Source organism: Micromys minutus (genome assembly GCF_963924665.1).
Source record: "Micromys minutus genome assembly, chromosome: 14".
NCBI lineage: Eukaryota > Metazoa > Chordata > Mammalia > Rodentia > Muridae > Micromys > Micromys minutus.
In genome coordinates, this window is record NC_137983.1 from 23,284,834 (window position 1) to 23,356,399 (window position 71,566).

The following is a 71,566-nucleotide window of genomic DNA, read 5'->3' on the forward strand; positions in this document are numbered from 1 at the left end:
ACTCACACAAAGCTCAACGCCCACACTCAGACTTCTTCGAAGCATCTTATGCTCTGTTTTCTAAGCAAGGCCAGAGACTTGGAACTAGGCTCTGCTGAGCTAAGAGTTCAAGCACAGCTTTGTTGGCCTTTACAAATGATCACAATCACTTGGGTCAGATGGTTAAGTTACCACAGACTTCACTCTGTGGGACCATCCACTGGCGCCGATGCTTCAGAGAATACTCTGAACAAGTCACACTTTGACCTTTTATTAAGGCAAGTTTGTGAAGATAATTTACTACAACCGAACCTCTTCATGGACTTTCCGCTTATATTTTTCACCACACACACAAAAGAACATGTCCTGTAAAAAGCCACTCAATACCAGACAAAAAAAGTAAGGAGGGCTGCTACACCAGGTTGCTTCAAAGGCTGCTCTTGCTTTGGCTGCAGGCGCTGGCTACTCATCATCTTTAGAGCCAGTTTTGCTTAGCTGGTAAAAAAAAAAAAAGTTACAAGTAATTAAGTGGAGACATCTGCAGTATCTGAGTCATTGTTTCTAACCAGAATCAAAACTAAATAATGGGAAATACAGTTCAAGTTATGGGAGCTTAAATTGTAACTGTTTCTATTTGTAAACATTTCTAACCCTAGGTGAAATTACTTCCAGGTATAAAAGAGCACTCCAAAGGTCAGTTCAGCAGAACAAGGTTATATGGGGGAAGATCTGGCACAGCTTTCTAAGAACCAAACAGACCCAAGCGACCTTATGAAGGTGGTTTGTTAAATGAATGACTTTCTTCTGTTCTGCTTTCTGTAGTACTTTGTCCACTCAGGCTTGGTTTTTTTTTTTTTTGCTGATAACATTCTCTGAATCACATTATAATGATAACAACTAGTGCTTTCTCTGTAAATAGTGCTGTTCTAAGTGTTCTGATGAACACATACGAACTCCATGAGCCCTCTTTTCCATCATATTTTATTAGAAGCATGTGGTCCTAAAGCATCTAGCTGGCGAGCCCAGGAGCACCTTCCCACCCAAGGCGATCTGACTCGGTTGGCCTTGGTTTTAACTCCTCGGACACCATTTTATGCAAGTGTCACTATAACAAAGCAAGACATCAAGAGACAATAAACTGTTTTAATACATTTACACATTATTACTATGTATATCAGTGTGCGGGTGCATATGCATGCAAGGGTACACGGGCGTGCCCAGGTGAGTCTGAGGAGGTTCAAGGGGAAATTGTATGGCTTAGTTCTTTTTATCTACCATGTGGGAGCTAGGGATTGAACTCTGGTCATCAGGCACGACACCAAGTGCCTTTCCCTGTAATGTGTGGTGATGGAAACCTATATCATCAGACTAAAAGATAAATTCTTTCTTTTCTAAATTTAGATTTTTTTAAAACAAGCATACATGTAGTATAAATCAATTCTTTTAAAGAGGTAAAACTAAGCTACCTTTACAGATAACAAATTCTTAAACTCTCAAGTGTGAAACCATAATTTAACAAATTTTAAATTTGCTTTTTACCCCCCTGGTAAAAATCTTTGGAAAGAGTTGGCAGGTTTGGGAATGAAACCGGTCAATCCTCAAACTGCACAAACATGATTCTGAACAGGATAACCACCCAGCTACCACAAATGAGTCCCAATCTGTACCCGATACTAAGAATGTGGGACCTAGGGCTGCAGAGATGGCTGGGTGGCTAAGAGCACTTGCTACTCCATGTTCAGTTCCTGAAACCCACATAGGGCAACTCCAGCTCCAGGGCATCTGACACCTTCTTGGGGTCTTCATTAGCACCTACACAGACATGGTGTGCATACAGACAAGCAGGCACGTGCACATACTTGTAAATGGCTAAGAAAATGATTTTGCTAGTAAAGGCACTTGCTGCTAAGCCAGACAACTGTTCAGTGCCCAGGATCTACAGGGTGGAAGGAAAGAACCAATTCTTCCAAGATGTCCTTTGACACCCACATCCCTGCTGCAGCATGTATGTAGACACATGTAATATTTTGAAGAACAATGGGAGGAAGCCATAGAAAGCAGGAACTATGAAAGGTAAAAAGTTCCCAAACACAGGATTATTGCCAAATAATTGAAGGTCTTGAAGACTTCCTGTTTTTAATATGGGTTACAGTTGCTGCATTTAGAATTAAAACTAACATTTACTCAAATAAAACTAACAATAAACCTATAACGCAACAACTCAACCATTGTGTGTGTGTGTATTTGTGTGAATGTGTGCATATGATGCCAGATGTCAAGTGACTTTCTTGACTGTTTCCCACACTACTTCTTGAGACATGGCCTCCCACAAAAGTTAGAGCTCATTAACTTAGTTAGGCTTGCTAGGCAATGAGTTCTGGGATTGGCCAGTTTCTCACCCCCAAATGCAAGCCACTGGAGGTCTAAACTCGGGGCCTCACACTTGCACAGTGGGCCCTTTACTGACAGAGCCACCTCTCTAGTCCCTCAATAACAGCTACACTTTCTAAAGACTTAGAATGGGGCTACTGTGCATCTACTCAGATCTCTTTACAATCTAGTGCAACCGAGGGTGGCTGGATTCACACAGATCTGCTCTACAGAAACTGACCCTGGGCAGACAACACAGCAAAGGGATGAGAGCCAAGCTTCTAGCTCCAGGACTCTCACTTCTGGGAAAGAACACCTAACAGCAAGGAAGCGGAAAGCCTAAAAACTTTAAGAATACTTACATGCTGAATCCAAAAGTGTAAAGAGACATCCGGGGAAGCCCGAAGGCAGCAGGAAGGAAAATGAAAAATACACATTTCATTATTAAATGGCGATAACTTCAATAACTTTAACAACTTTGAAGACTTGGGCGTAAGTTTGCTATACCTTCACGACGTCAACCCAGTTCCAGCCTCGAGGGAGTTCCCCTTTGTGATCTGAATGAAGGACAAAATCAGTAACTTTACTACAACCGGTTGGTTAACAGTAAATGTACCGACAGCCTAGCATGTATATAAAGAATAATTTTTATACTATTGCATTGAACAGGTAGATGGCAAGTTGACATCACACACCACTAACTTAGAAAAAATAGTTCCTCATTATCTTTGTGACCTTAAAGCACCATCTTGGAGGCACCTGCAAAGTATTTGAGACACACCCCCTTTTACATTTACCCCATATCCATTCAACATGAGACCCGTCACCAAGGGAGAGCAAGACTGACGGCACACTGCCCCCACACCGGTGCACAGTCCTGCTTCCCACGGGCTCAGTGCTTCTCTGAGTGCGGAGCTGCCCTGGCTCACTGTTCCCGGGGTCTCACCCGGCCCCCTGGCTCTGAATAGGAGAGACTGTGTCAACAAATGTTGGGCTTCAGAACTAAGAGGGCAGCAAGTTAACAAAACATTATCCGACACTCTTCAAAAGGAGCTTCAGGCTATTGCAGCGTTTCTCAACCTGTGGGTCATGACCCCCACAGAGGTCAAATGTCAGATCATCATGTTACTGCTCATGACAGCAGCAAAATTAGTTTTGGAATAGTAATACAATGACTGTATAGTTGGGGGGGGGGTCACCACAATACGAGGTGTTGTATTAAAGGATCACAGCGTTAGGAAGGCTGAAAACCAATGGTCTAATGCTCTATCGAGAACGCTTGGGACAAAGCTCACAAGGACTCACACATAAATGCATGGTCTAACCTAGGTTCTCTGTGTATTATACGTGTGTAGCTTGGCGTTCTTGTGGGATCCCCATGTGTGAGCCGAGGCTGTTTTCTGACTCGGTTGCCTGCCTTTGGGACCCTGTTTCTGACTCAGTTGCCTGCCTTTGGGACCCTGTTTCTGACTCAGTTGCCTGCCTTTGGGACCCTTTTCCTTCTACTGGGCTGCCTGGTCAGGCCTTAATGTGAGAAGATGCGCCTGGCCTTATTGTAGCTTGTTAAGCAGTATTTAGTTGATGTCTCTGGAAGCTTTACTGAGGTGGATCTGGAAGAAAGGGGAGGCTCAGGGGAGAGACTGGGGGTTGGGGAGGGAGAAGAAACTTTGATCAGATGTACTGTATGAGAGAAAAATTTAAAAAAATGCATGGTTTATAAAATGTTTTCATCTTTTAGTATTCAAAATCAAAGAACAATTTAACAAATAGACATTTTACTTAAGAAATTCTTTAATATTAGGGCCAGCATGATGGCTTAGCGGGTGAACGTCTGGACACCGGAGTTCAACCCCTGGGCCACACATGGAGGGAGACAACTGACTCACAAAAGTTGTTCTCTGAGCCCCACACCAATGCCACAGTACACAAGTGCCCACAGAGACAGGTATGTGCCCAAAACAAATAGACAATTCTTCTATTTCAAATGTCTTCTCTTATCCTTCATGTGGGCTGCGCGTCTCACTTCATGATGCTTCAAAAATTTACATTTGAAACAAGTACTAAACAAAATTTAAAAAGAAACCTAAAAATCTGAGAGTTTTTGAATAGTTTTAGACTTTGGAGCATTTTAGACCTTGAACCATGACTGCTCCAACCAGGAACTATGAAAATGTTCCAAATCTGAAAGGCTCTGAACTCTGTGGTCCCAAGCATGTGTATAAGACCTGTATGAACATTCCAGTAAATGATTTAGAAACTACTGATTCTCAGAGAAAGGCAATTCTTATAGGATCCTGGTTCTGATGGAAATGGTTCTTTTCTCTGTCAGACCAGCCAGTAAGCATCTTATGTCAAGGGTCATCCGGGCTAATGGTTAGGTTGCACAGGTTGGCTATTTTATTTAGCATGAAAGTTCTCAGTCACAAACTCCTACATTGTCGTCTTAGGGAGATCAGACCTCAGTAGGGCATCATCAAAGAGACAAGTGTTGGAGTTGGGGAGACATTGTTTAATGAAAGTGACCATAGGCCACGAGGCATGAAAGGTGGCTACCACGGATGTAAAACATTCCAAAAGACAATAACCAAAACTCTAGAACAGACTATGACAGCTAATTTCTTTTTTTTGCTTCAGTTATGTACACTTTCCCACTTCCTGACACAGTCTTTTATAGCACAAACTGTTACAATCTCATCTTGTTTGAGGACTGCTGCAATATTGGTTTCTTTTACCCTACCATCCACAGACATTAAACAGAAGCGAACCTACAACCCCTCCATAAAAAACAGGGCAAAGGCTGGAGAGATGACTTGGCAATTAAAAGCACGTGTTGCCCCTGAAGGATAAGAGACTGGGCTCCAGCAGCAATGCTCTTTTCCCAACTTGGGAAAATTCAGACACATGCCCATTTGCAAATCTAAGAGAAAGAAGAGGGGCCAACCATAGCTGATTCGAGCTGGAGTTTATAGTCCTTTTCTGGAGGAGTCTGTTTTCATATACACAGGAATTCTTTTCTGAAGACTTATTGTATAATTGAGTTCATTATAGGGGAAAAAATTAAACAGCTATGCTAAGACAGAATGATGTGCCAGACTGCATGTGGAAACTATTTTACACAGCTTTTAGAAGCACACAGGCAAATAAAATCCCACATGTTAACAATGTTCAGGTAGGACATGTGCTTTTTTTCTGTTTTTCTAATGCCCCTCAGTGAGAATATTTATAATTGCTTTGTGAGTCATTTTCTCCAAGTAGCAATAAATACAGTACTTTTATACTGTGACCAATGGGTCTGACTCAAATGATCCATTAATAGACTAAAGAACTAGCTGGGTAGTGGTGGCACACACCTTTGATCCCAGCACTCTGGAGGCAGAGGCAGGAGGATCTCTGAGTTTGAAGGTAGCCTGGTCTAAAGTGAGTTACAGGACAGCCAGGACTGTTATACAGAGAGAAATCTTGAACACAAAACTAATAATTTATTTTGTAAGCCTAAACGTATCAAGCACCCACAGTAAAGCCAACCCACTTCCTGTGTTAAGAAAGCCAAGGAGCAGGCTGGAGAGATGGCTCAGTGGCTAAGAGCACAGATTGCTCTTCTAGAGGTCCTGAGTTCAAATCCCAGCAACCACATGGTGGCTCACAACCATCTGTAATAAGATCTGATGCCCTCTTCTGGTATGTCTAAAGACAGCTACAATGTACTTATATAAAATAAATAAATAAATTTAAGAAAAAAATAAAAGAAAGCCAAGGAGCAACAATGCAAACCTGTTTTGTCTGCCAGCTTGCGTTTCTGAGCTTTGGAAAGCTGTTCTTTCTTGTCCTTTTTCTTACTTGATGGGGCTGTGCTGGGAGGTTCAACTGTGATGACATTGGCAACAGGCGTCTACAAGAACAGACCCAGATCTCAGACTCACACCTTAAAACCTACTGGATTAGACTAAACACAGACACGTTCCACATTTACAAAAGTAAAGGTTGTCATTCACTCAGTGGCCCAGGCTTCCTCATGCATCACCGGCCCTGCTCCCATTTCCAAGGACACAACACTGGGAGAGCAGCTGAACCCGAAGGAGCCTGGTCGCCCAGGTTATGCTGACGATCTGAGGGCCCAACCACCAGGCTTGCTGCCACTGTCGATGCCTCTTTAGGAACACCACACATTTTTGTTCCCTGAAGAAAATCTTTAAAGTATTTGGGCTTGCATAGCCAGCCACTTATGACTACATACATCATTTATTTGAGCCTTACCACAATTGTCTAAAGTCATAGGGTTTGGTTAATAAGTAGTGCAGGAAGGATTTGAACCCCGGGAAGCCTCCAATGGAACCATGACAAGACCGGGGCTCTCCCTTCTTTCCTCCCCACATTTTCCCCTTTCATCTTCCTTCCTTTGTTAGTTACTTTGTTTCTTTCTTAGCGCCTTGCTATGCAGCCTGGTTGGCAGTGAGATCACAGACCTGCCCCTGCCTCCCCTTACTGGGGTTAAAGACACACCATTGTGCCTTGCTTCAGTTTCCATGGTTAGAAGTATTTTAACCTTTGCTGAAGAGTGAAAATTGACAGATCATAACTGCATTTTCTCCATTCAATAGAGGAAGCCAAGAGTCACTGGTCTCATTTAACCCAAATGTTATTCTCTTGTTTACATCAGACACGAAGTCTTCTCATTTTCAAGAAACAGCTAGCAAACAATAAAATTAACATGCTCAGACCGAACAAACCATCGGGTGGCACTGGCTGCACACTCACTGTAGAATTGGCAGGATGATGGTTCTCCATGAACTGCTCTTTATTGTCCTTAGCATACTCGAACAACGTGTAGGTCATGGCCGTGCCAAGATTTACTTCGACTGCTTCCTGCAGTTTGGCCAGGATACTCTGCTTTACAGCCGAGGAGCTAGAATACAGAGAAACCACTGTCAAGGGTAAATGCAGGAGAAGAAAACCAAACAGCAGTGAAAACCCAACTACTCACATGGTGTTGTTAAAAAAGGCGTTCATAGATATGACTGGAGGCGTTTGGGGGTACGTCTCCGTCCAGGAGATTTCTATCAGGAAGGCTTTGGGGTCGCCGTCTTCACCTATCTGGAGAAAAGGGAGTCTTAGGCTTGTGGAAAGTGACCAGGAGAACCAAATTCTTATCTTCAAGATGATTCTTTCCAATACTCATGTTCAAAATCAGAGGTATAATATGGGGAGAAGTTCCAAGGTGCTGGGTAGGGCTGACCAAAGGGTGAGGCGCATAAACAGCCTTGACTTTGGCTTTAGCCCCCAACTTCCTTCAGGAAGCTTCATTTCTGCTAATGGCCCATCTTCTCAACCAGCCGCAGGCTTTTCAATACTAAGGATGCATTTTACATTTTTTGTTTGTTTTGTTTGTTTGTTTCCAAGGGTAAAGATAAGACATCAGTTACAAGGAAGCCGCATATGATAGCACTGGGGGGAAGAGGAAAAGGGGGCAGAGGCAGGTGAACCCCTAAGTTTGATGCCAGCTGGGTCTACCGAGAAGCCAGTGTCAGAAAACACAGCAAAGAAAGAATTATGCGCACACTTGACACACCTTGTCTTGAAGGTTTCTATTTGCTAAATTGCAACAGGCATGAAGAACTTGGAAACTAATGTTTGCTGTTCAAGTGGGAAGAGACCAGAGAGTGGAGCGTGAAACAGATAAGAAGCAAAGCAAAGGGTGCGGTAGGCCCCGGAGCAATTCCCGACAAGAATGTCCCCGGTTTTGTCAACCTTTTATTGAATGCATTTTCAATCGGAAGGAAAAGCTAGACTGGCACCACACTCACTGGTGTGTATTTACTAAACACCACATCCCACTTCCTTGTCTCTTCCTGTAGCACAGAAACGAGCATCCACTCCTGTAACATGATGACTTTTCCCCACTTTGGTTTTGGTTGATGCATTTGAAAGTAATGGAATGTTTTTAGTTATTTATGGGTGAAAAGAAAAACAACTCAGGGTATCTTTTATAGTGAAAAAATATGCCTACAAGAATTTAACATTGATGTAACATTTAATTTGTTCTCTGGATATTATCACAGTGTAAAATTAATGTATCATTCTACTACCGGCAATGCAATTTAAGACCCATAACAAGGCCTATAATTTTTGATAACCTGTTCATTTTTATTCCTATGTATATAAAGTTTACCTGACTACATTTATTAATGTGAAAATTAAATGTTAATTTATAATTGTGTGATAAATTATAACATGATACATTTCATCACTCTAAATCCTGATGTATAATATGAAGAATATTATTGATGCAATAGTTTCAAAATGTATACAGCAATTTTATGTGATTTATAAATCTTAACTTATATCCATAATAGATAAATTCTCTAAAACAAAACAAACCAAAAAGAGTCTAGGCTAGACCCAGGTTTGGTGGTGCACGCCTTTAATCCTAGCACTCAGGCAGAGGCAGGCAAATCTGAATTCAAGGCTAGCCTGATCTACAGAGCAAGTTCCAGGAGAGTGGACAGCTATACAGAGAAACGCTGTCTTGGGAAAAAAAAAAAAAAAAAAAAAAGAGGCAAGTTTTCTTGACTAACACCTCCAAATACAGAAAACTACCTCCTCTGTTCAGATTCAGATGGACCATTTGGTGAGAAGAGGTGGTATGTTGGCTCTTGTTGCATCCTATCAGGAATCTCTGCTTGGGATAGAGAGTATCTTCAGTAGAAGTAATGAAGTAATCCATGCAGTAATAACACAAAACGATGTCACCACCCGGTTACCTAGCAACCTCTGCCTAGAGATTTTAGCATCTGTTAATAACACTTGCTGGAATCAAGCTTTTCACTTCCAGTGCCTGTGAGATGGCTTAGGGGGGTAAAGGCACATGTGAAGATAAAGACTGACCAGGATATGGAGCCCTCTTTTGGCTTCTAAGAGTACCAGGAACACATGATACATTTAGGCAAAACACTCCTATACACAGAATAAAAATAAGTCTCTTTTTAAAAGGGGACTTTGATTATAGAGCTAAGAATAGAATCATCATTCTGAAGGCAATAGAAACCCAGAAGCCTCTTTAAACAGGCTATGGCAAGATTACTTAAATGTTGAGCTGGTGGTGTGGTAGAGTGCAAACAAGAAGTAGGGAGGGAGAAGGGGACAGGGCCATTATTTAGGAGCCCACTAATCTGCTCTGTGCAAGAACAGAGGGTCCAACGAGGTAGAACCCTGGCTCTTCTCCTTTGACTATTGTATCACTATCTCCAATTTCCTGTTTCACTCTGTTGTATAGCAAACATCCAGAACCCAGACCACTCTGCATATTGCACTCAATAAATAACTGATACTGTGTTGCAGTAAATATTGAATAATAATACTTGGTTTATCTCTTTATTAGCCTTGAGGTCTCACTCCTCAGGCCTGACCCTGATACAGAGCGGTGTGCACCTCTGGCACCCGGTCTGAGCCGCCACCACAGCTCAACTCATCCACGCAACTCTCCTCCCTTGATGGTTTACTACCGCCTGTTCTCCGCCTCTGTCCCGGGCTATTTCTGTACCCCCAAATCCCACAAACACAACTCTACAGCCCAATAGCTTTTCATACAGGTTTATATATACAACTCTCAACCCACAAATCCTCTACACAAGATTGCATTAAATAGACAAAGACACAAACTGCCCTTCTATATGAGATATTAGACTTGTAAAATTCTTAATGTTCATAGCTTTTTAACACCAATCAATATCACCTGGGTCTAGCTGGTCTCTGGGAAGCTCCAAGTCACCATGACCTTCCTCCCCTGTCCTCTCCACCTCCCTAGCCCCGCCCAGTCACTGGCTTTCCTTTATTTTACTAATTAAAATGGGAAGGTAGAGCTGGAGTCACACAACTAGGCAGCCCTTCTTGGGGAAGTGGAATTAAAATTAAAATACAAACAGCTTCAGGACAATCTACAATACCGTTAGTGGAGATGTTTAGGAAAGTATATGAGAATCCCCAGACCCTTTTGGTAGAGAAGATAATGGTGGCTAGGAAGATCTGTGAAGGTAGGTGAACTAAAAACAGAAGGGCCCCAGGGTCTAAATTCCAACATGACCTTAGGTCATTAAGAGTTCCCTGATATGACTTGATGGGTTTTAGAATCACCCCAGAAACAAACCTCTGGGCATGTCTTTGTGAGGGGTTTTCTAGGTTGTTAACTAAGGTAGGAAGACCTACACTAAGGTGGACATCATTTTGTGGGTGGAGCAATTCTCCATGTCAGGAGAGTGAGAAGTGGGTACAAGTGTTCTTTCTCTCAGCTTTCTGACTTTGGGTACAGTGTGGCCACAGCCTCACACAGGAGCCTTCTGCCACAAAACCCTGCCACTGCTGAACTGTACCTTTCAAACTGTGAGCCAAAATAGTCTTCCTTCCTTTTTTTTTTTTAAAAAAAAAAAATCCATTTATTATTACTGTGTATGTGTGATTTGTGTGGAGGCATACAAGCCCCACGGTACACAGAGGATAACTTCACAGACTTCGAGGACTGGTTCTATCACTCCACCTTTATGTGGGCTCTGAGGATCCAGCTTAGGCTCTGGGGCTTGCCCGTAAGTGTTCGTGGCTCTCTGGGCCTCAAGTTGCATGCATCAGGTATTTGGTCACAGCAACAAGTAAAGTAACAATTATAGTTGTTATGCAGGAGAGTCAGTACAAAGATAGTTGGGCCTGAAGAGGAACTAAGAATTGCTGAAGATTAGTGGTTCTCAACCACTCTGTTGAGTCCTGACCCCTTTGGAGGTCAAATGACCCTTTTAGAGGGGTCACCCAAGGCCAATGAAAAACACAGATATTTAATTATGATTCATAACAGTAGCAAAATTACAGTTATAAAGTAGCAATGAAAATAATTCCATGGTTGTGGGGGGGGGTCACCACAACTTGAGGAACTGAATTAAAGGGTCGCAAGCATTAGGAAGGTTGAGAATCAATGCTATAGAGAATTTATTCCCTAGCTATACTTGTGAGTCTGAGGTAAGAGAGTCAAAAATTCAAAGCTAGCCCAGGCTATATGATAATATTCTGTCTTAAGAGAATGAACAAATGAAAGCTCATTTTTCGTTAGAATACAATCAAGTTTGAGAATTATCTCTCAATATCAGCCATGGCAGACTTTAGGCAGCTAGGACTGAAAAAAAAAAAAAAAAAAAAAAAAAAAAAGCATTCTTTAAGAAGGTAATACCATGTAATTCCCAAGATATCTTTTATGTTTAAAATTTTATAATCATTTTTTTTTAAGGTTCTGAGTTAGGTTAGAGCGATGGTTCTGTGGTTAAGAGCATTGGTTGATCTTCTAAAAGGACTTAAGTTCAATTTCTAGCACCCACATGTCAGCTCACACTTGTTGTCCATGACACTAGTTCAGGGGACCCAGGGCTCTTCTGGGCTCTTTGTGCACCTGTCATGTATGTATGTGAACAGTGTTGGCAAAACACCAGATACATGTGTGTGTGTGTATGTATGTGTATATATATATACACAATTTTATGTATTATATAAGTATATATTTTTATTATAAATATATGAAATGTATTTTTTACAAGAGGTTCTAAATTTAGTTATCAGTAGCAATGTCATAGTGATGTGTTTTCTTTTAAATGTGTCAGGAGGGCTGAAGAGATGGCTCAGTTGCTCTGCTCTTCCAGAGGGTCCTAGTTTGTTGTCCAGAATCCACCTTTGGTGGATTACAGGTGACTTACAACCATCTAGAATTCCAGCTCTAGAAGCCTGACGCCCTCTTCTGGCCTCTGTAGGCCCCCACATATATACACACACGAGTAATAAAAATAAACTATTTTTAGAAAAACAAAAGTTTCTGAAAATATGGGAATAAGGTAAAGTCAAAGCACTAAGTGAAAAGACAGAATCAGGTTTTACAGAAACTCCACATTCTTCTCAGAACCACGCACTGTACATGCCGTGCCTTACCCTATATTGAAACGAAACTGGACTTAATTCCCGGAAACTTTCATCTCCTTCATAAATAGATCGCAAAGCTTCCAGTTCCATCTGGGGAGAAAAGAAATCAATAAATTTTGTTGAGTGGCATGCATGGATTAGAAAGACTTTAGCTTCTCATTCAAACCCAAATTACATAGTTGGTGTACAATGTGGCCTAACTTACTGGCCCCAAAACCCAATTATATGTGTGCATACCAACAAAGCACAATCACACTAACAAGTATCGTTTGAAGGTAGGATTTTTACATTGTATCAGCTCACTTAATTCGCCCTGTGAAGAGGGCATTGCCATACTTCCTTCTCCATACGGTAGAGGGAAGATTTAGGTTAAAGCAACTTAAAAATATTTTGTCTTTTATCATTCTACTTATGGACACCTAACCCAGAGTATAGAAAATGCACTAAACTTGGAAATCTTTAGTACACAACAACCCCAAGAAAGAATGTCAGGAAGAAAAGAGACAGGATCTATTCAAGATGATCCAAGGTCTAGAAGAGAAGATGCTAAGCAGTAACCCCTGCCTGCAATTTGTTCTCAATACTGTGGTCCCACAAAGAAATCTCCATCACTGTGAGTGACAGCTGAGTCTTGGGGAAACAAAGACAAGGGTATCTGTTTTAGCTTTCAAAAAGATCGATGTCATTAACCCTACAGATTAAAGAGGGTGATCTTGATTTATTCTCCCTGGACGGATTTTAGATTAGATCATAAAGAAACGGAACATGAAAGCTTAGACTCCTTAGGATCCAGCAAGCGTTACAACAAAGATAGAGCTAAACAATCCTCAGCATAACTGTGTAAGTTAGTGAAATGCACCAGACTCAATCTCTTTAGAATTCAGCAAGGCTGCCTTTACAGATCAGAAAACAAAACAAAACAAACAAAAACAAACAAAACCAATACAAAACAACAACAAAGAAAAACAGAGAAACCCAAATCACTTCAGCCATAATCCCTTTCCATATTTTAATTAATAACTTGGGCAGGAACAAAAAGAGAAGACAGGCTTGTTAAAATGTGCAGATGATAATTCAATGATGAGAACCTGAATGAGGCTGATGAAAGATACCCCCTTCCAAAGTTCTTTTAAACCAAACTATAATATTTAATGGTAAATATTAACATTATTACATTAAATATTGCATTTAATACATATATATATGCAGAGGATGAGGGATGAACTACTTTAAAGCACTCAGTGGATGTTGACAGACAGTAAGTCAGAAGACAGTATGATACAACAGTTTCAGCAGAAGTGAACAGAAATTCTGTTCACATACTCAAATCAGGACAGCGAAGGAACTAAAAGTGAACCAGAAACATATGTCTTTTTTGTTGTTTCATTTTATTTTTTCAAAGCTAGCATCTTCAAAACTGGGCAGGAAATTATCTCAGCCACTAGTGGTGATGGTGGTCCATCAGTCAAATCCATGAAAGGTTACATGGTGCTTTGCTAGGAGAAAAAACTATTTTCAAATTGACACATAATAATTTCATTTATTGGGGCTGGAAAGATGAGGGGATTAAGAGCACTATCTGCTTTCTAGAAGACCTGGTTGAATTTCTAGCACCTATATGGTGCTTCACAGCCGTCTAGAACTCCAGTACAGGGTACCCAACACCCTCTTCTGGCCTCTTGGGTCACCAAACACCCAAGTGGTGCACATACATACATGTAGGCAAAACACTTATATATGTAAAAATAAAACTATTTTAAAAATTGTATTTATAAAATTATGGGATACAATGTAGTTCTTTGCTAAGTGTCCCGTAACAACTATTACCTCAAGTTTTCAACCATTTACTTGTCAATGAACCATTCAAAACTCTTCTAGCTATTAGGAAATGCACAGGATACTTTAAAAGTAATCATTCACTGTGTAAAAAGACATCAGAATTTCCTCTTCCCCATTTACCTTTGTATCCACTCACGAGTGTCTTCCCCTTCCTCTCTAGTCTCTCCCCTAGATTCATTGATGCTTTGGATTCACTGAACTGGTAAGAATATCTTAGCAGGACATTCATATACCAATTACCCTGTGGATGTGGGGGTACTTCATGGAGTACTTGTAACCTAGCTTCTATTAACATCAACATTGTCAAAATATTAACTTTTAAGCAACATATTCAAAATAAACAGGGAACTACTAAGTGTCTACTACTAACGATACAAGGGTTACTACTACATAAAATTTGAGATAGGGTTTCTGGAACTCACTCCTTAGAGCCAGGCCAGTCTGAGATCAGACGCCTCTGCCTCCATAATACTGGGATTAAAGGCGTACACCACCGCTGCCAGGGAGATTTATCTTCTGATCCTTATTCATCCACATCCACCAAGACGCCCTAGAATGCTCACTTTCCTTTCTCATCTGGAAGCATTATAGAGTTGGAACGTTCAATGACTTATAGCATCCATTACTTCCGACTCTCTATCAAAATGATACTTTGCAAAACCAACCAACAAACAAAAAAACCCACCACCACCACCAACACCAAAAAACCCAAAGTACAAACTACAAAACTAGGATTGGTTTGTGGATGCTCAAAACATTGTATATCTACTCAGCAACAGACAAGCGACTTCACTAAGCATTAAGGACAGAAACCGAAACATCAGGGTCATTCATTTTTCTCCAGAGATTTTACTTATTCAACGAGACCACAAGTTTTAAAATTTAAAGGCGTTCAGATTTGAAGATAGAATAACTCGACACACACGCGTTTAGCCACAACAAGGGATTTAAGGACGGCCAAGTGCACTTGGGTCGTGGACTAAGGACACTCATCATAGCAAGAAAATCTAGGGAGACTTTGTAAAAAATGACAAATGAGGAAAGCGGGAGGCTGAGTCTCAAGTGATCCTTTCACTCTTGCTGGCCACACGGTTGCCCAGTGCTATCTGGCAAGAGATCCACCAACGTGGGACATCCGGACAGACGATGAAGGCTCTCAGCACGAAGGACACGTGCGAAGTCCGGGTGCAACACGTTGGGACCTGGGCTGGGACAGGGGTGACCAGTCCTGGGGTCTCACCTCCTGATCCTCGTTGGCACCCATCGCGCCGGGCGCACGGCGTTCGCTACTTCGAAGAACGGGCGGGCAGCGAGCGGGAGGCCGGGGCACCCCGTTTCCACGCCTCGGTCTAGGGAAACCCTCCTCGCAGCTGTGGGTACGACCTCGCGCGCTCCCTATCCTCCGCAGCGCCAAGCCGCCGAAAGTGGGCTGTGGGCCGGGAACCCAGGATCGCGTTAGGTGTGATCCGGAACTGGGATCACCTTAAGGGACACCCAGACCTCTGACTTGCTACCGATGGGCGGTAACGGGGAAGCCCCGCCCCCTCTCACGATCGCTTCTCCTATTGGCTTCTTTTTTCCGCCCCCAATTCTTTCTCCTCTAGGAAATGGAACCCTTTCCTAACAAGGGACCCCGTTCTATTCCCGGACTGGTGTGAAGCCCTGTCACTCAAGTCCAGGAAGTGCTTCCTGTGCCAGCGGAGGCGGAGGAAAGGAAGTCTCGCCTCCTGCCGCACGGTCTAGGGTTGGGGCTGTGGGTTGTCGGTGGCCTAGTTTCTAGACGCTCCTTTCGGGCTTGCCTGGCTCTTTTTGGGGCTGACAGCGACTCGCCGCAGCAGCAGCGAGTCCAGGGCGTACGGCCTGGGTGAGTTGGGCCCAGAGAACTGCCAGGCCAGGCCATCCCGGCTGGCTTGGGGGCCTGCGTTTCCCCTTGGCGTCCACGGGCGCAATCTTGGCATTTCTCCCTCATCTGCAAAGAAGAACGCACTTATTTCTAGAGAGGTGGGAGCGGTGGAGGAATATTGTGTCCGTTTCTAGAACTTTGAGGTTATCCTCCTTGCCGCGGCCCTAGGGACAGTCTCTTCGTTCTTCATTTGATCTTTTTTTTGCAGTTGGACGTCCAGCCGGCTTCTTTAGTAGATACTTTGATTGGGTTAGCTTGTTTCTCTTCTATGATAGCTTGCACTAACCAGGTGATCTGGTGCTGAGGACTTACTTTGTGCTTCTGCATGTTCCCTCCCTGTCAGTACTTTGCTTGGTTTCTCCATTATTTTCCGGGAAATCAGGAAGCGATTTCATTTCTGCGTGTCACTGTAATCTATTCAGTCAGCATTTGTCCTGTTCTATCCCTTTTTAAAAATTTTCCTACAGGAAATGCCAAAGCATGCAAGGCAGGGAGGGATTGGGATAAGGCAGTTTTCATGATGTTGCTGGAACAGATTTGCTGTAATCAAGAACTACACTGTCTGGTGTGAGACAGTAGCCAAGGGGAGCTATAGAGCACTTGGAATGTATAGAGCTAGTCTGAACTGAGGTGTGCTGATCATATAAAATACACACAGGGTTTGAAGACACTGCACAAATAGGTTTTTTACAAGTTCATCAATAACATGATGTTTGGAAAATATGTTTGGCTAAAATAGAATATATCTAAAATCTCACATCTTTCTATGTTTTTTTGTTTTTTTTTTTTTTTTATTTATTTTTTTGTAGGGTGGGGTGGGTGGGGGATTCTCTTTGAGATCTCCATATCCCTTGGCTGGCCTGAAATTGCCCTGTAGACTGTGGAATTTGAATAGTTCTCCTGCCTCTGCCTTTTGAATGCTGAGTTTTCAGGAGTTTGCTTTCTGAGCCAACTTCTCTCTTACCTTCTAACAGAACTGCTGGAAAATTTGACTTTTTTTTAATGATTCATACAGTACTAATTTAAACACTTTGAAAGTTATTTCTCCTTTATAGCCATTGTATTTTTTAAAAAAGATTTATTTTATGTATATGAGTACACTGCTGCTGTCTTCAGACACACAAGAAGAGGGCATAGGATCCCATTATAGATGCTTGTGAGACACATGTGGTTGCTGGAAATTGGACTCAGGATCTCTAGAAGAGAGGTGCTCTTAACCTCTGAGCAATCTTTCTGCTCTTTTTTATCCATTTTATGTTAAAGGGCTACAGCTATTTCTTTTAGCCTCTAAAATGATGCCTCTTGTCTAGACTGTTTGGTATTAGGCAGACATGGAAGCCATATCATATTTTGACTGCTTCTGTTTTGCTCTTTATCTTTAGGTTTCCAGAAGCAGTGGGTTTCTTTGCCTCATAGCACGGCCTGTCCCAAATGCCTTTTAAAGCAATTCTGCAGGCTTATGTTGTAGATACATCATTTCTGGCAAGCTTTCCAAATCATGTTTCAATATCCATTGTTGCTTTAGCATTTGATCATGAGGTAGCTAACTAGTCAACCTAATTAGCTTTTCAGTTAGAAATAATTCACATTTTAGGGATCAAGTGACATTTGACACTAAAGTTTTCCCAGAAATGACCTTGTCTTTTGTATAATGTGATGATATCACTTCTTTAAAGAAGCATGCGATAAATCCTTTCAGAAATAAGAAATTGCTTTGGAAATATAGGGACACTGTTTTTGGGAATAAGCACATTTTTATATAATCATTTTCTAAAGTCAGTGCATAACTGCATTTATTGTAGATTCAGCTAAAGGACACAAAACAAACATATCCTAGGGATGTTCAGTCATTTCCAGTGTCTCAGAGATTTTCCTTTACCTATTACATCATATATGTAAGTCAATAACAATTTTTTAATTTTATTGAGTATGGTTGATACAGGGCACATATAATAAAAATTTTGAGACAGAGTCTTACTATTTTATACCAGACTGTCTTGAACGTGATTCTCCTGCATCAGTCTCCTGAGGTCTGGGATTACAGCATGCCAGCACACCAGGCCTGGATCTATTTTACATTCATCACTTTGATAGACATTTTGAAAGATTATTGAAAACAGAGTTTTCTGAAAATGGAGTACAACCTTTTCTGTGAAATTAAAAAGAAGACAGCAGTACAATTAGTAATTTTAATAAACCTGAGTAATTAAAGTTTGCACTTTGCTCTCTTCTGTTTGCTTGACTGTGTATATGCAGAGCTTTTTGTCTTTTTACAGTGTTTATTAGATACTGATGATGGTGTTTTAAATTAATTATGGCTCTCTTGACATTTGTATTTCAGATTTTTCTGTGACGTCTTAAGCATGAGCCCCACACAGTGGGACTTCCCTGTGGAGCTATGTTGCCGGCCTATGGCTTTTGTCACACTTACAGGCCTTGATGTGGTGTACAATGCTGTCCATCGAGCAGTCTGGGATGCTTTCTGTGCCAATCGGAGAGCTGACCGGGTACCAATTTCTTTTAAGGTGCTCCCAGGGGACCATGAATATCCAAAATGTAGATCAAAGGTAATGACATAGGATCACTTGCATTCATTCATAGCCCCTGTTTTCTTCCACCTTCCAGTCCTGTTCCAATTATGTGTGCTGGAAAACCCCTGAGTTTATCAGGGCAAAGGTTACAGTTGTGCCCAAGGAAAACCAGGTATTTTCATGTACTGTGGAACATATGTGTGTTCCGATGACAGCTTGTGGTGTCAGTTCTCTTCCAGTCTGTGGGTCCCGAGAACAGAACTCAGGAACTCCTAGGATTTGCCGAAAGTGCCCTTTCTATTTATCTCCTCCTACCCACTTTTTTTCATTCAAATACTCCCCATGTCTCCATAGTTTTAGCAGTCTTCTTAAAAGGAAGATGTCACATTACCCGTTCATCATTGAGGGCTTCCTCTGGAATCCATGGCCTTTGCAGTTATTAGGTTTGGCTTCACCCAGTTTTTAAACCATTTTAATTTTGTCCATGGGGAAGGTGAAATGCTGTCATGGCAGTACGTAAACAAATGGAGGCATAGCAGCTCTTAGATCACTGTACCTTTGACAGTAACAGGGAACAGAAATCAGAATGGAGAAGAGTAGATGCAGGCCTGGAAAATGGCTGAATACTTTTTACAGGAGCTGAGCTGAGATCCTTGGCATTATTGAGACTATTTTATTTATTTATTTATTTTTTGCTCTGGCCATTCTCCCTCTCGTGGGAAGTGTAGTGTTTGTGTGGTTGAGGTTCCACTCTGATTTAGATACGCCGGTTATGGATTTCTGATGGGCTGACTTTCTCATCTTAGAAAAGGATAGTGCACACTGAATGAAGTAAATAAACACATGTGAAGTGCTGGGGCCCTGCAGGCGGCATCTGCTGCTTTTCTTTTCAGCTATTTTTTGTCATGGTTGGCAGAGAACTTCGTACGAGTGGTACATTCCTAAAGGGATCTTAAAGACCGGCTGGATGAACAAGCATCTGAACCTGGTGCCAGCGCTGGTGGTCGTGTTCTATGAACTGGACTGGGATGAGCCTCAGTGGAAGGAAAAGCAGTCTGAGTGTGCTACCCGAGTGGAGATTGTCAGGTATGGCTCTGTCCGGCTGCAGAGGTGCTTGCAGGTGTGTGTTCTCCAGGGACTTACATGTTTGTGGTATCAGGGATTGAGCCCACAGCCTTGTGTTACTTTCGGAAGTAGCCAGATAGTGTTTAAACTGTAATGGTCACTCTGAGATTGTTAACCTCCTTTCTAAGAGGTGATATCCAGTGCCAAGGATGTGAAGAAGCTTAGAAGGGAAGTTGGCCTGGAGTTCCAGATGTCTGTCTTATACTATGATCTCTTTGGGAGACAACAATTTATGTCAGGCCCCATAAGGTACTTTTTTCAAACATTTTTTAAAAAACGTATATTTCATTATTTATTTGTGTGTGTGTATACCTGTGTATGTGTGTTCAAGTGAATATGTGCATGTGCATTTGTATCCTGGAGTTTGTGAAGACTTAGAAAAAAGCATCACACCCCTAGGAACTGGAGTTGTAGGCTGTTGTGAACCAACCCACAGTGGTTGCTGGGATTGAACTCTGGTCCTCTGGAAAGACAGTCAGAGCTCTTAAATGCTGAGCCATCTCTCTACAGCTTTCATGTGACGCTTAGAAATTGTTTGCTGTTGTTTATGTGCATGATTTGTGTTTGTGTTCATGTGTGCCATGACACGTGGGGGTACAAGGACAGCCGTGGAGAGTTGGTTCCCTCCTTCAGCTTCACAAGTGTTTTCCAACCTACAAGGCAAGCACTTTACCCTCCGAGTGTTTCACTGGTCCCCATAAGACTTGCTTTATCATGTGTAGTTCTAAGATAATTATTCCAGATGATAATGTAATTGTCGTGAAAAAGTAAGTTAACTGATTTTTTCCATAGAAGTGGATGTTAAAATTTCACATTAAAATGGTCTTTACCTCTATTGATTTATTTGGGAGGCAGGTCGTGTGGTCAGAGAACGGTGTGGGGAGGTTGGCCTCTTCCTGTACTGTGTACGTACAGTTGGAGAGTCCAACCTGGGCCATCTCATTGGCCCTGATGCTTCTCTTCTAAAGCAGATTTTGGTAAGATTATAAGCTTGAAATTATCCTTTGAAAAAGGAAGTCATTGTGGGAATGCAGTCACTTGTAGGAAAAGACTATTTCTGATTTGTAATGGTTTCTTAGTTGAAATTTATCTTCAGTTGAGTTATGAAGTTTGTGTTTTATGTGAAGCCTAAAATAGTTTAGGTAAAGCAAGTTAATTGGTTTATTGTTTTTTTCCATCACAGGCAAAGTTTGCAAGGGAGAAACACAAAAGTTGCAGTCGTCCTGATTCAAAAGAAAACGCCTTTACCTCCAGGTATCAGAAGGGTCATTTATTGCTTTATTCTCCAATTGCCAATCCAGGAGATAGATTTCTTTTTAATGGTTAAACATTTTGCATGTTCACTTGAGGGGAATGACGGTACGCTAACTTTTCAAAGTTAAAAGCATTTGCTGACGGCCTGAGTTCAGTCAGTTTCCAGAGCCCACTTGGTAATTTTAGAATTAAATTAAATTAAAGACCAATTCCTGAAAGCTGTCCTCAGGCCTCCACAGATGGACACACACATGTACATGGATGCGCATACACACATACATAATGCGTGCACACATACAAATAAATGTTGTAAGTAGTAATGTACAAACGCTTGTTATAAAACAATGACGTTTCCAAATTCTGAGTCCTACTTTTCCCTCTCTGCTTAGCGCCAAATGTGCATGCATCAGTGGACAGAACAGTCAATGCAGTTGCTTCTAAAGTGTTATTTACTTGGCTGATTTGTGTAAAATGTGCTCTTAACGAAGAAGTGTAAGATTTGTAATATTGTCCAGGAAAACTCTTGGTTTACACGGTTCTTTTCTTTACCTTGCCATGTTGAGCACTCTTAGGTCTTTGGAAACTTCTTTCATGAATAAATGCTTCCATTTTTATTTATGTTTTGGAACATCCCAGTGATTTTGTTTGGGCACTATTTGTCCTGTCTGTTGTGCTCAGGAGAAAATTCTACAGTATTTTCCAGAGAAATATGAACACTTTGACTTCTGTGAGCCCTAAGTCCTCAGAGAGCGGGTGCCCCACTGCTATTGTGATGGACTTGGGACGTAAAGAACCTTTACTACAGGAAACTGACGCCTGCTTTGTTTCTGTCTGGTGCTTGTCAACAGGGGAAGACGTCATTGGTTCCGAGCGGGCTGCAGCCTTATGCAATGTGTGTGAGCTCTCGGGCAAGTCTCTGTTTGTGCTGCCCCACACTGACCACCTTGTGGGCTACATCATAAGGTAAATCCGAGGTCTTGTCCTTAGGAAGGAGAAGTTGACAGCTTAGACCCTTTTATTTACAAACAGCAACAAAATGCTGATTAAAAACCTCGTGGTCGGCAAAGTTCAGCTTGGCCAACCACGAACTGAACAGACTGAGAGGAGTCTGAGACCAGCCTGGTCTACGTTAGCAAGCTCCAGTCCACTCGGGGCTACATCGTAAGACCCTGCATCAGAAGCAAACAGCGAGGATCTTGCAACACTTGTCTGATAGCCAGGCTGTCCCTATGACTATTTAACCTGTTTTGCTTAAAACCAGGGAAGAGTTCAAGTAACCAGGGTTTTTGCTTTAAAATTATATTTATTTACTAATGACTCAGGACAGGGGCATGCAGATATCACAGAGGTCGGAGGACAAATTAGGGAAGTCAGGTCTGCCCTTCCACAGTTTGAGTCCCTGGGATTGAACTGAGGCTGCTTGGCAAGGCTGCAAGCGCCTTTCCTGCTGAGCCATCTTAGCAGCCCAAAGTCTAAGTTTAAAGGGTTAACAAGGCCTTCCTGTCCTCAGGTCTGTTTTGCTTGATTAAAACATGCCTTATCTGAGTACATAGCCCACTTGGAAACCCAAACGAGCTTATCTCTGACACTTCCTCATGTCATAGGGATGGAACTAACTTCTTTGGGAAGGTTATCTCTTCATCACTGAGAATAACCTATAAAGATAGTTCTAGCTACAGTTAGATATTTTACCTTATCCCTTAGTGTTCCCACTTGTAAAACTTTAAGGACAACTTTAATAACATTTATTTCAAGATTAGAATCTAAATTTATTTTCATATTTTAACATTTTTTTAAATAAAAATGTTTAACCTAGAAAATCTAATTCAAAATACATTATCTGCCAGGTGTGGTGGCAGATGCCAATAATCTAAGCACTTAGGAGTCAGAGGCAGGAAGGTTGCCAATTTGAGGCCAGTCTGGGCTACACCAGTGAGTTTAAAGCCTGCCAAGACTACATAGTCAGACTTGGTCTATAAAAAACTAAATAAAAGATTTGATTTTAAAAATTGACTTACTCTGCTTTCCTCAGATACAGTAAAAAAAATATTTTTGAACATAGGGTAAAGTTAGGTTTTATTCTGTGGAGGAGACCCCTTGTCTGTCACCTGTTCTTTGCCTATGGTTTATGCCCTGCACAGTTACCTCACACGGTCATGTTCTCCAGTACAGTGTGAATTGCTTTCTGGTCTTGTGCAGATTTCTTCTTTGGTGCTTATATAATCTCAGAATTGTATGATGAAGCAAAACTTTAATAACATTTTTTATTTCTATCTCATTTGCCAATCGTTTTTATTCTCCCCATAAGTTTTCTTGTTCTTTTAAATAATAAATATTAGCACAATAAAAACCTAATTTATATAAACTATATAAATATAATATATATACTTTATATATGTTTTTTAAAATCTTACATATCCTGTGTTGTGAATGGTTTTCAGTGGTGTCAGGCAAGGTCTTTTTCAGCCTTTCCCCCTAGAAATCCAGCTGTACACTGCTTCGTTCTTCATCCTAGTTATGAAGTAGAGTGTTGGTCAACAAATTTGCTTTCAGTTCTCAACAAATACTGTTCTTAAAAAGAGTTTGCTTTTGAGTAACTTACTATTGGTTGTTTTTTTAACAGATTAGAAAATGCTTTTTATGAGCATGCCCAGACCTATTATTACACTGAGATCAGAAGGGTAAAGTCTCATAAGGAATTTCTGAATAAAACAACACACCAGGTATGTAAAAATAACACTCCGCTTACGTCTGAGATGATTCTTTCTTCAGCACTGATATTTTCCTTTGTTTAGTACTTTAAGTTTTTTGTTAAGCTCTTAAAAATGAATTTTTTTTAAAAATTAGATTCTTTTGCCCTTACTTTCAAACTCTTACCTGTAAGAAAGAACTCTTGGAAGCCTTTTTAATCTTTCTTTCTTGGGATCATTGTAAATTTAATTTTTAATAATTTCCTTCATATTTCAATGCATCATAATAAATATCATTTTATCTTTGAAGCAGGTATGTAATCATTCTTAATCTTTTCAGCTTTTGTTTGTTAGACATCAGTTCAAGATAGCTTTCTTCAGTGAGCTGAAACAAGACACACAAAACGCCCTGAAGTAAGTTTCTGTTTTCAAACTAAATCTTTATTAATTCTTGATGTTAATGATGCTCTACAAACAGCTGTCTATGAATTTTAAGATTTTCACATCATACTCACATACTTAATAAGTAGCTTCTTCCATTTTAATCTTGGAAATAAGTTGTAAATTTTCCTGATCTAATTTAAGTAAATTTTATTATTTAGAGAAAGCAATGTCACAATTGTCTGAATTTTTCTATTTGCATATTCGTTAAAATGTTTGCAACTAAGTAACAAAGTATAATAAACATTAAATACATTCATTTATTCAATTCATATAATATTTTATCATTAATTGTTTACTTTATCACATCATTTTCTATTTGAACGCCCTGCTTGGAACCTTGAGGGCTAGTTGCATGTGTGTTGACATGCTCAGACATTTTATTCCTTTATTTTATCAACTGCGGTTTAATAAAACTTGACCTCTTTGTGTGCTAGCTCAGATTTTTGGACGTACAATGGCAAAGTGGAAAGGGATTTAAAAAGGAACTGGTCATTTATCTTGTAATTGATGAGGTGGAGAAAATAGCAAGAGAGCAGAATACCAGCCAGTTGAATGTGGTTTGTTTGGTCACTGGATGGGTGGCATCAGTAAGACAGTTTTAGGTTTGCTAGCAACTGATGCTGTAGAAGAAACCACTTACTGGAGAGGAGGAGAAGACTCTTTGGCTATAGACATGCTCTGTTTTCTGATTGTCTCCCTTCTTGGGACTGGTTTCTTTCCTCATTCTCCTGTACTGGATGTGCTAAGGATATTTTCTCTCCTCTGCAGCCTCTAAGATTAGTACTGTTTCTTTAACCTTCATTTGTACCTCTCCATAAAACACTTTTTTATTTGTTCTGTCTCTTTAACCATCATTGCTAAAATTATTTTTCATTGAGAAACTTACAGTGGTATTTAAAAACAAAAAATAAACCTTATCTGGACATGGTGGTATATGGCTGTAATCCTTAGATCTTGGGAGGTCAGAACAGAAGGACAAACAAGTTCACAAGTTCAAAGCCATCCTGGGCTGAGTAACAAATTTCAGGCCTGTCTCAGAAGTATATATATATATATATATATACACACACACATACATACACACACATATACACACACACAATTTATTAACAGTACTGTTTTGATTTGTTTTTTTTTTTTTTGAGGCATAGTTTCCCTAGCCCTGGCTGTTTTAGAATCCATGATATAAAGCAGGTTGGCCTTGAACTCAGAGATTCTCCTGCCTTTGCCTCCTGAGTGCTAGGATTAAGAGTATGCTGCCAGGCTGGAGAAATGGCTCAGCGGTTAAGAGCACTGACTGCTCTTCCAGCAACCACATGGTGGCTCACAACCATCTATAATGTGATATGATGTCCTCTTCTAGTGTATCTGAAGACAGCTACAGTGTTCTTATATGATAAACAAATAAATCTTAAAAAAAGAAAGAGTGCTGCCATGCCCAGCAAACAATGTTTATCTTTTAGTGTAATTCTAGATAATGTTAAATTTGACCTCTGTTTTCAACTTGTTTTCTACTCAATGCTGACTGGCTGGTTAATGATAGAACAGTGTGAAATAGGATGGGTCTTTTGTTGTGAAGTCATTGATTGGTAATCAGCAAATAATTTCTTAGAGCACTGGAGATTGATTAGTTATACATACATACATATATATACATTTATATATTTAGAAATGTTAAATAAATGTTGTCTGTTATAATAATACTGTTCTTCAAAATCTTAAACATTAATTAACCACCCTCCTCGTGTTTACATTAGGAACTATAGGATTGCCTATAACCTTGTACATGAATTGAGGGCCCATGAAATTAATATTCTGGAAATTAAGACGATGGCAGGATTTATAAACTACAAGGTATAGTTCTGCTTTAAAATAAAGGGGATTTACTTTCAATGTTACCTTCTTAAAATGTTAAAATTAAAACGGTTCTTAATCCATAAAGGTGATATTTGTTGAATTATGTTCTTCTTTTTGATATCCTTTTACTTAAAAATGACTGTGATTCTCAGCAGCCTCGTTGTAGTAGTTGTGTTTGAGTTTATAGATACTAATTATTGAAACTCGGGAATGTTACAGTGTTTGTTTGGAAGAGAAGGGAGTCGTAAGAAGAGAGCCACCTGTTGTTGAATTTTAAGAGGTGCAGCATCTCTTTAAGAGATTCAAGAAATGTGTCAGCATTTCTTGGCTTCATGACTGGGCCATAAAGAAGATCCATCTGTCCCTTTAGTGGGTTGTGTTTCGTTTTTTGAGACTTGGTATCACAAGTGTTGCGTAGACTGGTCTCGAACTCAGGCTCAAGCGATCCTCTTGCCCGAGCCTGCTGGCTGAGTAGCTGGCTACAGTGTTCACCAGCACTGCCAGCTCAGTCCATGTCAGAGGAAACAACTATTGTTTGATCATTTTATGGTTATGTATAGTAGAGATGATCCTGTTTGTCCTGTGTCCATCTGTCCCACTCCCCCCTGTGCTGTGGCCTGTTCCCTCCTCCCCCACTTCCCAGGGACAAGGCTATATTGTTTTCCCATTCACTTTAAAGATGTCTGCTGCCAGGAGAGTGATGGATAGTAGAGAACATATTTTTAGTGAGCACAAATCTCTAAGTGGTTATTCCCTTACCTGGCAATCTTTTTTAGAAAATTTCTTTGCCAGTTATGGTAATATCTGTAACTCAGAATCTGTGTATACTTACCATATTTTCAAATAGAAATATATTGGAAATAAGCCAATAGGTGATTGGTTATATAAAGTTTTAATGGGACATTACTAACTATACAATAAGAATGTGGCAGCTCCATCATATGAGATGGAAAGGTAACTGTGTGTCTTAGTTTGGTTTCTGTTACTGTGATAAAACCATAACCCTGGTTCACAACCCTTCTGCTACTGCAACCCTGTAACACAGTAACTGATTCCTTATGGTTGTGACCCCAGCTGTAAAATTATTTCACTGCTACTTCGTAACTGTAATTTTGCTAGTTATGAATTATAATGAATTATAATGTGTTTTCTAGTGATTTTAAGGTTTATGAACCATTTCCAATGGTTCTTCCAGGGATTGCAACCCACAGGTTGAGAACTATTGCTTAACTAAATGCAAACTGGAGAGAAAAGGGTTGGTTTGTTTTAAATATCTCAGGTCACAATCCGTTGAGGGAAGATAGGCAAGTTAGGAGGCTAAAGCTGATGCAGAGGCCATGGAAGAGTGCTGCTTTCTGACTAGCTCTTCATGGTTTGCTCAGCCTGCTTTCTTACAGCACTGAGGACCACTAGCCAACCCAGGGGTGGTAGCGCCCACAGAGGGCAGTCAAGAAAATGCCCTGAGGCTTACTGGCTGGCATCTGATGGAGACATTTTCTCAGCGAGGATCTCCTCTTCATAGATTTGTCTTGGTTTGGTGTAAAGTTGACAAAAGCCAGCTAGCATAACATGATACTGTCAGTTGAAGAGTGTAAGATGTAACTCAACGTAGTTAGGCCGATGCCACATGGCTCCTAGTTTATAAATGTGAACACACACTTACCTGTCCTGTATGCTAAAACCGATGGCCTCTGAAAAGAAAAACTGGATGCCTGAAGGGCATGATGGGTAATAAGCGTGTGGGGCTAGGAGCTGGCTCAGTGAGTAAAGCACTTGTGGCGCAAGCATGAGGACCAGGATTCAGATCCCCAGAGCTCACTTCAGAGCCGGATGTGGGCACATTCCTGTAACTGTAGCACTGCCTGGGGTGGGATGGGGTGGGGTGGGGTGCAGTGTGGGGGACCGATGTGGCCAGTCTGGCTGTAACTGTGAGCTTCAGGTTCAGTGAGAGACTCTCCTAAGTGAGAACAGTAGAGCAAGATACTGTGACGTAGTCTAGCTTCCATCTGCACACAGGTATCCACGTGAGCATCCCACACACATGCATTCTGCACATACACGTGTGCACAAATACACATAAAACACACAGATTGTTTTTTATATATTTCTTTGAACCCAAAAAATAGAAAGTTTTTATAATCATATGGAAATAAAACCAGCTTTATTTCTTTTGGGTTTCCATTTACCCTCAGTTCCCATAGATTATATCATTTTTGAAACAGTGTAGAGTTAGTGTTCCATGAAAAAACATTTGGAAATTTTTTGTTATTCTTGTTGATGTATATGCAACTAAACCTTGATTATGCAACAGAAATGTTTGGTTTTCTGACAGTTCTAATACTCAAAGTCAGTCTCTCCTGTACAGATTCCTGTGGGAAATAGAACAGCCCATTATTATGTTCTCTTGATGTAACTTTTAATAGGTCTGTATTTTGAAAAGCTTTTATAAGGCATAAGACAAACTCAGTATATTGAATTATGTTACTTTGTTCTCACAGCATTCTGATGGAGAGAATTATACATTACAGAGAACTTTAGAGAAGGAAGTTATGTGGTCTCAGAGTTTGCATTTTTTAATGTGTATGTTGTGTTTTTAGACTTCTCTCTTATTTGGGGATTTATATTTTTTTTAGATCTGTAGGCTGTGTTTTCAGCACAATACCCCATTGGATGCGATTGCTCAGTTTCGAAAACACATTGACTTGTGTAAGAAAAAAATTGGGAGTGCGGAGCTGTCCTTTGAGCATGCTGCGTGGATGTCGAAACAGTATGTTTAAGTTGCATTTTCTTAGTATCTTAACAATAGAGTGTGGGATTTGAAGAGATGGTGTCAACCAAGTCTTGGCTCTAAACTGAATCCAGCAGGTCTTTCACTTTCTAAGTCGGGGTTTTAATAATATATCCTAAGTATGTATACAGGAATAGTATGTGTTGATTGGTGTGATTCTTGATGGAAATTGGGTAATTTATGGTACTGTCTTCAACATGTATTCAACTGGGTTTACACTTTGTGTTTACATTCTGAAAATATAAGAATGCACAGAGCAAAATTCCTACTAGATGGAACTTAGTGTTTGTCTCAGTCGGAGTTTCTCTTGCTGTGGAAACACCATGACCAAAAGCAGCTTGGGAGGAAGGGCCTTGTTTCATCTGGCACTTCCAGGCCTCCACCTGTCGCTGAGGGGAGTCAGGTAGAAACTCAAGACCAGAATCTGGGGACAGGAGCCGAAGCAGAGACCAGGGAGGACCACTGCTACTGCTTGCTCCTCATGGCTTACTCAGCCTGTGCTCTACACCCAGGACCTTCCTCCCACAGCAGCCATTAATCAAGAAAACGCCCCACAGACTTATGGGAAATCTGTGGAAGTGTTTTTCCAGTTGACATTGTTCTTCCCATGTAAGTCTAGTTGTGTCAACAAGAAAAACAAACAACCAGGGCAAATGACTTGTCAACTTGACATACCGATATATACTGTTAAACTATAAGCTTTCATTTTTTTCTTTATAATACCACAGTATAAAATACAAATACTTTTAAAAGTTCAGTCTTTTTTTAAAAGCATTTTAAGATTTATTTATGTATGTATGCTCTCTGCATATACAGTTGTGTGTCAGAAGAGGGCATCGGATCCCATTACAGATGGTTGTGAGCCACCATGTGGTTGCTAGGAATTGAACTCAGGACCTGTGGAAGAGCAGCCAGTGCTCTTAACCTCTGAGCCATCTCTCCAGCCTCAGAGTTCACAGTCTTAAAAAAAAAAAAAAAAAAAAAAATCAAACACTTCAAACATGAAGACCCTTTAAAAGAAATCTAAAGTCTCTTTAAAAGTTCAAACTTTCCCTAAAATAGCCATTGTCTTTAAACTGTTGGTTTTTATAAAGTAAGAAACAAGATAAAAACTGTCTTGTCTTAAGAAGGAAGAATCAGGGCAGTCACAGTCAACTTAAAGTAAAACCAAAGCCCAACTATATAAGGAATTAATTGCTTGGTATCAGGGACAAACAGACTCCTGACCAGGGATCTACAGAGCTTGGCACTTCTCTGCCACCCACAGTATCATAGCCTGTCATAGGCTCAGGCCACCTCCACTCCACAGTAGCTGCTATTCTTGGTGGTTGTCCCATGGTCCTGACGTCTCCAGAATTCTGGGCTCTCTACTGCAAATGGTCTGCACCTTCATAGGAAGCCTCCTGTGGTCCCTCACACTGGAAGCCTCAGTCGCGCTCTGTGACTTCTCTGTAACATGCTTCAAAACCTGGTAAACTCTTAGACTTCACCTAGTTCAGCTGCCAGCTTGAGATGTGGCCTTGGTCTCCTTTGGACCCCAGCTTGTGTGAGGTGACCCTGAAGAAGTGTTCCCAGAGATTTCACCTCAGTAATGCCTGTCTCCTCTTAATCACTGCTCATTTCTCAGCACCAGCTGACTGACATGGGTTCAGTTAAAGTACCATGATTGAGTTGGTGCTACAGTTTTTTTGCTCGTCACAGCTGATTCGTCAGCTCCACAGACACAAATTCCTAATACACAGTGTCACACAGAATGGCCCTGGGAAAGGCTTTGCTTTCCCCTGAAATTTCACAAGCCAGAACTCTGTCATCTGCATGTCTCTCAACACTCTTATCTTTTAAAAGCCCAGTAAGCTTTGAACAATCGATAGTTCTTTCAGCCCAAAATTCCAGAATCCTTCATAATCCCTTGCATGGTAACATGAGGAGGTTACCATCCCATGAAGCTGGTACCAGTTCTGAAGAATTTCTTTTCGATTGCTGTGATAGAACACCATGACCAAAAGAACACTGTGGGGCAAGGGCGTGTTCATCTCACGTCACACCCCTAACAGTTCTTCAGTGAGAGAACTCAGGGCTGGAACTCAAGGCAGGAAAAGGAAGCCGAGAGTATGGAGGTTTGAGCTTACTGACACCCTCCTCATGACCATGACATGCTCAGCCTGTTCCTCACACTCAGGACCGCCTACTGAGGACTGCCCTCTGTGGGTGAGCCCTTTCATGTCTGTCAGGACAATGCCCTGTAGACTTGCCTATAGGCAATCTGATAGAAGCATTTTCTCAGTTGAGGTTCCTCTCCCAGATAATGCTTGCTTGTGGCAAATTAACAGCAGCCACAGCAACAAGGACAAAAAGTTCAACTAGGACAATGTTTCTCTAAAAATACTGAGTAAAGGTACATCCACGAACTCGAATATCCCTGAAGAGTGAGGGCTAAGATTTAATACAGTGGTGTGATCATGGACTTGAGGTAAACACATCACAGGTGACTTAAACACAGAACGTGCTTGTAACTTATCAATAGTGTATGTTGTTGTTTATAAATAATTAGCTGTTACTCAGTGGCTTTATTTAATAATACAGTGTATTGAGCATATGGTTTCCAGAATAAATAATTAGAAGTACGCTGCTTTTTACTGCCTATTCCTTTTATTTCTTGGTTTGTTCTCCTTAAGATTCCAGGCCTTTGGAGATTTATTTGATGAAGCCATTAAGTTGGGGCTGACAGCTATTCAAACACAGAACCCTGGGTTCTACTATCAGCAGGCAGCTTACTATGCCCAGGAGCGAAAACAGCACGCAAGAGCCCTCTGTAACCACGATGTAAGTCCTGGCCTGCATCTCCTCGTGCTCGGGACACTGATTGACCTTCCCTTAGAGAAGCTAGGGCTCATGGTATTGGTTTTCCCCCTTGTTTTTGAATATCTTTTGAATTATTATGGTTTTTTAGTTTTAACCCAGGAATTCCATGAGCAGGATATTTATGTTTTACATGTATTGAGAGTTTAAGCATTGGATTATTATAATTTTAATATAGTATTTTAATAGATAATGAAACCTAGGTTTTGTAAAGAACATGTGGAGTGGGGAATTACAAATAAGATTCAGAGGACATAAAGTAATTCTGCTGAAGCATAAATTGAGGAGCTTTCAACAGAGGCATCTCTCCACACAACATTTCTGTTTCAGAAATAGGATGATGGATCTTTAGGGGAGGCGTCAGCTTACTTATCAAGTTCTCATAGGCTTATTGATTGCATTGTAAAATAGATAGATTTTTGAAAGATTTGTTTATTTTTTATGTGTCCTGGTGTTTTCCCTGCATGTATGTCTGTGTGAGGGTGACAGGTCTCCCAGAACTGGAGGTACTGACAGTTGTGAACTGCCTTGTGGGTTCCTGGTCCTCTGGAAGAGCAGCCACTGCTCTTTAACTGCTGAGCCACCTCTCCAGTCCTATAAAATAGGAATATTATATAAATAACATATATATATATATATAATTTATATATACGTAACAGCAGGGAAACATGAGAAAGCAAATGTTTAGAAGAATATTCTGTGTTAAAGTGAAATGTATGGAGTATATTTAAATGGAAAAAGTAGGTTAAAGTTTATGCTAATCAGTTACAACTAAAGTTTTGCATGATATTATATGAGAATAATGTATATATTCTTAACAAGTGGCAGTAGATTTTATTAGTAATTGGAATTTTATTTTTTCCTTTTGTATGTTTTATAATTTTTCAATAATGTAGTTATATACAGTTTAGTCTTAAAAATCTTTCTATTGTCAAAATATACCGTTTTCTACCAATACCAGAACTAATACAGAATAATGAAGAAAAGCAAGTCTTTTTTTAGTATGATTTTTATTTCTACAGAGCATTTTATATATGAAGTACATACTAATCACCCTTTGTAATGCTTTCTCTACTTACTTATAGCAAGGTGAAAACGAATGAGAGAAAAGTCAGTTACTGACCTCAGCACTAGTTTTTACACGATTTCTTGAGGTTGTTGATTTTGTTTTTCAAGACAGGGTTTCCCAGTACAGCAGTGACTGTTCTGGAACTTGATCTGTAGACCAGGCTGGCCTTGAACTCAGAGATCACCTGTCCCTGCCCCCAGAGTGTTGGCATTAAAGGTGGGCACCACCACTGCCCACTTCAGTTTTTGTAAAGTTTCTAAATGTTCATAAGGGGTGTTAAAATATATATAATGATGCTATGTAACCAAGTACTTGATGTTTATACTTATGGATATATCTTTATTCAGTCAAAGACTGGGTTTGGGGTGGATGACCTAGACTCTTCTACAGACTTGTTCCTTTGATTTCAGGCGGCTGTGTTGTACCCCAGTCCTGATCCCTTAGAAACACAAACAGGTGTTCTTGACTTTTATGGACAGAGGCCCTGGAGACAAGGAGTACTAAGTAAATACTTTTCCTATCTTTTTCTCTTAGCTTCAAGAAGACAGATTGCTGTCATGCTGTCTAATGCTTGATGGAATTATTTTGAAATGCATATATAGGCTTTTAAGACTTTTTAAAAAGTGTGCTTTCCTAGTCTGTTTCTAAGATTTGTGCACTCAGTTTTTAGAATGGTTTCTTTCATTACATATTAGCATCCTAATTAAAGGTAATTTGATGGAGTGGCATCCATGACAGTTAGCACCTTAAGTGCTAGGCCTGCACACTTCAGTCATTCATAGAGTGTGAGGGGATAGCACTCAGCAGCTGGGGAAAGAACGTCGGGGTTAGGAATGTTCTTGACAGAACAGAGACAGCAGAGAACTCTCCAGGTCAATAAAGCTGTCTCTTAGAATCGTTAAGATTCTAGAATATTCCCAAGTCTTAAGTGCACACAGTGTTCAAGGGAAGGATTAAAGGAGTGTGAGGAGTTGAGTTAAATGAGCTAAGATGGGTTGCTTCTTGTCTTACATAGGCTTTGACCTCTCGGACCCTGAAAAAGAGAAAGCAGGGATTCTTGCCATTCAGCTGAAGGAGAGAAGTGTTGTCCACTCTGTGAGTCGCTTTCCCCAGGATGTCTGTCTGGGCACTGTTGTAGTAAAGTCACTTCCACTCCAATGTCCCTCCTCTCTCCACAGGAGACGATAATCAGCCTTCTGAGCAATGCTGTTGCACAGTTCAAGAAGTACAAGTGTCCACGGATGAAATGCCACCTCAGTATGTACCCTCCACATGCGGTCTGGGCGAGCAGAGGACTGCTAACCCACTTACGCCTTTTCTTCCTTTGCAGTGGTTCAGATGGGAGAGGAGTATTATTATGCAAAGGATTACACCAAAGCTTTGAAGTGAGTCCCATTGCTGCTTATTGTCACACGTGCTCTGATTGCCTTAGGATTAAATTGGAAGAGAGGTTTACATCGAAGGGTTTGCTGTTACAGTGTCTCTTTTTAGTAAATGCCAGCTATGGTATTTTCTCAAGTGTCCTCTGCTAGCATAATCCTTCCTTTAAGTGTTTAGGTGACCTCCGGTTTAACTGCATGTGAGCAGTACTGTTAAACCATCCCGGTAGGCTTTTTATGTTTACACAAGGTCAGAAAAGCACATGCAGTTTCTCCAAAGACCTGCCAGCCCTCTGGAGAAGCCCTTTCAGTGGCTTTTCTCTCTCTTAGGCTGCTGGACTATGTGATGTGTGACTACCGGAGTGAAGCGTGGTGGACTCTCCTCACGTCTATATTGACAACTGCCCTGAAGTGTTCCTACCTCATGGCCCAGTTAAAAGATTATATTACTTACTCTCTAGAGCTCCTTGGAAGAGGTAATTGATGCTTTTCTGTAAAGGCCTAGCTCACACAGTTGTTTGCATCATCATTTTTTTTAAACTGGAATATTTTGTCAAATATTTAGAAGTGCTTTTATCCTAGGTGTGGTATAGCAGCACATCTTTAATCCCAGCACTCAGGAGGCAAAGGCAGGTAGATCTCTCTAGGTTCAAGGTGTCCTGGCCTGCATACTGTGTTCTACAGAGCTATGTAGAGAGACCCTGTCTCAAAAAACAATAAGAAGTAGTGCTTTTATTATATAAAAGTCGCTGTGACATCCATGTTAGAATTACTTATTATAAACTATCTTAAGGGGCTGGGACAATACCTCCACTGGTCCAGTGCTTGCCTGGTTTCAACTCCCAGTACCGATGTTTACGCCGGGCATGGTGACCTGTACTTCTAAGCCTAGCCCTGGGCTCCTAACTAGTCAGTCTGTCATAATTGGTGAGCTCCAGGCCAGTGATTGACCCGGTCTCAAAGGAGGTACACATAAAGAAGGCATTTTCTCAGGGCTAGACAGGTAGCTCTGGTCTCAGCACCCTTGGCAGTTTAGAGTAGCCTGTAACCCACAGTAGGGCGACAGTCTGACTTGCCTGTCTTACAGCTCTATTTTCTTTTTCTATCTCAGCTTCAACTCTGAAAGATGACCAGAAATCTCGGATAGAAAAGAACCTCATGAATGTTTTAATGGTGGGTTGTAATTCCTTTTAGAAAGTGTACCCAGACCTGCATCTGTATGTGTTTTCCCAACGAGTTGGACAGAGTTTGAACTCTCATTGCAGAACGAAAGCCCTGACCCTGAACCTGACTGTGACGTCTCAGCGGTGAAGACTGCTCAGAAGCTGTGGGCAGACCGGGTGTCTCTGGCTGGCAGCAATGTCTTCACGATAGGCGTACAGGACTTCGTGCCATTTGGTGTGTAGCCAAATCCAGTGTTCAGAGAAACCCTTTGTCTGCAGTGAATCCATGCAGAATAATAAATATGAAAGGTAGTCAGAGTAGCCGTCTCGTGGATAACCAAGGATTGCATTTTTCTCTTCACCATCATAGAATATTCTACCAAATGTTTTAAGTTCAACAAGTATTTATTGAACAAATATGTGTCAGGAAGGCTTTCGTCTCATTTGCTGTTACTTTAAAACACTCCAAGAAAGAACATTTTTCTAGTTTTGTCCTATTTTCTTTTTTCTAAAAACATGTTTCATGTATAACAAAGTGAGTATCAGTGGTTCTCATCCTTTCTAATACTGTGGCCCTTTAATGCAGTTCCTTGTGTTGTGGTGACCCCCCAACCTTACAATTACTTTTTGCTATTTCATAACTAATTTTGCTACTGTTATGAATCATAATGTGCATATCTAATATGCAGGATAAAGGGGTCATGACCCACAGTTTGAGAACCTCTGGTTTACATATTAAATAACACTATAATAGAATGTTTTGATGTTGTATTCATTTGGTATATAAGTCACAATTTAAATTAGCTTAGAAAAATTGAATTTGAAAAAAATTGTTCTGGGGAAGGAGTTTTGCAATCTGAAATACTCCCCTGTTCAAATACTTATACTTGTTTATTAAAATATACTTTGCTTTTTAATAATTCAAGTATAATATGAAGTGTCCTTGAGAAAATAGCATTTTGAAGCTGTATGCATTAATGCCTAGGCAGGTGTTTTGAAATAAAATATTTTGAAATTTTTCTGTTCCTTTTGATACAAACTTTTTATGGTCAAGTGTGGTTTTAAAATTAAAAGGTTTTAGAAGCTGGGCAGTGGTGGCACACACCTTTAATCCAGCATTTGCGGGGAGAGGCAGGAGGATCTGTCAGTTGGAGGCTAGCCTGATCTACATCGTGAGTTTTAGGGCAGCCAAAGCCACATAGAAAAATCCTGTTTTAAAACAGACAAACAAACAAACAGCACCCTCAACACCAATGTTTTTGAAGCTACTTTGTTTAGCTTCTGTTTTCACAGAGTTCTGTTGCGTCATGACTAAAGGCAGTGAGGGTAGAGGAGGATGACTCCAGGACTGTGTGCTCTAAAGCCCGGCACTGCTTGACTCAGCCCTCCTTGTTTGATTTCTAGTGCAATGCAAAGCCAAGTTTCATGCTCCGAGTTTCCACGTGGATGTTCCTGTTCAGTTTGATGTTTATCTGAAGGCTGACTGTCCACACCCCATTAGGTTTTCCAAGCTCTGTGTCAGCTTTAACAATCAGGTAGTGTACCTCTAACGTCTTTCCACTGTATGTACGCCATTGTAGTTCTCAGTGAACTGTGCAAAGTGAGTTTAGTGAATTTTACATCTTACTGGCTACCTGATTTTGGCTAGACTTATTTAAGAATAAATGCACTTGTGTTTCCAAAGTCTGCAAATTAAATATGCTGTTTTACTTTACATTTATCTTTCATTTTCAGCTTAAGTAAGCCAAGAATACTAATAATGTGTAGCTTGAATTTCAAATACGATATATTCAGTGTTATGCTAGCCTAATTTTTAAAATCATTTGCTTCATTTTTTTCTTCTTACCATTGTTAGTTTTCATTTTAGAACGAAATATGTTTGGTTTTGAAATACTGGAATGGAGTGGACAGACGTGATGTGCAGTGAACCTGGGCCCCTGCAGTCCAGCCTGTTAGAGGCAGGACTTCTCTGCCAACTTCCTAAGCAGACTAGTGTTTTCTGTGCACATATAAGCAACATTTTTATGCTATAGGCATATGAACATTTTAAAGTTTGATACGTTAAAGCCAGGGGCTGGAGTCTATTCTCTCTCACCTGTGTGTTCAGTTAATAGATAATTATCTTCTGGTCACCTAGAAAGTATAGTAAGCCTTTAATCAACTTTCATATATTGAAAGTTACAATATTCTCATGGTGAACCTAAAGAGATACTGTGTATCAACCTCATTACATACACACACACACACACACACACACACACACACACACACACACACAAACATGTACGGACTCAGGCACACATAAATAATAATAAAAAATAAGTTTTTAAAAAAGGGCAGATGATAATCTGCAGTGCAACAGAGAACATGTTCTGTTTCTCCTTCTAAATTTATGTTTCAAAGCTTCCAGAAGTCAAGCTGTGTGCTAAATGGTTTTTTTTTCTTCTTCTTTTTTTTTTTTTTTTTTTTTGTCAGCAGTGAGTAAGTACATGAACTGGGCATCAAAATAATTCTTTTTATATGAAAGCCAGTGCATAGTGCATCAGTGATATTTGTGCTAGAGCAGTGGTCCTCAACATTCCTAAAGCTGTGACCCCGTAATGCACTTCCTCTTGTTGTGACCCCAACCATAAAATTATTTCATTGCTACGTCTACTTCATAACTGTTATTTTGCCACTGTTATGAATTTTAATCTATTACATAGGATATCTGGTATGCAACCTCTGAAAGGGTGTTTGACTCGCTGGTGGAGAACCCCTGGGCTAGAACTAAATGTGCTTTGATCACTTGGTGCTCAGTGTTAGCAAAAGATCTGATGTCTGATGCTTACAAATGATGATGCTGCTCACCTCTCTTTAAGGGTTACAACCAGTTCTGCGTATTGGAGGAAGCATCAAAAGCAAGTGAAGTCTTAGAAAATCTGACTCAAGGAAAGATGTGCTTAGTTCCTGGCAAAACGAGAAAATTGTTATTCAAATTTGTTGCCAAAACTGAAGACGTGGGAAAGAAAATCGAGGTAAGATATAAAATTAGCTTAAAAATAATTTGAATGGCAAAAGAAGTATGCTTATGTTAAAAATTAAATAATGCATTCATAGTTGTCTGGTAGGTTTCCTGCCATATGCATTTGTATTGTAGAATGATTTAGGTGAAGACTGAGACCGTGGAGGTAGTAGTTCAGTGGTAGACGTAGTCAGTGCTTCCTGGCACGCACAAGGAACACAGTGGGGTTTCCTGGACATCACGCTCTGTTCCTGCCTTTTCTCACCAGTAGTATTAGAAGGAGACATTATTTGCTCTGAGTACATAAGACCAATCCCATTTTTTTAATGAGTAAATTATTAAGTTAAGGAGTTTTCAGCTATTTATTCTACATAATACATCAAATATATATAAACCTAATTTTAACTTTCTTTCTTTAGTGTTGAAACATTGCTGTTTGCATATATTTAAAGAAAGTGAGGATAAATTAATATTTTAGTAGGTTGATATAGTATAACTTTTAAGAAGCCTTTTGAAGCTGTATGGTGAAAATAGTATTTTAATGTCTTGTGTACTCTGGAGCCTACTGCATATCTTCAACTCTAGCCTGGCTTGTGAGATCCTGGGCATTCGAACCCGAGTGTCTCATTCATTCATCGGTAAGATCTGGAGTTTGTGGGGTTGTCAGTCCATTGGATGCTGACAGTGTTTATAGTATAGTAAGCACTCACCAAGTGCTGGGTGTCCATGACTTATAGAGAGTGGCCTAGCTGAGTAAAACCTTGGGACCGCTGTTAAAATGTGTGTACATACATTCGCATAGCAACCTTTATAAAGTAAACAGATTTCTTACTGAGTAATATCTAATACTTACTCTCTTCCATTTAAAAGTCCTTCATGAAATCTACCTAGATGTTTACTGCTCTAGTTGGCAGCATGAACCTGGGAGAGATGGATTCAAGTCTCAAGCAATAGTCAGCTTTATTCAGAGCAGCAGACAGTTTGTATGCGGAGGTTAGGAAGGGTCACCTGAGTAAAGTTGTTATGAACTCATGCTGTACATAATTACAAGGACACACTGCATGTGACTTTCCAGAGAGGCACATAAACAATAACAACAGGCAGTTGTGATGAATGATCTGCAGTGAACTTACTCCTGTCCGCTACATCAGGGAGGCTACAGAAGCACAGTCCAGGAACAGCTCTGTGTTTGTGAGGAAACTTAGGTCCCACGTGCTCAGAATTCCTCTCCCACAATCCCATTCTTGGACTGTGTTCCCACACTTATTGCTGTATTTTATTTTTTAACGTATCTGAGGAAACCAATCATCATAGTTAATAAGCCTATGTTGGGTCCTTATGTAAATGGATTTATCTGAAAGTAATATTCAGTTAATAAATCATTTCATGGGGCTGGAGAAATGGTTCAGAGGTTAAGATCACTGACTGCTCTTCCAGAGGTCCTGAGTTCAATTCCCAGCAACCACATGGTGGCTCACAGCCATCTATAACGGGATCCGATGCCCTCTTCGGGTGTGTCTGAAGACAGCTACAATGTACTCATATAAATAAAATAAATCTTTAGAAAATACCATTTCATTATTAACACTGTAAGTACTTGCAGCAGAAATGTTTGTGGGATTAGACACTAGTTTGTAAGTTAACCAGTGGTTCTTCCTTATTTCCCTCAGCATCCACCAAAGAGCATCTGTTCTGTCAAGGGCTGTGCCAGTGCTGGCATCATATGTACACATGCAGGTTCTTGGAAGCTGAGGGCGTGATCAGTGCCTGGCCAGGGTGGGCGTGTAACACAGGCGCTCTGTCTTTTTTCTCCTGTGGTGACTAGGTGAATGTCAGGTGTGACCATCCGCACTGCAGATGTGTTGTTGACAGGGGACAATGACAAGCACGTATGTGATGGCGGTTCTGGTGTGCCTTCTTTTTCAGATCACTTCTGTGGATCTGTTTCTGGGCAGCGAGTCAGGCAGGTGTGTGGTTTTGAGCTGGCAAGGAGGAGGAGGGGATGCCGCCTCCTCCCAGGAAGCCCTGCAGGCTGCAAGGTCTTTCAGAAGGCGGCCAAAGCTTCCTGACGATGAGGCCCACTGGGACAGCATCATAATCCAGGCAAGCACAATGTAAGTGTACTTTGAAAACATTGAAGATTGTCTTACTTACTTTAGAGAAATGCTTTACTTACTTTATCTCTTTCAGTTGCTTATTGAGCTATTTCTTTTCAAAGGATCATTTCCAGAGTCCCAAATATTTCTGTACATCTTCGACACGAGCCTCCTGCTCTAATGAATGAGATGTATTGTTTGGTTGTAACTGTTCAATCCCATGAAAAGTCCCAAATCAGGGATGTGAAGCTTACTGCTGGCCTAAAGCCAGGTAAGCATTCATTTTGTAAGTTCATAAGCATTGTAAGTTGGATCAGTATCCATGTTGTGTGTTGTTTGAAAGGGCACTGTGGGGTTTTTTTTGTTTTTTGTTTTTGCATTGTTGAAATTTGTTATTTAGTATTAGAATATACTAAGAAGTGTGGTTTATATTAAACATGGTTTTACTCCTTTGGGCGTGGGTTACACGTACCATAGCATGCATGTGGAGGTCAGAGGACAGCTGTGGGGGTTGATTATCTCCTTTGATCATGTGTGTTAGGTCATCAGGCTAGGCAGCCAGTGCTTTTACCTGTTGACCCACTGAGCAGTTTCTCATATAAGTTAAAAATGCCTGATAAAGCATTGGAGATAGCTCACAACGTCCACAGCACATCTGGCCTGCTCATACACACTGTGGCGGTTCGAGAGCTTCTGGAGAGGGAACAAGACACCTGAGATCAGGAGCTCAGTGGGCCGCCCTCAGAGGCTGACCACTTGGAGAGCAGTCCTCAAAGCTGATTTGCAGATCTGTATGAAAGGTTTCCAGAGAACTCATGGACTGTTTCGTGGTAATCATCGTTTCTCCATGAGCTGACTGAAAAGAAAACATCATCTTTTGAACTGTTGCTCTTATGTTGTACAACGGCAAACTTTTCCTGATCAGATGGTGAAGCGAGAACGAATGAGCGCACTGTAGAAACGGCTGGCAGTGAGCAGCTCCAAAGCACGTTGTAGAGGCAGATTTGCAACAACAAAAGCTCATGGTCGCTGTGCCCTACTGCTCCTGTGATCCAGTGCAGTGTTCTGGTCTACCACTCTCTACAGCCTTCTGCAGGAACACTTTCACAACCAGCTGCAAATGTTTGCCAAGAGCTTCAGTCCCTAAGCATATATATTTACACTGTAAGCATAATAGTTCCAACTTTGATCCACAAAGATATATTTGAGCCCAGTTACAGTGAATTAAAATGCACAGTCTGAAACCACAATTCCCTTCACACCAACATAGGAACAAGGTAAAGACCATCATGTCAGTGATAGGCTATTTATTTAGAAGTCGGTATGATACAGTGTTCTTCTGTTCTTCATTTAGTATCGATTATTATAATGTCCTAAAACATCACTCTGTCAACCTTCACAGGGCAGGATGCCAACCTAACCCAGAAAACTCATGTGACACTTCACGGAGCAGAGCTGTGTGATGAGTCCTACCCAGCCTTACTCACCGACATTCCTGTGGGAGATTTGCACCCAGGGGAGCAGGTGGGCGTGGCCAGAGGGGACTGTGGACAGGAGTTGGTCTGTACTTCTACAGTAGCGTAGCCACATACTGGAAACATGATTGACTTACCGAGCATCTCCTAGCATTTTACATACTTAGGTTTGTTTCTATGCAGGGGTTTTAGAACAAGTAACCCTGCACTGGACTGCTTAATGCTGCTAGTGAAATCACTGGTGTCTATAACTGCACCAATTTCTCAGTCAACTTCTGTTTCCAGATCACATATAAAAGGCTTGTGGGGGGTTGAAGGAGAGCCTGAGACGGTGGTAGAGGATTATGTCAGGGTCCTGGGTGGCTGGTGGCAGGGCTTTTTTTAGTCACATGGGTTACACTGTAACAGCCTATATACAGTATCTAATCAGATATCTCTAAATGGGAACATTGTCTTAAAATATCCAGACGCTTCTGTAACATTGAATTTACAATACTTACTGTATTGCAGCTAGAAAAAACAGTGTATGTTCGCTGTGGAACAGTGGGTTCCAGAATGTTCCTTGTGTACGTTTCTTACCTGATCAATACAACTGTTGAAGGAAAAGAAATTATGTGCAAGTGTCACAAGGTATCTTTTTTCATGACTACTTTTTATGTATGAACCACTTCTATTTTGTGTTATTTTCATGTCATTTTGGTCTTGGCAGTATTATATTATCTTACAGGTTGGTCTCTTAGCCCAGAAAAGGCAAAGGCCCAGGAATTGAGGATTAAAGTGTGGTTTTTATAGAAGTTGTGGTTCATGGGCCTTTTATAAGTTATTGGGAGAGAAAAGTTGTTGAAAGGGTAACTTAGCAGGTGGGCTGCCAAAGCCCTGGCTGTTCTGGAACTCACTCTATAGACTAGACTGGCTCACACTCACAGAGATCTGCCTTCCTGCCTCTCCTTCAGTGTAAAGAGTGCTGGTGTAAAGGCATGTGCCACTGTGTCTGGCTTACACTACTTTATTTAATCTTTATCACCTCAGAAGTCGTGTGTGACTTCCGTAAAACACATCATCATGGCCGTGGTCATACAGATGATATCTGTGTGCCGTTACAGCCTGACTTCTGCTTACATTTATTTTGCATGTAGTGTGTGTGTGCATATACATATGTGCATGCCACAGTACATATGTGAATGCTGGGGAACAGTTGTGGGAATTGGTTCTCTCCTTGTACTGTGTGGGTTCCAGACTCTGAACCCAGGTCATCAGACTTAGAAACAAGCTTCTTTATCTTTTGATCTATCTCCTTGGCCCAAATTAATCTCTTAAAAAGGGTTTTCATCAATGTGTTGGGTTATTTGTTTTAAAAGGAAGGATGACCCCATGTCCTCTCAAACAGTCATTTAGAGGGGAGATGAAGCAAGTTGCTTAGGGTAGAGCTCCATGATCAGATTTGGTAAAGTTTTCATCTTGTGACTTACAGTCTAGATCTCCATCTTAAAGAATCAGTGATAATAGATTAGATGCCGTGAGCATTATACTGTGTGTGCATGTCAATTGTAATCATGTATTTTACATTACTGTTATTTCCGTCACCTTGAATCAAGGTGAGGTAAGAATTACATACAGGGAGGGTGTAGATTCTGGGTGTTGGCCCCATTGTGACATTAGGCAAATCACTTCATCTTCTTGACATCTGGTCCTCCTCTGTAAAGTGATAATGACACCTGTTCTGCCCAATCCACCAGATCTTAAGATAAATAATGCACAAGAAAGCACTTCCCTATGCGACTCCTAGACAGTCAGATAAGTTAGTAGGAGAGCAGGTCGTTACGAAGGTTTCTACAGATGCTATTTAGGAAAAGACCCTTGCCTTCCTAGTGTGTAACTTGGGGTTGTTTATTGATCAGTTCTAGATTGTGCCTTGTGTGCTTTCTAACTTTCAAACTTGCTGTTAAAGGTTAGAAAAGCCATGTGCACTCCTTATGCTTTCTTACAGGATGAAACTGTGACAATAGAAACCGTCTTTCCTTTTGACGTCGCAGTCAGATTTGTTTCTACAAAGGTATGCTCTGGGATGGGTGCTGGGAGTCACGTCAGCAATTCAAAGGAAAAATTAGTGTAATTGCTGACCAACCTTTTTATGCTCCTTGGTGGCAGTTTGAGCACCTGGAAAGAGTCTATGCAGACATCCCCTTTCTGTTGATGACGGACGTTTTAAGTGCCTCCCCCTGGGCCCTCACAATTGTGTCCAGTGAGCTACAGCTTGCTCCGTCTATGACGGCCATGGATCATCTGGAGTCCCAGATAGACAAAGGTGAGGTTTTACATCATTCTCACATACGGGCAGATTGTGTGTGTGTGTGTGTGTGTGTGTGTGGGCATGTACTTATGTGTGTGCATGTGTCAGTTAGCAGTCAGTTAGATTTTTGCAAAATAAGGAGACTTGAGACTTAGACATTTAGAGTTGAGGTAGGATTAACCTTTTCAGTATGCAGGAGTATATTATATTTTAAAAGACCAGTTTGGATTTTGTTTGGTTCTGATTTGAGAGTGAGTCTCATGTAGCCAGAGCTTGTGTTGAACTTGGTAGTTTAGGATACCCTTAAGCTCCTGACCCTCCTGTCTTTACTTCTTGAGTACTGTAACTACAGACATGTGTCACCAAGCCCACCGTAAAAGAGCAAACTTTTTTCTCTTGTACTCTAAGGAAGTAACATTTTGAGAAATATACTTGAAAGCAAAATAGGATTTTCACTTTCGAATCTTCAAGTTTTTTTATATTAATTTGAAATTAATGTTTGCTGTTATTTATAATTAGAAAGTGGACAAAGTGTTTATTAAATAGAGAACAGATTTGCTAACTCACCCAGCTAAAGCTGTGAGAGAGCAGGTTCAAACCTGGACACCTTCACTGGTCAGTGTGCGTTGGTAAACTTACAGTTATAACGCTAATGTAGGAAAGCCAAGCAAAGTTAGACTCACTGGCTGCTGAGTGCGTGAGAAAAGCAGAATGAGCAGCTGCCTCGCGCAGCATGACCACTGCTTGCACTGGGTCAGAGCTGATTGGCTTGTGTGATGTTGGCCATTTCTAGTGCCCCAGCTTGGGCTTTCTTCCCTGTCTTTAAGTCCTCAGCTGCCACAGTACTTCAGGCCACCCACGCTACTTACTAGTCCTGCTAGAGAGGTCGGTCAGTCAGTGTACAGGCAAAGGGAGAGACAGAACCCAGTGTCTCAGGCCCTTTCTCTTCCTGGCCCTCTCTCCTGGCTTGTAGAAGTAACTTTCTAACTGGATTGTTTCCCTTCTCCCTGGTGCATGCCGCTATAATCTGATTCCTCTCAAACTATTCTGGTCCTGTCCTTCCAACTCCAGTGGTCTTCTGGCACAGTAGGTTTGAGAGGCAGGTCTGCGCAGCTTGCAAGCACATCAGCCCTTTACATCAGTCTCTCTACTCTCCTTCGCTTTCCTCCCACTTGAGCTGGGGCTGACTTGCTGTTAGCAGACATTGCTCTGTGGAAATCAGGTTATCGATCACTTTGTCCAAAACCCTCTCACGTCTCTTTCCACCTTTTTCCCCTTTGCTCCCTGTGACTCACACGCTCAGACTTCTGACCCTCACTCCTCCTCACACCCTGGCACTGTACGTGCCTCTGTTGTGACAGCCATTATGTCTCTTCAGATGACTCCCTCAGTGGAGTGTGCTTCTTTAGACTCAGAGCCTGTCTCTCTCATCATTTCATGACCGTACATTAAATTGAGGACTGATTTCTGGTTGGAATCTCTGGTATTTAAGTGTCTTATTGCTGGTGTAACAGTGACTGTGAAGTTAGCCTTATGTAAAAGTTCAGAGGTCTGGACATCCTAGAAACGTGTCTCAGATTCTCTGCAAGACTCAGGCTCCTGACCTCTCCCACATCCGAGGGGCCACTCACATTTTGCCTCACGGCTCCTCCCTTATTCATAGTCACACTTCTATGTCACAAGTTCACTACATTGATATTTGTTAGCAGACATCATCAGCATTCTGCCTAACTTAGACTTTAGGGAGAACCTTGGTAGACTGTATTATGACCAGCCCAGGATTTTATAAAAGCGTCCCAAAGCTTGAATTGATGCATTTCTAAAAAAGCATTAGGCTGCACTTTGTTACTTTTTAAGTTTACTTGAAACAACTTAAGAACTGACCAGCCCTTTTCTTTTCGACAGCCAGACAGCCATTCACCTAGTACAGTCGGCTTTATTGGGCAGCCATAAAAATGCTGACCCAGTGTTTGGGGGTGCTGTCACTTCGTAGTTGCTCACAGATTTGCTAAACTCTGTTAGCTAGAAGCTGTCATCCACTTACACTGAAAGACTCACATTGTGTTTGGGAAGTGTTGAAAGGGAGAGATTTGATAGATGCCTGTCACCAAGGAATTGGCTGCAAATGTAGGAAGAGGAACTCCTGTACAGAGGTGAGTGCAGCTGCTCAGTAGTGGAGCGGTGGTGATTGATTTCTGTTCGAGTGAGCTCCATGGTGAACCAAGAAGAGTAATGGTGTCAGTAGTATCAGAGTAACAGCGGAGCCTGTTTCCTTACCCAAATACTTATCTTCCTTCCTTCCCTCCTTCCTTCTGCTTTCTTGCTTTCTTACCATGAAATAATTTGGAAAAAGGAAACTAATTACTGTATGATATTGTTTCTTTAAGCTGTCTGTAGTCATTGCTTTTCAGTAGGACTTCGCTGCATATCTATAAATGTCCCATTGGTGGTGCTAGTGGTGGTAGTGTGTGTGTGTGTGTGTGTGTGTGTGTGTGTGTGTGTGTGTGTGTGTGTGTGTGTTCGTGTGCATGTGCATATGCATGTATGTAAGTATACACATCCATGTGCACATGCACACCAGAAGAGGGTATCAGCTGTCCTGCTACATTTCTACTCACTGGTTTTTACTGTTATGAATATTGATAGGTTACTATAGATTACGATAGTAGTCTTATGTGATATAGAAAAGGTAATATAGCATTTCTAAGACTTGGTTTCTAAATTTCTACAAACAGTTAATTTTTAAGGTATTGCTTTATTATGTACTTGAGGTGAAACTCGTAGATTAAATTCCACTGGTCTTTTCTTACAGTTGTCTTACAGACAGGAGAGAGTGCTAGTGAGTGCTTCTGTCTTCGCTGCCCGTCTGCTGGGAACATTGAAGGTGGAGTGGCAACGGGACATTACATCATCTCCTGGAAAAGGTAAAAATCACATTGGCCTTTTCTCTCCCTCAGTATCGTCTTGTAATATCTTTACTGTTTTTTATTACCATTTATCATGCTGGAGTACAGCCATGTGTGTGATTACTGTGTTAAATCACAATGATGAGGACGATAAAGCAAGCTTTGTCTGACTCAATTTCTGACTGAAAGGCCAACAACATTTCAGTCAGACTAAAGCTGAATCTAGGGTTGTGAAGAGCAGCAGGTGGATGCCCTCATGTAATCTATAGGATTGTCTTTAGCAGCCAAAAGTGCTTGTTGTCAAGCCTGAAAGCCTGTGTTTGATCTCTAGAATGCACATGATGGAAAGACAAAACCTAACCCACAAGGGTCTCAGATCTCCACACTCAGCCTGTGGCCACACATGTCTTTATACATGTATGCCTTTGTACACACTTAAACATAGTCAGTAGATTTTTAGAGAAGGAAACACAAGGGATTAAGGATTAAGGGGGGGGGGGGCTACTGGATATAATGCCAGTATACAAAGCTTAGTTGTGTTTCTGTTGGTTAGAAATAAGCCTCTCATTGTCCTAGGAAGGTGTCATTTGGAGCTGGAAAGATAGCAGTTAAGAGTACTTGTTGCTCTTAGAGGAAGACCTGGGTTTAGTTCCTGAAGCACACATTGACTCATAATCCTTCATAATTAGGAGATCCACCATCCTCTTCTGAACCTCATGGGCACCAAGCACACATATATCCATTCAGACAAAATACTTACAAAAGATAAACAAGTCTAAAAATAGTAAAATTAAAACTTCCAATTCCTTGAAAGAAATTATAGAGACTGGAAAGACAAAATGCAAAATGGGTAAAGATTTTTGTAGATCATTACCTCTGGGTAAACTTCACCTCTAAGCTATAGATGGGTTTAACAGTTCATGGGTTTTTAAAATGAAATAAGCTTAGTTAAATTTGAGGAAGGAATCCCAATAGGTATAATTATAAAGGAGCATTTTATGACATTATTTATTTGTTTTGTGTGGCCATTTCAGGACAAATTGAAGGAGTTCTCTTGTACATTTGGGTCATGAGGCTGAACTCAGTCCATCAGGTTTGGCAGAAATGCCCTTACCCACTGAGTTATCTTACAGGCCCACCAGGAAGCATTTTATATAATCATTTATAGTGAATATGAAGAGCTTAATGTTATAGCTGTTCCTAAAATGTTACAAATTGTCACAATTAACTGAAGTAAAAAAAATACTTTAAACCTATAAAATCACTAACTGTGAGGAAATGTTAAGGTTGCCTTTAAGTTTTGAAAGAAATGTTTAGTGGGTCTAATTCCATAGCATCATTGTTCTCATATAAATGCAAAACAGGCTCAGAACAGTCTCCAGAAACTGTTTGTGCCTAGTCTCCACTGCTGGGGATGAACCCATGGCCTAGCACATCCTGGGCTCCAGGGTCTGACAAGGCAGACAGTAAGCCATGAGTCAGCACTTGTCAAATCTGGTGATCTCAGGATATCTCCACACTTTGAAAGCTCCCTGGAAGCACTGGAGAGAGACTTGTGAGTTTTATGTATCAGTGTCTTCCACATTAGACCTTAAAGGTGAAATTCCTTCCAGTGACAATGGAAAAATCGGTCATTTTACCAAGATTGAAAACCTTAAAAAAATTAAAATTCCGCTCGCCATTTCATCCCACCACTTGCGAGGCCCCCATGCTGATGCCTATTTGTGTGGCACAAGTTGAGCAGTGACTGAAAGGCACTTGTCTGCCGGCTACGGTGATTCTGTAAGGCAGCTTTAACTGGTGATCACCTAAGGGCCTGCTTCCTGCTGGCTTCCTTTGCTCTTTTGTAGGTCCCACACATCAGGGGCTCTACCTCTCCCTGCAGGGGGATCTTACAAGAGATTTCATCAGTGTAGTTCCTACCCAAGCCTAACACAAAGGAAACATTGAATAGTCTTGTTTTATTACTTTATCTCAGTAAATCTTAGAGTACTGTACTTTTTACTGATAGTAAAATGTTTTAATTTTTTGTTTCTACTGTATACATGTGTTGACTTCTAACTGTGCCCTTTGAAGGCTACCTCACCATCATCCTGAGAGAGAGGAGGGTTTGTGTCTGTTGTAAATCTGCAGCATTTCTGCCTTGACAAATCCTGCTTCCCAGACACAGGCTCGAGTGGTGTGCTTCAAGTGTTGACACTCACAGCTCCTGCCTTAGCTCCCAGTGGTAGTGCATAGCAGCCCCAGGTTATAGCACCTGCCCACTGAACATTCAGAACGACAGTGGGACTCAGAAAGCTCTTTCTGGACAAACTCTATTGGTGGAGCTTTCTAAAATGAATAATGTGTCTTTTTTTTAAAGCTTATTTGGTTAAATAGCTTTTTAAATGAGTTTCAAAGCTGAACTTTTTGCCGTAGGTCCTCGGGCTTGGAAAACATCCCCGCCATCAGCACCGTCATCACGCTACCTCACGTGATCGTTGAAAGCATCCCTCTCCATGTGAACGCAGGTAGCAGGATTCAGATGTTACCGATACTGGGCTTCGAAGAATTTAGTTTTGTAGCAGCGTATTATGCAAAATGCCTAACATCTATAAACTTTCAATGGTCCTACCCCAATTATTTTCAGCCAAACCCCACATGTCATTCACCTGTACATATTTGAGTAAGTGTGCATGCATGGCCTCTTGTGACCCTAACTGTTTCATTATGAGACTTAAAATTATCAATGGATTCTTTTGAGTAGGAGGTGGTTGAGGCCAGATCTCACTATTTAGTCCTAGAAAGCCTTGAACTTCCTGTGTAGACCAGGCTGGCCACAAGCTCACACAGAGCCTCTGCCTCTGCCTCATGAGTGCTGGGATAAAAGGTATGTGCCCCTGTGTCCAGCCTAGCAATAGATTCTTAAACATCACCAAATCATAATGTTGACACTTTGGTTGTCTGGGCATTTCTCAGCCTTCTTTCCACTGCAGTGTGTGGATAAGTCACACAGTCATCTAAATCTTTGGGTGGCTGGTATCCTGCCCCTTGTCCTTGCTCCCTCTTTCTTAGCTCCAAGCACTATTCTCAGTGCTCCTGTCTGCACACCCGCCTCTCCTCTTCCTGATAATTTACTGAAGAAACCAAGCCATTTGATAGAATTTCTAACAGCTTGGGTTTTACTGATTTTATGATGTCGTTTTTAACTTTTGTCATATCCTTGTAAATTGACAGTCATCAGACTTGACCAGATTCAGGTTTTAATTTTTTTAGGAATGCTTTACAGTTAATGTCCCCTTTAGTGGGCACATAATCAGCCTCCCTCCCATTTTTACATAGGACCACATATAATCCAGGCTAATCTCAAATTAGGAAGCACAAAGTATCTATCATAATCCCAACCTATCACCCTCTGTCTGTGTCACTCTGAGTGTGTGTGTGTGTGTGTGTGTGTGTGTGTATGTGTGTGTGTGTGTGTGTGTCTGTCTCTTTGGTATTTTTAAGGTAGGGTGACTTGTAGTTCAGGCTAGCCTCAGTCTTACTGTATAGCCAAGGCTAGCCTTAAACTCCTACTATTAATTCTCCCTCTCCCTTCCAAGTGCATGGCTTACAGGTGTGTGTGCACCACTACGTGCCTGGCTCATTTCTCCTTTCGTCAAATAATTCTATCAAAAGTAACATTTCATTATCAGCCCCTAGCATGTCTATAATGCTTTTAAGAATAGCACACAGTGCCTGCCTCCTACCACGCCACCTCCTGCAGTGTTTGCCTAAGCAGAGCTGCACGTGATGGAACAGCACACACCACATTAGCATGGCCTCTGCAAGGATGGCCACAAATGTACAAAACATTCCATTTTTATATGTCAGTAAAAATAAGTCTGCAGAACTCCACTGAAAAAGGCAAATCTGAACAAGTGGATGAGTGGAAATTTTACCTAGCTTCAGTATATATACAGGGTTTGCTTATTTTAGTTTAGGAACTATGGTTGGTATTTGGGGAGATGGTTTGCAGATTTGTAAAATTATTTGTAACAGTTTGTGGCAGCCAGACTCCATGTCTGTGTCAGTCACTTTAACTGAGAGAAGCATGCTCTTCCTCTGCAGACCTGCCCTCGTTTGGACGCGTCAGAGAGTCGTTACCCGTCAGGTATCACTTACAGAATAAAACTGACTTGGTTCAAGATGTGGAGATTTCTGTGGAGCCCAGTGACGCCTTCATGTTCTCAGGCCTCAAACAGGTACAGGTCATCTTTGCTGCTACTGCATGTGAAACCACAAGAGTGGGACCAAGAGTGGAGAGCTGGGGCTCGTGGTTTGATAGTGGTGAATGTTTAAGCCTTTTAAAGATTAACTTCAACTTCTGCACAGCTATGTGACTGCTTTACATCTTTGAGATCAAACAGATGGGTTCTTACTCCCTGTAAAGCATGGTTCACTGGTGGCTGGACTATCTTATACACATGAGAATTCCTGAGAGCCATAACCTCATCTTTATTTGCATTGTGTATTGGCCTGAGGCCTGGAGCACAGCCATACTCAGGTTAAAGCTTGCTTTTCTTCTCTGAAGACTTGTACAGGGTTTGATCTTGGATAGACTTTTCTCTGCTGTGTTCAGGAACATTTTATCTATCTATCTATCATCTATCTATCTATCTATCTATCTATCATCTATCTGTCTGTCTGTCTGTCTATCTATCTATCTATCTATCTATCTCTCTACCTATCTCCCTACCTACTTACCTACCTACCTACCTACCTACCTACCTACCTACCTACCTACCTATCTATCTATCTATCTATCTATCTATCTATCTATCTATCTACCTATCTATCTATTTTCTGTTGCCCAACCTTCCTTCCTTATTTAGTCAAATCAGATGGAAAAGTTTATCAATTTTTAAAATGAAAAACTCAGTCAAAAACATGTTCCTGAGAAGAGTCAGAATGCTAACATCTCCTCACATTTGTCCGGAAATGCCTGTTATGAGGGACAGCTTTAATTATAGGAAACACACGTGTCTGTCCTGATCAAATCAACCAGTTTGCTGTGCATAGATACACAGTAGAATTATACATGAGTTATGTAATATTGCTGTGTGCCATTATGAATTTATACATAGCTTAGCTGTAGTACGTCAGAGGCCTGTGCTGTGTTTGTTTTTTGGCACAGTGTGTGTGCATACATATGTGCTTCTCCTTTATAAAGAGTAGGCTGTTTTCTGGGTGTTGTCTTGCCCTAACTTTATGGTGCATATTTTTCTAAAGTTTAGTTTTTGTTATAGTGTGTTAGGAGTGTCAAGTACACTTGCACCAGGGCAGCTATGGGGGTCAGAAGACACTGTGTGGGAGACAGTTCTTTCCTTTCATCTTGTTGGGCCTGGAGACTGACCTCAGGTTGTCAGACTAGGAGGCATGCAGAAAGAGCCCTCAAGGCTTAGTAAAGATTTCCACTCCACCCACTCCCAAGTTGTTTACGTTAATACATAGTATGAAATCCCTAAAAGAACCAAAATCGTGTCGTTTTTATGAAAATTGCCTATAAAGAGATACAAAGTTATTTTGGTAAAGTATTATATATTTTGAAGATTGCTATATAACTGGTCTAAGACAAAATGGTAACCTGACTAGCGCTGTTAAGAAGGCATGTATCGCCTTCAGGCTTGACAGGAACTGAACAGTGGTGCCTGTGTCATAAAGTCCATTTCTGTATGTTTTGGAAGGTGGACTGGAAGAACACGCAGACTTCACCAGAAGCATTTGTCCTTGATAAATAATTGAGGGTAATGATGTAAGTGATCTGTGTTCATCCAGGACAGTGTGCGTGTGACTGTTTTTCTCTGGATTTTTTTATCTCTAGATCCGATTACGTATTCTACCTGGGACCAAACAGGAAATGCTGTATAATTTCTATCCTCTCATGGCTGGGTACCAGCAGCTACCGTCGCTCAACATCAACTTGCTGAGGTTTCCCAACTTCACCAACCAGCTGCTCAGACGTTTTATACCAACCAGCATTTTTGTGAAGGTAAGGCTTAGGCTTTTCCTGGCTTTTAAACTCATGATCTTAAAAGCAGACAGACACCCACGGAGTGAAGGTGGAGGCGAGCAGGGCGAGCATTTGCTCACTGCTTATTTCTGTGTACTATTTATAGAACTGATTTCAAAGATGGTCATTTCTGTAGACCAGTGCTTCACAGCCATCAGAAAACACACATATCTGATGGTCTTAGGAACCTCCAACCATACATTTATTTTCGTTACTACTCCATATCTGCAATTTTGCTACTGAGCCATGTCTCAGTTCTTAAAACCATCAGCAATACTTGTTTTTTTCGATGGTCTCAACCCACAGGATGAGTGGTTTTTAGTGACTTTTGTCTTTGCAGTGTCCTTGAATTTGGTCTTCTGTAGACATAGTAAAGTGTGTTTTCAGTTGTAGTTCATAACTGTTTTTCATCAGACGGACTAACTTTCTAAATAGCCTTAAACTTTACTAGTTCTTACCTCTTTAATACTGGATTTAGATTCCTTCTGGACAAAAGGCCAGAAATTATATTCTGAATTAACGTGTCATTTACACAGTCACTTGTTCCAGTGTCTGCCTTGATTGCCCCTTGTGTGCTTGTGTGTGCATGAATGTGTAGGAGGGAAATGCTGGACGAGTGTTTAATTTAGCTCAGCACACACTTCTGAGGGGCATCTAGGGAAGGAGTACATTCCAGGAAACCCCCATCTGGGTTCCTTCCAGCGGGTGTGGTTTTCCTCTGTAGCACGCTTGTGTGAGAGGGTGAGAAGTTTATTCCTCCCAATGAGAGACCTGCTGCTCTTCCAGCTTCCTGTGTGTGTGTGTGTGTCTTTCTGATCTCTTCTTTGTCAGAAGTGGGTAATGGTGGTTAGTCTGTACACTCCCGTTTGCTTTTGTCTAGTTATAGACTTAATATACAACATGGCTTCACTTAGTGGATGGTTTTACTAACATTCCAAGCTCCTGTTCCTTACATCTCAGACTTAAGAATGTAAGCAGTTTTGCTTCCTGCACTAAAAATCACAACAGATCTCTGTTATATTTGTAAACATTCTTACCTGGTCACTATTTAGAGCCACCCACCTTCCCATTTTCATGTCTGATGTTGCTGCAGACTCAGGCCGTAATTATTCTGTGGAGAGAGACGTGGGCCCATCAGTTCTTCCCTTCGTTCCTTTATCTACCAATCCTGATCCTAATTAAGGCCATCTGAGTCTTTTGATGCTTTCATGGTACACCTCTCTGTGTTGATGGTCATTTAAATTGATGACGAAAGGTTCTAGTTCTAATGTAATTAGCATGTCGTTCCAGCTGTCATGACACACTTGTTACCTTTGCAGCCAACAGGGACCACTGGACTCTTTTATCTACAGTTTCACAGAAATACAGTGCACACCATATGAGACAACGTCTGTGAGACCTGTGCTACCTCAGGATAGCAAACAGCTTTTGATTATGGCATTATTCTGTTCCATATTCTGAGCATTTTCTCATGCTTTCCCTACAGAAGCTGACTGTTGAGTATCTGTGATAAAATGACCTACAAAAATTTCTTTACAGCCAAGTGTGGTTATGTGCAACCACTAGTTCTAGTACCTGGGAGGCAGAGTCTGTATAGAGTTCAAGGGCGTGCAGAGTTACAGAGAGAACCTGTCTTTAAAAAAAAAAAAAATCTTTTACCCATTGGTTGATTCTGTAACATGTTGCTAACCTATTAGGAATTTTACAGGTTTAGTAGTTACATTCAACTTCAACATTATAAAACAAAGCACTTGTAATGCTGTGTAAGTCTGTACGTATGTACACATGCATATGCTCATCTGTGTGGGGGTCAAAGGTCAACCTTATATTGTTTGTCAGGAGCTGTCCATGTTGCTTTTTGAGATAGGATTTATCACTGGCCTGGAACTTGTCAGTAAGCCATGTTGACAGCCCAGTGAGCCCCAGGGATCTGCCTGTCTCTGCCTTCTTCCCATTGCTGGGATCACAGTCACATGCCACCAGGCCCTGCCTTTCCCTTGACATCTAGGGGTTAAACCCTGATCCTTGGCTCTGTGGTGAATTCATTCTTTCTCAGCACTGACTGCTGTGGTACAGTGTTCTACACTTTATTGTTAGCATAGAAAAGGGAAAATATTTGCTTTTATCCTTGAGCTATAGGGATGGATGGATGGATGGATGGATGGGTGGGTGGGTGGGTGGGTGGGTGAGTGGATGGATGGATGGATGGATGGATGGATGGATAGATGATAGATGAATGGTATTTGGATAGATGGATGGATGGATGGGTGGGTGGATGGATGGATGGATGATGGATGGATGGATGGGTGGGTGGGTGGGTGGGTGGATGGATGGATGGATGGATGGATGGATGGATGGATATTATATAAGTCACATTTTTCTCCAAATGGAGATTAGAGGAATGCCCAAAGGAGTTTTGTGTCAGTCTTGAGACACAGGAGGACCCTGAGCTTGCATGGTCGGCAGGCATTGGAAGTAGTTCCCAGTTGACACTTGAGGATCTGTGGGAGCGGGGAGAGCACAGGGCTAGGAGTGAGGGCCAGCTCAAGTGGATGTGCAGGTGGAAGAACATGGACCACTGCTGTTCCAGTTTTGTAAAGTAGTCACAGAAATTCCAAAATGCTTTCACTAATAGAGCTCTTCTTATGACTGTTTTGTAATTCCATCTTGCTTTTCCTGCATAAAGCCACAGGGCCGACTCTTGGAGGACACCTCCATTGCTGCTGCTTGATGTCCAGGACCGTGGTGCTTACCGAGGAGTCAAGAGTCCCTGGGAGGCGTGTTGCGACTGTAACTGTGATCATGGTGAAAAGCTAATCTTGTCTGTTTTTTAATGGACATAATACCAGCTATTCAGAGGAACTCGTGGCTAAAATATTGAGGAAATCATCTTCTCTAGTTTCACTAATAAAGTTTGAAATATGTCAGTGTGATGTGAAAGGGTGGCAGGTCATTGTCGCTGTTAGAAGTCCTTGAATGGTTAGCACAATGTGCCTTGACATACAGCATCAGTAGGAACAGACACCCAAGTGTGGCTGACAGGAGACACAACTCACCTGGGTCTGCCTGCAGGTGACCCACCCCACAAGTCCCCTTCGTGCTGAGTGCATACACAGCAGTGGCACAGGTCTGACTAGGGACAGACAGACAGGGGAGGGGGCTCATGGAAGCAGTTGGAAGGTGTAAGAGTTTTACTTAACTGTCAAAGTTTCAAACTGCAACCCACACATGTGTTTGTGTGCTTCCTGAAAGGACCTGACTATAGGCTCTTACTAAACCAAGTCTACGAAGGAAGCACTGAGAGCTCTCAGTTCCATTACAGAATGTCCTGAGTGCTGTTTACAATGACCTTTAAGTTCATGAAAATGGAAACAGATCAGATGGTGAACATTTTCTTTGTAAAATATCTTAATTTAAAACTACATAATTTCTTGGAAATTTGTATCATGCAGACTGCGGGCATATTGTAAAAAAAAAAAAAATAGTAATGTAAATAAAATAACATTCTCTTCACATCTGCTTGTAAATACCTTTGATTTCTTTTATGTGGTTGGATCTCGGTATGTGAAACAGCCTTTACCAAGAACACTCTGCAAGGTAACTGCGAGCACAGGAAGGCCTCTGTTCCAGGACCTGCTCAGACAGTGCAAGGCTGTGTGGGGGCGTGTGTTCCTATGTCAAGGGTTTGCAGGAGAGGCCATCGGAGTACAGCTCTGGAGTGGATTAGGATCTCGTCTGTGTGGCTGGCAGGCTAGTGACTGTTTGCCTCAGTGTGTTAGGTTTTCCCAGAGGGAAGCTTTGTTCCATTAGGCTTGCTGTGAGGATGTCAGTCAGCAGGGGAGGACACCACGACCCTGTGAGAGCCCAGGTTCATGCTAGATCGCCTCCTGCCTTCTGTGGGATGCCAAGGAGGGTGAGTATGTGCATTTGTCCTGAATTGTACATAATTCGATAAGGAGGTGAGTATATACATATATAAACACATATGCTCAATATAACCATAGGTTAGTGAAATTCTGGCACTCCTCATCAGCCTGTTCGTTTGCTTGTGTTTTGTTTTGATTCTTTATCATAACCTGCCACGCTGATCCCATGATGTCTGGAAGGTGTGAATGGAAATGTGACAACTTCCAGATGAAGGTCTTTAAGGTCCCTGTGGACACAATGATACTTGGACATAAGTCCTACGTGTTGGCACTGGCGTTTTCAAGTGTAAGATTTGTGTTTGTACAAAACAATCATAGGTGTGCACTTCAGCATAGCCTTGATGTTGGTGTGGTACGTCAAGTGCATTAACTTCTGCTTTACCAAATAAACAAATCTATTTATTTTTAATTTTCCATGATAAAAAATGTATCACCTATAGCCAAGAAATCTCCCATATTGTAAATCCTACTGTGAATACTTCTATTGGCCTGTTTTGAAACAATTTTCTTTATGGAAAAACCATAAAATTATGACTTCTCTTGGGTTAAAAAATCAAATCTGGCATAACGGCACAAGAGCTGCACCAGGTTCCTATCTTTCCTCCCCTTCCTTCATCATGTCACCTGGGACCTCTGCCCCTCTGAGAATGTCTGTCTTTTGTACTGTGTTGTGTTTACCACCCAGCATTGCAGGCACACACCATGCAGGTGGTTTTTTAATGAGGACAACGTGTAATAGGAGATTTGTGTAAAAGTGAGACTCCCAGACACTGCTGTGAGCATCAGCTCAAGATCCAGATGTTAGTATGTGGCTCTTTTAGAGCAACACATGTAACTTTGATTCTTCAGTTCTGATTATCTATACCATCTTGGGCTCTTTATCCTCAAATTCTTAGAATTAGAACAGTGGGGTTTTTTTAGTTGGTCACGACCCCTTTGAGGGTCCAATGACCCTTCCCGAGGTCTCCTAAGACCACTGGAAACCATATTTATGTTATGATTCATTAACAGCAAAATTACAGTTATGAAGTAGCAACAAAAATAATTTATGGTTGGGGGTCAAAAGTGAGGGACGGTATTAAGGGGCCAGCAACATTAGGAGGGTCAAGAAACATCTAATAAAAGCATTTTAAGGAGTGTAACTACTCTGTTGAGGTTTTAAAAATGTCTGTTATTTGAAGGGAAGATTGCATTTGTTTTAATTTAGTCACCTTTTCACGTTATCACCACCTAGAATTCCTTCCTGTGAGGCCTCCTAGCCTGTGAGGACTCCCCTGAACTGTGACAGTTCTGAGCTGTGCTTTCCACATGAGCAAGGCCAGGGGGAGAGACAGTGCTTTCAGAGCAAACCCTGGTAGAGGGAAGGAAAACTCCAATGGGCTAGTCCATGCAGTCAGTGGATTTCTGTTGCTGCAAAGAAACCATGATCCAAAGAAGCATGGGGCTAGGTAAGGTTTTATTGGGTTTACATCTCCTAAAACCCGGTCGGGGAAGCCAAGGTAGGTGTTGGGATTCAAACCCAGAACAAAACTGCTGAGGTGCATATTTTACACACCCCAGCCTGGTACAAATATTTTGTTCTCCTGTCTGCATAGTGCTTTCTCTTTTTCTTCTCCCTCTCACCTGTCTCCCTCTCTAGGGTGACTCCCCTACCCCTGCCACTCCCCTACCCCTGCCCCACCCACACCGAAGCCACCAGTGAACTTCCCCTTGAGAGCCAGTAAACTGGCCTTTATATATGTTAATTCTGCTTGAATTGGCTCATTTCACTGGCAGGGAATAATTTACAGCAAGAACTAAAACAGGGCAGAGGCCAGGGAAGAGTAGGGCTTACTGGCTTGCTCCTCCTCCCAAGACCACCAGCCCAGGGGTGGCCCCAATCACAATGGGCCTGGGCCTTGCACATTACTAATTAAGAAAATGCTCTACGTTGCCTGTAGCCCTCTGATGGAGGCATCTCCTCACTTGAAGCTCTCTCTATTCCCTCAAGTTGACATAAAACGAGTCAGCACCTGCTCCCAACAAGTCCTTTCTAAAGCTCCTCTCTTGACCTCAAAACTCAGAAAAAGCACCAAACTGTCTAATTCTTAGTATGAAAACTGCTTGGTGATGGGTTATATTATTTAGTTAAATTGTAATATTTGTAATTGTTGGCATTCCTTCTAGGCTCTGCACAACAGTTACCTGGCAACAACCATGTAGGCCAGGCTTGCTCTGAAAGGTAGTTTGGTTCCCTCCTCCATCTCTCTGCCCATTTCCTCTCTTACTCTCCAAGCCCCTCTGCTCTCCCTAACTCCTTTCTCCTTCCCCCAACCCTCTGTGTTGTTCTGGCAAGCCTCATTCTCTCTCTCTCTCTCTCTCTCTCTCTCTCTCTCTCTCTCTCTCTCTCTCTCTCTCTCTCTCTGTGTGTGTGTGTGTGTGTGTGTGTGTGTCTTTCTCTTTCCCCCACCCCTAACCCCACCTGTACTCCCTTCTCAACATCTCTTCCCATGCCCCCAAATAAACTTCATTCTGTACTAGGCCATAGTATGTCTGGTCTACGTCATCCTCAAGGAAGGGCCCACAGAAACACCCCTCTCCCCTCATTATACTGCATTCTATAAAACATATCCTGACTTTTTATAAACTAGATCAATAATCTTTAAGAAACAGCTACTCATACTATTAGCTATTAACAGGTGGAGACTCAAACAAATGCAAACATAGGCTTTAGCTGGTCCCAACTGTGGCAAGTGCTCCCTCCTGTGGGGCAGAATCCTCTCTGCTATGTGGCTGCTGACTGAATACCACAACCTTGGGCAGGAGGATCATTAAAAATAAATAAATAAGTAAGTAAGTAAATAAATAAATAAATCAACTTTATTGTCACAATATTCAAAGGAGCGTTTTATTTAAAGATTAATCACTTGTAATCATGATTTTGGAAATGTCTAGAGTGAGTCTTAACATTTTTCTTTGCTTCATAACTACCTCTTTTTAGCAAACTGCCATCCTCAGACATTTAAATAATCACTAAATGAGGGCAGAATCCCATTAGAAAGAAAAAGGGAAAAAAATCTTAGTCGTGTTCACTTTCTCTCAAAGACCATACTTGTGAACAACTTTCCTTACAATTCAATTTGCTTAAACTGAGTTCGGAAGCCAGCTGACATGGAGCTTTATTTCTGGAAACATTCTACCAGAGGGAAAGATGCACTCACAGGTGCCAAGTGTGCCTGCATTTCAGGGTCTACCCCATTCGAGCTACACCCAGAGCACTCCCTTCAGTTTTCTTGTCTCGGTCACTGGAAGAATGCTAAATTTACAGCAATCTTTAGAGCACACCCTCTCCCAGATGTTTCAGCATCTGGAGATGCAAAGGAGAGCAGGCTGGCCAGAATGACCTAAAGTTGGGCTGGACAGATGGCTCAGTGGTTAAGAGCACTGGCTGCTTTTCCACAGGACATGTGTTGGGGTCCCAGCACCCACATGGCAGCTCACAGCCATGTGTAATTCCTGCTTTAGAGGATATGATGTCCTCTTCTGGCTTCATAAATAAATGCAGGAAGAACACCCATACACACAAATGAATAAAAACTAAGATAAAAATGTTACTAAAGTTGTACATTGTGCCCAAGTGATAGTGATAATTGCTAATACTGAATGCTACAGTGTGCCTAGTAGGGTGTACTTTCTCTCACTCTGTCTCTGTCTCTGTGTCTTTTTGTCTCTGTCTCTATCTGTCTTTGTCTCTGTCTCTCTGTCTCTCTGTCTCTCTCTCTCTCTCTCTCTCTCTCTCTCTCTCTCTCTCTCTCTCTCTCTCTCTCTCTCTCTCTCTTCTCAGCCTTAGAATAGCTGCAATTGTAGGTGCATATCTCCAGGCCCAACTCTTATAAAACCTTACTCAGTGTGATGGTTTGAATATGCTTGGCCCACAGAGTGGCGCTTTTAGGAGGTATAGCCTTGTTGGAGTAGGTGTGTCACTGTGGGTCTTCTTCCACTAGCAGCCTTCAGATGAAGGTGTAGAACTCTCAGTTCCTCCTGCACCATGCCTGCCTGGATGCTGCCATGCTCCTGCCTTGATGGAACTAGACTAAACCTCTGAACCTGTAAGCCAGTCCCAATTAAATGCTGTCCTTATAAGAGTTGTCTTGGTCATGGTGTCTGTGCACAGCAGTAAAACCCTAACTAAGACATTCAGTATGATATATGGTTTTGTTTTAGAGATAGGTTCTGAGCTGTGGCTCTGGGGTCTTGGAACTCACCTTAAAGTCTAGGCTGGTGATGAACCCACAGTGACTCTCTTGCTTCAGCCTCCTGCTCAGTCCTAAATTGTTTTGGGTTAAATATGCATCTGATAACCAAAGGGCTATGCATTCTATGAGTTGAGAATTGGCCTTAAGACTGTGATAGTGTGTTACCCTTAATTGTTTTGATTCTAAGTGTTCTTTGTCGGCTTTCTATGAACCACTTTCTGTGCTGGTTCCTAAATCAAAGAGGAGGCTCCAATCTTGAAGACCAGTGGTCAGCAGGAGAGCATGAGAAGACAGGCAGGCTGATCGGATAGCTGGTGTTGCTTTAAAACACTTCCAAAAACAAAACCAAAAATTAGATATGGTGCCTCTCTTGCCAGCAACTTGGGAGGCAGAGGCAGGAGGATCACTGCAAGTTTGAGGTCAGCCTGGTCTAAAGAGACCTCTCCAGACAGGTGGGACTGTACAGTGAGACCTTGTCTAAAAAAGAACCCAAAACCCAACAAAACAAGACCAAAACTTGTGAGAATGAGATTGTAAACAATGGAAGATGCTGTGGAGTATGGCATAGGTACATAGTCATTAAACTAGTCGGATCCCTTTGAAGTGTGTTTGAAACTTTCCATAATAAAAAAAAAAAAGTCATGAAGGAAGCCGGTGAGGAGCCAGCAGAGAGAGGTATGGCATCTTCAAGGAGTGACAGGGGAGGTGTTTTAGTCTTGAATGTTCATAAAAAAATTATTCCAGGTTTTTGTTATATGAGAATGCATCTCCAGCATCCATGGGCAGATGGTAATGTGGAAGCTGAGGTTTGGAGCACACATAACCCCCACCTCTACCTGCACCCACCCTTCCACTATGTCCCCCAACACCACCACTGAAGGCCAAGGCTTTCTTTTTGGGTTTGAGTCATGATTTGTCTAGCCTAAAGTAAGAAACAAGCTTGTATTTTGAAAATTATCTGATCTTGGTTGATAATGGTATGGATGAAAGCCCTGAATACGGATGCCATCCCTAACAGGAAAAAAAAGCCAGGAGTCCGATGTTTAGGAGAAGTGCTGAAGGAGTTAAGCTCAGGGTGGGGTAGGAGTCACAGTAGTTGCTTTGAGATTTTGTTTATTTTCTGGTTATTTTTAAGTCAGAGAGCTGGTGGTGTGGGTGTTTTTGAGACCAGGGCTCATGATGTCAGACTAGCCTGGAACTTGCTACATAGTATCCAGACCTGCCTCCACCTGCCTAGTGTTGGGGTTAGAGGCAAGGCAGTCCTGAGCCCCGGGTGACAATGTTTTGAAGTGAGAGGTGTTTTAAGACCATTGGATGGCCAGACTACATTTACCTTATTCCTCTCCTTCAGATTGCTCTCATTTTTTATTTTATTTTAATGTAATGTTTCTCTAAATACACTTGGAGTCAGCTTTGGCCGTTAATACATTGCCATGTATTTTATCCATCTCCTTATTAAACCACTTATAATAAATATTTCAATATAATCATGGATTATTAGATCTAATGAATCAGTACTTCCTCAGAATCATCTAATACATGATCTACACCGGTTTTTCCTGATAGCCGAAGTAGTGGTTTTACAGCTCGCTTTGGTAAATGACATCAAGCTCAGCCATACTTAGCCTGATGACACTCCACTCATGTTAGTCCTTTGTAGTCCTCAGGGATGGCTCGATCGTCCCGTAGCCCAACACTCCCTCCATCCTAAGAGCATCAGTCTGGGTGAAGAAATGGAGTCACTTGTATAACACTCACCATTGTAGACTTGTCTAGGTGTTAATAGTACAGGCTCCTTTATCTCCAGTAGACTAGGAAGGAAAGTTCAAGGTTTGTAAGTCTAATGTGGTTAGTAAACCCTGTGATTCTAGCACTTGGGAAGTGGAGGCAGGGGGATGGTAAGTTTAAAGTCGTGCTTGGCTACATAGCCAGTCTGAAGCCAGTCTGGACTACATGTGACCCTTTAGCCCCCAAACAAACAAACAAACAAAAAGAAAAAATAAACTTTTGCTTAAACTCAACTAGAATTCTATATAGAAACTTTTTTTCTCCTCCGGTTACTAAATATAGTCACTTGTCTTGAAGTCTTGAAATATATTTCTTATGAGAGACAAGTTTTCTGTCATTTCAGGAGAGAGAGAGAGAGAGAGAGAGAGAGAGAGAGAGAGAGAGAGAGAGAGAGAGAGAGAGAGAGAGAGAGAGGATATTGAAAGAATATTAAAAACTTAAGCTGGGTGTGGTGGTGCGTGCTTGGGAGAGATCTCTGTGAGTTCCAGACCAGAGAAGGCTACACATTGAGACTCTGTCTCTTCAAAGAAAAAAGAAAGTTATCTCAGCTTCTGTTGCACATGCTCCTTTCTCTAAGAGTTATTTTATTCTGTGAAAATACTTTCATAAGGGATAGGCTGACAGACAAGCTGCTTGGACTGGTTATGGTGGCTTTCTGACGTTTCGGGTGTGAGCTCTAACTCTTCAGTTCCTTCCTCTTTGGAAAGTTTACAAGGCATCTGCAGCTGTGCAGAATCAAGATTGCTACAGACACAAACCTGCATTAATTGCACACCTAGAGTCAATATTAATCTGCGACATTCCAAGGACAACCTTGAGAAATGGGCGCAGGATCTGGCATTGTGGGGAGGTTACATGTAACAACATTTCACAATCATCTCCCAGGAATGTAACTTGTGCCACACACAAGCCCTAACTGCATGCAGACTGCTACCTGCAGTTTTATTTTGTAAGTAATTGCTCTTTCAATGCGTACTGTAAGTTCTGGTCCCCTCTGTTCAAGCGTGGGGGTTGGGAAGAGCATTTTAAGTGTTTGCTTCCCTTCCATTCATTGAAAATTAAACTAGAATGGCTTTTTCTTTCTCTTCTTTTCTTTTCTTTTCTTTTTTTTTTTTTTTTTGGCAGACGTTTGTTATGTGCTCCCATGAACAAATAACAGTTTCCCTCTGCAGGGTGGTGTGGAGTGACCGGTTCCAAGTCCAGTAGCGCAGAATGAAATTTTCAAAGTGGTCAGACAAGCTGGGTGAGTTTAGGACAATGAGCTTTTATGCGTAAAAAATGGGACCCCAGCTGTGACAGGCTGAGGGGGTTTTCTTGTACTCTTGTGTGTTGAGGGCCAGGAGGTTGCTGCAGAAACTGAAGCCTGACCAGTGAATGGGTTACCTGCTGCGTATCATCTTGAGTTCGCTGAATCTCCAGCCCCAAGTCAAACCTGCAAGGCCCAAGCCCGAACTCTGTGATAGTGGGGGAACACCAGGAAGGAGGTGGAGTGAAACAGTATCCCTAGGGGATGTCCTGAACCCCATGGGAAAACCATCCATCCATAAGGAAGCTGCCAGTACTGCCTCCGCTTGCAAGTTGGTATGGTGACCTACGTGAATGTGCCCTTCACACTGCAAGCGCTGGAGTCTCTCATATTTGGGAGTCAATACTACAAAATGTCTTACAGGGGGGTTGCCAAGCTGCATTAAGAGGTGGCTGTGATTTGCTTGAGCCCTAAGAGGTCAACCCTTGAGAGAGCACCACCGAATTGACTATTGGAACTACATCTGTTCTGTGTCTCCCTTCTGGCTGCTATGAGGTGCTAGTGAATGGGCCCCCCAACTTCCTGTAACTACAGCACAGCATATCAGTGGGTACCTCTGAGGTCCTTCGTGGTCACCGGATGGCACAGGAAGTCAGGGCCCGTCTTGGAATTCTTAGTCTTATTGATAAAAGAATGGACTCAAATGGAAGTTCAAGGACAATTTTTTTTTTTATTAGACTTAAAGGGGAAACAAAAACGAACCCAGAGAATGGAAGAGAGAAGAAAAAAGCTATTCATTTAAGCTGTCAGGAAGAACAGATCCACAGCACACAGAAATCGCATGAAGAGAAGGAGTAAGGAAGCCCAAAGTGTTGGGCAAACTTAAAGCATTAAAGAAAGCATATTTAGAAATGAGAAAGGGTGTGCTTTTTATTTTGTTTTTAAGATAGGGTGTGATTTTTATTTTGTTTTTAAGATAGGGTCTATGGAAGTCCTGGCTGACCTGGAACTTTCTATGTAGACCAGACTGGCATCGAACTCATGGAGATTCACTTGCCTCTGTGGGTGAGCCTCCTCCACACCTGACATTTTTAATGCGAGTCCTTGTGCTTGTAAACCATCCCACCACCCTTACCTAGGCTTTCCGAGAGCAGGAAGCAAAGCACAAAGGAGCCAAGTCCACCCTTTATTCTGTTGCCAGCCATGTGTGAATGTGGCAGACATGATGTGCCTTAAAGACACCAGTCACTGCTGTCAAGACATGAGTATGCGTCTTCTGGGGCAGGCAGACACATTCCTATGTAATTCAGACCCCACAAACTGACTAATCCTACTTCCCTTGGCGGGCAATCCTGTCACCAAGCTGTGTCCTGCCCGCCCTTGAATGGAAGGGCATGTCCTGGGAGCATCATTTAAAGAGGAGGAACTGTAGTACAGGTGATGTTCTACTTCTTAGAAACCTCTTCAGCAAGTTCACCAAAACCTGAGTCACATGCCCAAAGCCTGAAGCACAGCAGCGATTGTCAATAGCGGTCCTGACCATAAAACTCACTCTTTTTCCTTTGCTCCCCCTTTGCTGGCATCTTTAGAATTCCTCCATGTGAGTATTATATTTCATGCCTTTGGAGCCTGTCTCATTTCTGTTTATGTGGGAAACAGCTGAGTGGCCCGCCGCACATGCGCATGCGCGCACATACAACACATCGCGCCTCGTCACGACCCATCACATTGACTCTTTGATTTGGTGAAGGTCCAGGCTGGACAAAAGTCGGCTCCACTGCATCTGAGCCACACCTATGTACACAATCGAGTTCAGGTTATAATTTCTATGTCTCCGTGAAAGCTACCTGCGAGGTTCTGCGCTCTCCTCTTCTCTTCCACAAAGAATAAAGTGTACATTTTGCCCCAGTAAACACGACACAGGAAGCTGGGATGTCAGGGGCACCGGGATGTCAGGGGCACCTGGAGCACTGGGATTCCACCACCTGCCAGTTACTTCTCTGCAGCCTAGAGAAGGACTGCTGTTAACAGCACACGCTAAATGCTGCACACACAGGTATGTCATAACACACTGTGAACATACCCCCAAGAGCGACCCTGGCCCAAACCCCTAAACAGCCCACATGTCCAAGGATTTGGCTTGGTTTCAGCTGGAAAGTGACATATTGGGCTCAATGATGCCAACGCTGTCTTGAACGCTAAGAGGTTCTCCCGGCTCCAATTCTCCTGGGTTGTCATGCGCTGCTGTTGGCGTTGCTAATGTTCCTGGGCACACAAACAGCACTGCTCTTCTGACTGACAGGCCTCTCTTTATAGCAGTCAGAGGATTCCTGGAACTTCATGGGACCCACGCTCGCTGGCCAGGCTCCTGTAGCCATGCTTGAAGGTGGGCAAGGAGACATTGGCAGTACTGTCTGGGAATCGGGTTTTCTGATGTCTCCGGAAGAGCCCCACTGAGAAAATAAATGAGGACGGTGCGACTTGAGCTGGAGAATTGTTGCAGCAGTTAAAAGCTTTTGCTGTTCTTGCGAAGGACCCAGGTTTGATTCCCAGCACCCTCCTAATGACTAAGGACCATCTGTAACTCCAGCCTCAGGGAATTTGATGCCCTCTTCTGATCTCTGAGGGCACCAGACACTTGTGTATACAAAATGTAGTATATATATACAAAACACACATGCACATAAAATAATACAATAAATAAATCTTAAAACAACAACAACAACAAAACAACCCAGGGCCTGAGTCTGTCTTCCATCAGGAGTGGGAAGGACATTCTTTCTTCCTTCTCCACTTGGACTCTTTTAAGAAAAATGGGGTGGGGGTGGAGTGTGGGAGTGGGGGGAGAGGGGCATTCAGAAGAAGCAGGTAGGAAAATGAAATAATAGGAATCTGAAAAAAACATTATAAGGAATCGTATTAACGATCTAAAGTACCTACAAAACACAAGTTGATATATAAATATGCATATATAATTTAAATGAAAATTCTCCATCTTAACTGATGATAATGCTTCGACCAAGAGCCAAAGAACAGTTACCAAAAACTCCAACATCAGGCAGAGAAACCCTCTTTTGAGTTGTAGGTCGGGGATCCAAGAGACTCCCCAAACATAGACTATTGCTGTTGTTTTTGGTTGCCCTCCAGAGATGGAGGTGTGGTGGTTTGAATGGAGATGGTCCCATAGGCCCACAGGGAGTGACACTATGAGGTGTGGCCCTGTTGAAGTCTATCACTGGGAGGGGGGCTTTGAAGCTCCAGCCAGACCCTGTGTCACGCTCCCTTCCTGCTGCCTGCTAATTCAGATGTAGACCTCTCAGCTCCTTCTCCAGCACCATGTCCACCTTCAGGCTGCCATGCTTCCCACCATGATGACAATGAACCAGACCCCTAAACCTATAAGCCATCCCCAACTAGTTTCCCTTGTTAAGAGTTTCTATGGTCATGGTGTTTCTTCACAGCAATAAAACCAGCCCTAACTGACACAGAAGGTAAGCCCCGCTGAAAACATCATGCACTTTAGACACAGGGCCTAGAGGCTGCTGTGGTGAACTGACCTGAAAATCTCCTTCCTGGAGACTAGATTTTTATGGCACTAGAAGACACCACGGGAGCTCCCAAAGGAGGGAAGTGATGAAAGTCCTACCCATCCGGGATGCTTAGACATCATAACAACCAGCAGATAACCCCAAGGGTGCACGCATACTTTGACAGTAACCAATAGCTCTCTCACTGGACTTAAGACTGCTCAATAAGAGGGAAGCCATGCCTGGGAATGGAAACCTAGCCAACTACAGGTCAAAGTCTACCACTGACCAGATAGCGCATATAATGGGGGACACCCTCTACTTTTTAAAAAGGTTTATTTATTATTTATATGAGTACACTATAGGTGTTTTTAGACACACCAGAACAGGGCATTGAAAACCTGTTACAGATGGCTATGAGCCACCATGTGGTTGTTGGGAATTGAACTCAGGGCCTCTGGAAGACTCAGTGCTCTTAACCCCTGAGCCATCTCTCTAGCCTAGGACTTCCTTTGTTAACAGAGTTTCTCTTTCTCTGACCTTGTCTGGGGTATTCTAAGCTCCCACACTTGCCTTCACCTGAGCTGGAGAAACCGTCTTCCCCAGGGAAGAGCACAACTGGTTATCTTGTAACAAATGTTCAGCCCTAAAGACACATTCATGGAATAACATTATACAAACTGAGCAGGCTGTATTTAGAAACACATGCAGGCACGCTTGCCCGCAGGCACGGAAAATTTAATGAAAAGAGGTGATAGGTTTGAAAGCCAGGAAGAGGATATCGGAGGTGGAGGGAGGAAAGAGGAAGAGAGAAGTGGTGAAATTATATTAAAATCACACACAAAAATATATATATATTAAGAAGTTAGCTGTGCTTTGAGTGGCTCAGAGATTTGCAAATCTTTGTCCTTCTTTCTCCCTGTCCCTGCCCCAACTGCCTGGGATCACTGTAAATAAAGTATTAATTTACTTGCTTTGACATTGTTTCTGGTTTTCAGACCTGGGATAGGAAAGGCTTATTCCAAAATACCTTGAATATTTTTTTTCAATTTAAAAGCTTGTAAAAGTTCTCTCCCTTCCATCTCTCTCCCTCCCTCTCCCTCCCTCTCCCTCCCTCTCTCCCCCTCTCCCCCTCTCTTTTTAAATATGTATTATCATTATGTTTGCCTGTATATCTGTCTCTGCATCACTTGCATTACTGGGCCCATGGAAGCCAGATATTTGCTCATGGGCTACCATGTGGGTGCTTGTAATCAAACTTGGACCCCCTGGAAGAGCAGCCAGTGTCTTTAACTATGGAGACAGATCTCTACCCCCCTAAAACGTTCTTATTTATTTTTGTTGTATAAATGGTTTGCCTTCATGTCCCACACATGTGTGCCTGGTTCCCTTGGAGGTCAGAAGAGAGCATCAGGTTATAGGAGCTGTGAGCTCTCAGGTAGGGGCTGGGAATAAAACCTGAGTTCTTTGTAAGAGCAACCAGTGCTCTAAGCCAGTGAGCAGCCATCTTTCCAACCTCCTTGTGAGAGGTTTTGACCTTAACCATTATCTTCCTATCTTTATTATGTTATTTCTAAAAGCCATGTGGCGCTATAGCAGAAAAATTGGAAAAAGGAAAAAATACAATGATAACAAGAACAATTACTAAATGATAAGAACCTTGGGCATGTTAGAAAGTTTTCTTTTCCTCTCCCCCTTCTCTCCCCTCCCCCTCCTCTCTTCCTCTTCTCTTTTAGAGTAAGCACATTTATTTGTGTATTATTCATTTTGTGGCTTTTATTCTTTACAAAAGTTGGCTGTCAGTGGTTTGCTGGTTGACTGTTGTGCTTTTTTTGGTTTGCTGTGCTTTGTTTTGCTGTGCTTCTCCGGGTTGAGGGGCAAACTCTAAGCAAGCACCCCACAGCTCAATTACATCTCCTGCCATTGTGTGTTTATTTTCTGCTGTCTTTCCACAAAACAGCCAGACTCTAAACTCTCTCAGGCCCACAGGAGGCCATCTGTGGATCCGTCTGTGGACCACTTACATGGAGACAAACATCATGCAAACAAATAAATATGATGGGAATAAAAATGCTATTAACACATAGGCAAGGGCCCCAGAGGCCGCTGGAGTTTCTCAGCATCCCTAACATGCTCTAGAAATGCCTTGGTCTTCGGCAGATTTTCTGAGCACACGTGACTACTGTTCCTCCCTTCACATTCGATGGTGCTAATAATAATCTCCTGGGTGGTGTTCTGAGAACAATAGGCATGGGAGGATAGCTGATGAGGCGCCACTATAAATACACACTGAAACAAGAGCTGTCAGGAAGCCCTCAGCACTGAGCGAGGCTCGGCAGCTGGAGTGAATACTGTTGAAACAGAGAACATCCATGTTGGCTGTGTGAGCAACATCCACCATCAGCACTTTGGGAGACTAATGTAGTTCGCAGTCCCACAGAGCTGGGGTGAGACAACCCTGACTTTCCTATTCGTCTGTTGTTTGACCTCTGGGTGTTATTTAAACGCTGGAGATTCCCCGTTTGCTGAAACGAAACACGAGAATCATAACAGAAACCTTGCTGAATTGGGAAATCGTTTCTTCGAGTATCAGCTTACTATCGACGATATTGTATATCTGGTTAATAGGTTGTACGGAGCCATCCTGACAAGGTCTCAGCTCTCAAGCCTTTGCTGGAATTCGGTACCACCTCCGTTGTCATCTCCAACATTATCCTTCCCCAAGCTGGTTATTGAGTTCTTAAAAGTTAGCCCCAAATAGTGCCTTTAAAAGAATCATGTTTTAATTTTGAGAAAAATAAGAATTCATGTGCATTTGTACGACATGTTAGAGTTCCTTCATAATTAGATCACCCCAGAATATTGACATTGGTACAGTCCTGCTGCCATACCCAGGATTTACCAGTGTTACATGTGTACACACACTTGTGTGCACTTAATTTGTCTTTGTTTCGTTTTATTTTTAAAGATTATTTTATGTATGTGTGTACACTCTCACTGTCTTCACACACACCAGAAGGGGGCATCAGATCTCACTACAGATGGTTGTGAGCCACCATGTGGTTGCTGGGAATTGAACTCAGGACCTCTGGAAGAACAGCCAGTGCTCTTAACCGCTGAGCCATGTCTCTAGGCCAGTTCTGGGCATTTGTATCACTCGGGTTATTTAATTTATCCATCACCACAATCCAGATACTGTAGATCCTCTTCCCTGCTCACGCTGCCCTTTTGTACCCATAGCTACCTACGAGCGCCTGAAATGCTCCTAACTGTGGTCCATTTCTAGAGTTTCATCATTTCAAGATATTTGAGTAGATCAGGACAATGCATAAATTCAGACGGATGGCCATGTTTCACACAGGGTAGTTTCCTGGAGACTCATCATCTACACCAATCGTTTCTTCCTTTGTATTGATGAGTATATTGCACTAACCACTGAAGCACCCATCTACCTAGGTTGTTTCCATTTAAGCCCATTCCAAATGGAAACATGGGTATATAAGGCCAACTCATCATGGTCTTGATGTGTGTTCCTCTCACAGATCAAGGGGTCACACATTTTTCCACTGTACCTATTTGTTATCTGTGCATCCTTTTCAGTGAAACAAATGTCTAACATTGACCTCCCTCATTCTCCTCTCCCTTCTTCTCCCACCTTTTCCCAGCTTCTTGCAACTGTCCTCCCCTTTTCCTTCCCTGGGCTCCTCACCAACTGTTAGCCCACAAAGGTTCTGGACTGGCTTTGGACAATTGTGACGCTACTCAAAATTATCCTGGAGTCCATGGGGGAAAACTTAGTCATTGGCTTAAGTGGAAAGCAGCAAGAAGTATGTAAATATTGTCATCTTAT

General features: G+C 41.8%; 2 protein-coding genes across 5 annotated transcripts; one reads left to right on the forward strand and one right to left on the reverse strand.

Annotated features, from left to right (window-relative positions):
• Window positions 1–2,807: 2,807 nt before the first annotated feature.
• On the reverse strand, window positions 2,808–15,618 carry RWDD4 (RWD domain containing 4). Its single transcript, XM_080929083.1, has 6 exons — window positions 15,371–15,618; window positions 12,301–12,381; window positions 7,331–7,440; window positions 7,105–7,252; window positions 6,121–6,238; window positions 2,808–2,906 (listed from the first exon to the last, which is right to left on the reverse strand). Exons 1-6 carry the CDS (start codon window positions 15,392–15,394, stop codon window positions 2,851–2,853), a joined length of 537 nt encoding a protein of 178 aa, XP_080785209.1. The 5' UTR covers window positions 15,395–15,618; the 3' UTR covers window positions 2,808–2,850.
• Window positions 15,619–15,868: 250 nt separating this feature from the next.
• Window positions 15,869–56,488, forward strand: TRAPPC11 (trafficking protein particle complex subunit 11). Of its 4 annotated transcripts, XM_080928399.1 has the most exons (31): window positions 15,881–15,994; window positions 16,242–16,282; window positions 18,375–18,600; window positions 19,481–19,650; window positions 20,873–20,943; window positions 21,792–21,906; window positions 23,567–23,666; window positions 23,974–24,047; window positions 25,835–25,931; window positions 28,568–28,701; window positions 31,398–31,545; window positions 33,061–33,154; window positions 33,666–33,745; window positions 33,829–33,907; window positions 33,981–34,035; window positions 34,360–34,505; window positions 35,141–35,202; window positions 35,295–35,427; window positions 36,597–36,727; window positions 38,054–38,209; window positions 40,123–40,310; window positions 40,415–40,563; window positions 41,695–41,816; window positions 42,278–42,397; window positions 43,755–43,820; window positions 43,916–44,072; window positions 46,870–46,981; window positions 49,382–49,473; window positions 51,053–51,186; window positions 52,806–52,973; window positions 55,681–56,488. In XM_080928399.1, exons 3-31 carry the CDS (start codon window positions 18,397–18,399, stop codon window positions 55,723–55,725), a joined length of 3,402 nt encoding a protein of 1,133 aa, XP_080784525.1. In that variant the 5' UTR covers window positions 15,881–15,994; window positions 16,242–16,282; window positions 18,375–18,396; the 3' UTR covers window positions 55,726–56,488. The 4 variants fall into 4 exon arrangements, 3 of the variants coding, with proteins under 3 accessions (XP_080784523.1, XP_080784524.1, XP_080784525.1); XM_080928397.1 differs by lacking the exon at window positions 16,242–16,282 and having other exon boundaries at window positions 15,869–15,994; XM_080928398.1 differs by lacking the exon at window positions 16,242–16,282 and having other exon boundaries at window positions 15,876–16,131.
• Window positions 56,489–71,566: the final 15,078 nt, after the last annotated feature.

Excerpts from the sequence above, each read along its gene's own strand:
- TRAPPC11 (XM_080928397.1), top strand. The coding sequence starts at position 18,397 with ATGAGCCCCACACAGTGGGACTTCCCTGTGGAGCTATGTTGCCGGCCT. Across the intron at positions 38,210-40,122 it reads ACGTGGGAAAGAAAATCGAG|ATCACTTCTGTGGATCTGTT; the intron begins GTAAGATATAAA and ends CTTCTTTTTCAG. Across the intron at positions 40,564-41,694 it reads TACTGCTGGCCTAAAGCCAG|GGCAGGATGCCAACCTAACC; the intron begins GTAAGCATTCAT and ends CAACCTTCACAG.
- RWDD4 (XM_080929083.1), bottom strand. The coding sequence starts at position 15,394 with ATGGGTGCCAACGAGGATCAGGAG. Across the intron at positions 12,382-15,370 it reads GTGCCAACGAGGATCAGGAG|ATGGAACTGGAAGCTTTGCG; the intron begins GTGAGACCCCAG and ends TTTTCTCCCCAG. Across the intron at positions 7,253-7,330 it reads GCCTTTTTTAACAACACCAT|CTCCTCGGCTGTAAAGCAGA; the intron begins GTGAGTAGTTGG and ends TCTGTATTCTAG.